The sequence below is a fragment of the Zingiber officinale genome, chromosome 10A, assembly GCF_018446385.1.
Source record: "Zingiber officinale cultivar Zhangliang chromosome 10A, Zo_v1.1, whole genome shotgun sequence".
NCBI lineage: Eukaryota > Viridiplantae > Streptophyta > Magnoliopsida > Zingiberales > Zingiberaceae > Zingiber > Zingiber officinale.
Window position 1 is genome coordinate 4,799,117 of NC_056004.1, and position 72,089 is coordinate 4,871,205.

Genomic DNA, 72,089 nt, shown 5'->3' on the forward strand with positions numbered 1-72,089 from the left:
CCGATGTGATCAATGTACCTTTTTATCCATGTGTTCCTTTGTTGCAGGACAGGAAATAAAAGATTAAGCTTCCAAGCTTTGTGCCAAACGACATGATAAATCGTCGAGCGACGACGTTAAACCCCTGTCTTCATCGAATTGTCGAGCGGCGACGTTAAACCCCATTGTTCACCAACGGTCGAGCGGTGAACTTAAACCTTTGTCTTCACCGAATCGTCGAGCGGTGACGTTAAACCCCTATCTTCACTGAATTATCGAGTGGCGACGTTAAACCCCAGTCTTCACCAATGGTTGAGCGGCGACCTTAAACTCCTATCTTCGTCAAATCGTTGAGCGGCGATGTTAAACCCCTGTCTTCACTGAATCGTCGGTGACGACGTTAAACCCCTGTCCTCACCAACGGTCGAGCGACGATCTTAAACCCCTGTCTTCGTCAAATCATCGAGTGGCAACGTTAAACCCCTATCTTCATCGAACCGTCGAGCGGCGACGTTAAACCCCTGTCCTCACCAACGGTCGAGCAGTGACCTTAAACCCATGTCTTCGTCAAATCGTCGATCGGCGACGTTAAACCCCTATCTTCGTCAAATCATCGAGCGGCGACGTTAAACCCCAGTCTTCACCAACGGTCGAGCAGCGACCTTAAACCCGAGTCTTAGTTAAATCGTCGAGTGGCGACATTAAATTCCTGTCTCCATCAGCGGTCGAACGACAACCCTAAACCCACAACTTTATCAAATCGATGAATGGCGAAGAACAAGCATGAGTCCTCATAAATGGTCGAGCGGCGACCTTAAACCCGAGAGGTACAACTCTACTACTTCCATCAGCGGTCAAACTACGACCCGAGCTCGAATATACTGTCCGCTCGGGATGATACATTTAAAAACTTGGCTAATGGCGAAGAGAGCAAGACAGACCGTTGGCTATGCTGATCAAGGGGGGTCAAAAGCGGGCACACGAGCAAGGAAAAGTTGCAGAAAATAAGATCTTTCATTAAGAAATGGAACCGCCGAGCGTCTGGCATACAAACATACTTCAAAAATTTTCTCACAAACTCTCCGCCTCACTCAAGAAAATTGAAGACGTCATCAGGCATCGAGTCGTTGAGCTGGCTGCGATTGATGACGTCGTCAGTCAGGGCCTCGGGGAGATGATCGTTCGCCTTGAGCTGACCGATCGTCCCGTCCACAGCCAATTCAAAGGCCTGGACGATCCGACGGACGACCTTGTCGGTAAATTGGTCCGAGCGGAGGTACTCCTATTTCATTGCTGCAAATCGGCTCAGCTCTTTCTGTTGGTAGACCATTAGGGCAAAACAGGAGGCCTCTAGTGCGTCTTTGGCATCCTTGAGCTTCTTATTCAAAGACTCCTCTCCAGCCACTTGGCAGGCCCGCTCGGCAATCAGATAGTCCTCGACTTCTTTAAGCTTTTGGGCGAGCCGTCGAGCCTCCTGGTTCTTCAGTTCCAGGTCGACGATAACTCGTTGTTTCCTTGTGGAGGCAAGCTCGAGCTTTTTGTCGTAGGTTTTCAACTGTGTATCGATCTATCCCAGCCTGATAGCCTGATCGGCGGACTTCTGTTGCTCGGCCACAAGGAGTTGTTGGGCCTTCTGCAGATCGGCCTGCAGTTGGGCGACCGATGCCCCTTGGGAGGAAGAGGCGTCACCAGAAACCTTGAGCTTCTTCAGCTCCTCCTCCACAAAAGCGAGTCGTTGGCACATAGTCATGCACTCCACCCAGTACTGCAGATAAAAGGACAAAGGTCAAGCGCCGATAGAAGGTAAGGCATAAATTGATAACTGAAAAATGTATCCCCGTAGACATTCGCACATGGTTGTTGTCGAGTTGCCCGGGAGACATCGTGGCCGCTCGAGCCCTCGCCTCCTCCCAAACACCGACGAGCGGCCCGCGGATCAGGATCTTGTGTTCGGGGATGGTCGGACGGGGCGCATTGCTCAAGATAGTCCTCCTTCGGAAGGTTGATAGTCGCTATCACCTATTGTCGGCCGCTCGTGTCTAACGAGGAGGAAATCGTCGGGCACGGAGTGGCGGCCGACATCGGATCGATCCTGGACACCAGTGGTCTTCGTAGGGTTCGGGGCGACAGCAAAAATGAGACCGGAGGAGCAGAGATGGCCTCCGACGGCGGTTCGACCAGAGATGGTGTCCGATCGGACGAGGTGGCTACCACCGTTGGGATGACCACAGGGGAAGAAGTGTCAACCCGCTCGGCGGTACCCACAGCCGAGGTGGCGGATTGGGAGGTGATGTCCATGCGGCACCTCTTGCACCTAAGGGGGGGCACTCCATCGGAAGACTCGGAGCCTTCGGTCCGATCGACATGTTGTAGGTCAGGGGCTAGAAGCGGATAACCAACCACTTCAGCAACTCCTTTGATGCTGGCCGTCTGAACGACGGTGGGGGTCTCCCCGCTCTCGGCTTGCGTCCCTTCGTGGGAGCCGACCGGCGCCAGGCCAAGGCTCGTCATTTCCTTGACAGCAGCCGCTTCGATCTTAGCATCTTTCAACTTTGTCAGTCCGGTCGTGCGTGCTCGCATCATGACTTTGGCTGCAAAAGAAGAAAAGCAAATCAGTTAGACTCAAGAGAAAGGAGCCAAGAAATTTCATACCTAAGCCGCTCGGGAGCCTCATGCAAATTGGACTCGGCTCGAAGATATACATAACGCCCTCTAGCAGCAGCTTGTGGATATCATATTTCTGACCGGCCAACATGCTCGCGACATGAAGGTAATCCGGTCGGCTCTTGTACTTCTTCAGGTCAGGCTGAGGTGGTAGTCCGAACTACCACTGGGCTCGGAAGCTTGGCCGTTCGGGAAGTCGCATGAAGAAGAAATACTCCTTCCAGTGTTGGTTGGAAATGAGCATCTTATTGAAGAATACTAGCTCGATCCAAGACTGAAAGAGATAGGTTCCTAGCTCGGATTACTTGGGGTAGTAGAAATAATGAAAACTTTGAGGGGGCAAAGGGATGTCGTGCAGCCGGAACAGGATGACAATGCCGGACAGCAAACGAAAGGAATTGGGTATTAGTTGGGGGAGAGGAACGCAGAAATAATTACAAACTTCAATGATGAAAGGATGGATTGGGAAGCTAAGACCGACCACAAATTGGTTTCTGAACAGACATATGGTGTCGATCGACAGATCATATGGTCGGTCGGACGAAGAGGCCAAAACGATTTTATGGTCAGGGGGGATTTCGAAAACATTTCGAAGGTTCTCGGCGTCACCCTCGTCAAACATAGTCTCCATGGTGGTGTACCAAAGACAAGAGGTTCGACGGAAGTTTAACGGAACAATAAGCAGGAAATGCAAAACGAATACTAGGAAAACTGCAAGGAACGAAGAGGGTTGTGAGCGATTGGAGAGAGGAAGGAACGAAATAGCTTACAGGAGAAGAAAAGGTCATCGAAAACAGGAGCGGAGTGTCGCCGGAGCACCAACTGCACAGGAACTCGCCGACAGCCTTCGTAGAAAATGCGAGAGGAAGAAGCCGACATCGCGGCTTTATAAAGCTTGAGCTTGGTCGACTGAGGTCGTTCGATCCAGGTCACGGAAGCTGGAGCGCAGATCCAGCCGTTGAATTCAAACCGCCAAATGTCACATCCACGTCTGTCGCTTCGGGCGTGTGATGATGGCGACATTGACACGTGGCACACACCTACAGGGCAGCATTTAATGAACGCCATTAGCAGGCATGGGTGCATGCTAGGCTTTAATGGAGATGATTTGCACGAATTCCGAAGGGATTCGGATGATGTCAGCGTTGACAGCTCTCAGCCAAGGATAGAAATTGCAAATTTCTCCAAGTGCGAGTGGCGAAGTACCGATCGACCTCAAGGAACAATCTCAGAGCTGTCTGACACCCTCGGGCAGACCGGTCGGGGTCCAACCAGTATCACGACCGATCGACCAACCGATCTCCAGACTAGTTCTTCCAGTTAGTCGGACTTGCAACCTCATTCGACTAGATTTGAGGGGGAGACATGTGATCTGGTGATAAGGAGGGTACACGATCAGCAGGGTGGTCAATGACATGGTGGAGGTTAAAGACAAGCTGGTCAGCGCCCCGGTGTTATCGTCTAATCGGGCAAACCCCTTTCCCGACCGGGAGGAAGAATCGCTGAGCCTACATGAGGCAAATGTTAGTACAGCTCGGCCATGTACCAAGCTTCCGACGCTCAAACAGACGAGGTATGTGCCGAGCAGCCAACCCGCTCGGACTCACATCGGCAAAAAATGCGACCGAGTAGACTACATTCAGACACAACTCTGGCCTACATAACATAGAGCCGTGACAGTTTGATGTTGGCCGAGCGACCATTCCGCTCGGTCCGAGGACAAGACCTGTCGAACGACCAAGGGCTGGCCGAGCGACCATCCCGCTCGACCCATTAATAGACAAAAGGAGGATCAGCCAATATCCTCATAGGGACTCGCGCCACCGACAGACGGCATGGTTGATGGCATGAACAGGCAAAGGATCGTACGACGGAAGCTTCTACTGTTCTGTCAGAGATATGCTCGAGTCGTTAATGTATGGTGTCAGTGACACTTTTCTGACATGTCTTTTCAGGGTATACTTTGAGGAGCGCACACGTCTTGAAGAGCGTGCACGCACTTCCCCAGAGCCCTATATAAAGGACTCCAAGCTTCGACGAAGGTATACATAATCTCTACTGTAGCTACAGTTACTCTGTCATTTTGCTTTTCGTTTCTTCTACATCGCCGGTGTTTGATTTGAGCGTCGGAGGGCCATCGCCGATGAATCCCTCCCTGGCTCGGCACTGACGTTGTTGTGGTTGCAGGCTTCATTGACGAGGAGTCCACCAACGGTCAACGGGAACGCCACATCCCCAACATCTATTACCTCGACTCTCGGATATGATCATTTTATTTATCCTCAATTACACTTAGCATATTTAATGAATTAATTTTTTTTTTTTTTACAATGCCCTGAATAATTTAAAATTATCAAAAGATTTAATTTAAATAGTCTTGTCGTTATAATGAATCAATGCAGTAACAAAGACTAATTGTAAGAATGTCAATTTTCAAAAATTATAAATAAATTTTATATTATTTTACATTGATATAAACTCACTTATAATACAATTTACATTGATTTACTTTACAAGTTCCTAAGCATCACCACGGGTTAAGAGTTTATTACATCATCGTTCCACTTTCAGTAACGAAAATAAGAATATGAGAATTCAAAATTCAGAGCATTTTGATAATTTTATCAGTTTGGTGCATTTGAAAAAGAAAGTAAAATGGAATTTCTCCTTTTATTATGAATTATGACTGTCTGCTTGAAAACCCGCAAAAAATATTAATATCTTATAATAAAATTATTATTTTTTATATTTAGACCTTATCTCAAATTATAAAATGATAAATAAAAGATAAAACTCAACTAAATAAAGGGAGTCTTCGTGTCCCATCAAATCGTCTTTTGAATTTTTAACTGTGAAATAAAAGTTCACACAACCATTCATCGCCCTATATTATTTTTCTAGACAAATTATTTAATTTGAGGAAAAACTGAACTCTACGCATATCAAAAACATAATTCATGATTTTCATAAGGCGAATATAACCGCAGGTGAATCAAGCTCAAACGGCTCCTCAGTTGGCTGTCTTTTACATTTCGTACTTGAAAATGTCTTTTCTCCAGAAAAATGGCAAAGAAATTGTCTACTTCACATGTTTCTTAACCTCCCATGTATTGTTTGTATTCTTTGCGTCGGCGTGCCAGCAGCTCTACATAAGAGCTGCTGTTGAGGTACTTAATTATCCTCTAGAAAGACACACAACAAAGCCATTTCTTCCTTCCCTTGGCATGCTTCGAGTTGTCGCTAGGCGGAACCTTGTTATGAAAACCGTTAGCTTTGAGGCTCCCTTCATCGCAGACTTTGTTCATGCTCTCCATGAATGGGGGTTTTGTCACTGAAGGAGTACCTTCCATAGGCTTGCCATCGGAAGAACTTGAATCAAGTGTCTCAGAGCTCAAAGCATCAAGCTTATTTTCCTTTGAAGAACTCTCTCTAATGGGCCTGCAAAGTGATTAGATGAAAAATGCAATCACAAAGCGAAAACAGTAGGCCCCTGTGATAGACAGCAAGGACATTAATACAAAAATTGTATAATAACCATACTTACATGGAAGAAAATACTTCACTAGCCCGTGGGCCATTGATTTGGGGGTTGGATGGGCCACATTTACGAAGTGTTGCTATGGCATTGTCTAAGATGCCAAGAGCAGCTTCTACCTCCGGGCTTATATAAGAATTCTCTTGGACAAGATCTCCCTGGTCGGGAATCAATTTTGCAACATGGCTATCATTCACTTGATCTGAGTGTGTGGTTTGTTCTACACCTTCTTCAACAATTTCAGTGACAGATGTTTCATCTCTAACTGCTTGTATTTCAGTAGCATTTTGACCCATATGTTCCTCATCCAGACCCACTAAATATGCCTTGGTTTTATTTTCACGAATCCGAGCATAAATAGGTCCTCCTAGAGCTTTCTTGTAATCCTCATCACCTGTGGCCACTGTACTGACTGCCTGCAAAGGCATATGCTGTTGTTAGTTTGAAGCAAAATGAAATGTAATACCATTATAGTCAACGAGTGAATCAAACTTTTATTTTTCTTAAAGATGATTGAAAATTTAAACACCAGAATACGGGTGTATAGAAACAAAAGGCAAATATTCTGGCATGCCAATGTTCATTCTCGCTAAACTCCATCTCTCAATTATATTAAACCAAATGTACTACTACCCTTATCCTAAACGCATCACTAACTTCATACAACTGTTTACAGTAAATTACTTTGAGAAAAGAACCGCATGGTAGAGAAGTCATACCTTTTGGTATAGCTTATGCGCGCTACCTATTAGTTGCCTTGAAATGAAATTTATAAGTGACGGCGGTACAAAATCCAGCTTGATATCCATATTTGCTACTACCCTGAAAAAATATTTAAACTTGTGATTAGATGACCGTATCTTCAATTCACGTTGAAGTCAATTTTTTGACCAATAAGAACTGGTATTGCTGTGTAATTTGGCGTAGCTTATTTCTATTTATTTATATCCAATTCGATCAATTGAATATTGATTCAGATCTTTCCTAGTCAACCCTGTGCTATCCAAATGGATTCCAATGGCCACATGAGGAGAAGATTTCAAAGATAGTATTTTAACACATTAACTTCCTCTTGATATTTTTCCTAAAATATTTTTGTTTATATTTCAGATACTGATATCTTATATTACATGAACTGACCATATTTTGCCTGTTACCAGATATTATCCTAACAATATGAAAACCTTATCTTAGCTATACTTATTAGTTATGCACTCACTGATTCAAAGTGAAAAATCATTCATCAAGAATTCATAAAGTTGTGAACAATATCCAAAGAATCTTTCAAAAATTAGATTTTAGCTAAAAATTAAAATGCTAAAAATAATTCAAGAGAGAGTAGAAAAATTACCCTAGTTACTCCATATTATCTAGCAAGGAATCTAAAAACAGGGTCTACAAAAACAAAAATATTTAACGAAAGGATGGCAACATTCCTGACAACCATCTAGCACAGAATCCTGTGCTAAAAGACAGTTCTGCTACATACCTAAAATAACTTCTGTTGTGATCAATTTTTTGCAGCACAAAACCACCAACCAAGTCTATTCTGATAGCTTCAGGAGCCTTGATCCTACTTAAATCTTCATTGCTTACTTCTATATGCTGAGTGTCTGAAATCTACAAGAAAAGTCCCCATCAGTTATTTGTTATGTACATTCTCTATCCAATATCCATGAGAAATTATGAGATGAAACTTAAGCTGCTAGCAAAAGCTGGTTTCCAAAAAGATTTAAAAAAACCATTAACTAAATAAAAAAATAAGAAAATTTAAATATATGATTGTGTTTTCCTCCATAAAAGTAGGTTTTCCAGTAAAATTAATTAGTATCTTTTTTATGTCTGTATAAGAGTTTGGTGAAAAATAATGAGAATTTTCATTATTATAACAACAACAACAGCCAAGTATATCCCACTAGGAATTTCCATTATTACATCACTATATTCCAGGAGATGAAATGCATTGTTGGATTGTAGCAATGTTTCCACTTAACAACCAAGCAACCAACTAAACTGGTTTCCAATTATCCGACCATCCTCCTCGCTGTACCTTCCCACTCATTTTCCAGTAATTCTTCTGTGTATTCTATTTTATTAATTGATGGCTAGGCACCCTATATTCCCATTTAATTAAAAAAAAAGTCATGAACAATTAAAATTTCAACAATTTCCCAAGATATACATGTATAAAAAGGTATGGTTTCCAATTACCGTGTTAGTAAGTACAAGAATGAGATCTTCTTTTAAGTACTCAATCTCAAAGTAATGCAGAAGAGCCTCTCTATCTGAAACTGGCCAAGGAACCTTCACCCTTTCTTCCAAACAATGAAAATACAAAATTAACACAAGAATATACCAAAAGTAAAGACAGATATTGAGAATCACTAGTTGATAACAACTAACCTTACTAAAGAGATCTCTTCACCAACCCGAACTTTGTGCAAACATTCAGACATGATAATCTTAAAAGTTGGTATTTTATATTGAGGCCACCTGGAAAGAAATGGATTTAAGCGGTAAGTTGGATGATATTATAAGAATTCCAACAGTGGTGGGCGCAACAAAGGCAGATGCAAATGCAGGATTTCGAGTTGAGGGGGAGAGATTATACTCTTTTTTAAGGGGTAATAATATTTAAAAAATTAACAAACTCTTATAATACTTTATAGAATGGCAAAAATTGAGGGCTCCCTCGTGTCCGGTCCTGAATCCCAATTCAATGTACAACCTGCTCAACAGTGATGCTAGAATGTGAAGACACAAGTCAACCGGATGAATTTAGTAGCACCATGACTTTCCACCATAAAGATCAAAGTAATGCAAGCCAACAATTAACACCACAAGGTTGTGAAAAGTCCTAGGCAGGTTTCACTTATAATGGCTACGGTCTCCAGGCTTCCCAACACAATAGTTGAGTTTCAGATTCGTCACCTTGCACATGACAGAGGGAAAAAAGGGCTCACATGCTAAAGTTTAAATAATGAAAAGACAATAGCATTATATTCACAAGTAGAGAATTAAATCATGAAACATCAAGAATAGTAGAAAAAAAGGCATTTAATAACTGAAAAATGTAACCCACAGACTTACCATTTTCTATACAGGCTTGTTTCCCACGAAACACATAAACCTGCATGAAATAAAACCATAAAAACTCTTGTGATAAATATACTTATCAGTGCAAGTATGCTGGGGACAAGTGTCTCCATGGTTCATAAATATTGGACTCACAGACATCAATAGGTCCATCTGCATATCCCTCGGCAAGTAAAGTATGAAATGGAGTACCATGGGGCCCTTCACGATACATCACACGGAGCTGATCAGTGTCTTGTTTTATCTGGAAAATTAGCACTGGAGGATGTTTATTATGAAAAGTATGAAATAAAACTACTTCTGATTGTGCTGAAGGTTCACGTAATAGGAATTGCAGATTTAAGTTATTTTCTACTATCAAGCCAAAATATATATTCAGAATAATCATCACTAGGATTAAACTTAGCATAGAAGAAATGAATTCATCAATCAAGTAAAGAGAGAAAAAAAAAACCGTGGTTCTTGTCAATATAAAGTTGACAAGAACCAAAAGGTAAAGTTGTTGGCCTTGGCGTAATGGTAAAGTTGTTGCTTTGTGACCAAAAGGTCACGGGTTCGAATCCTGAAAACAACATCTTGCAAAAAAGCAGGGTAAGACTGCGTACAATGGATCCTTCCCCGGGACCCCGCATAACGGGAGCTTCGTGCACCGGCCTGTCCTTTTTTTTTTCTTGTCAATATAAGAAGTGTTGTGGCAATAGATGCGCTAACCAAGTTGCTGCTTCTAAAATTTACACAAGCTAAACTTTAGGCACATCATACACTGTCTCATGTATCAAGTGGAATTGAAATACTTGCATACGTTCATTAGAATGTAATTTCATAATGCTTCTGCGCACTCAGATCTAGTTAGATGCAACCTATTGTTATGCATGGATTAGATTCACCAATATTCAGTATCAAACTCACTTAGCAAGGCAAAAAAAATACATTGATGCTAATGAAGCAATGTCGCTCTTGACTTAAGAGTCATTAGTTACTATGTTATCTGTAAAATACCGAAAAAGGGGCGAATAACCATAACGGAATTTTCCGGAATTTTTAGAAATTTTCTGGGAATTTTTCGGAGCCCGTATGGCTTAGATTACGGGGATAAATAATGGGGTCACGGGAAATCCTGTTTAGGCTACTCCATTTAAACGAGGAATAGTTTGGTTTTTCTTTTCCTTTTTATTTTCTTTTTCTTTTCTCCCCCGCCGAACCCGTGCCCAAGCCGTCCCCGACGCCGTTCCTTTTCCTTCTTCTCCTCTCACGCTCAATCTACCCTAACCGCTCCCTTTCCTAATCGGCGCTGCACGCGACGGTTCTTCTTCCCCTCCGGTACAAAAGCAGTGACCAAGGGAAGCCTCACGCCTCTTCTTCTTCTCCCGATTCCACCTTTCTTTTCCCCTCTACACTGCCGCAGTAGCCATCGCCTCCTCTAGGGCATTATCGCTGGATTTCCAGAGACGCCGGCTTAGCTTCAACCACGAGCAGGTTGCCGAGGGGCAAACTTTGCACCATCTTCCTCGCGTCTTTATCGCCATTGATAGCCACGTCCGAGCAAGCGTGCCCTAGGTGCCACCTTCTCCCATCGCAGCGCTCCGTCGCTGCCGCACAGAGTAGTGCCGACACCCCACATCTGGAGTCTTACTAATTGATCTCCTCTCTGAATTGTTGCTCCACACAAGTTCATCCTCGGTCAGAAGAGGGGATTCGTGCTCAGTCTCGCTGGAGTTGGACTGTGGTTATCGCCTATCGGCGCTGGATTTTTGGTGGTGATCGGTGTTCCAGAGGGTTGTCTCTCCCTCCCGTGGCCTAACACCGAGCTTCCACCGCCGATTCCTTCTGCTCAAATCCAACAGCCGCTGGGTGTGGTTTCTGTTGGGAAGGGGCTGCCGATACAAAGGTAGGATAAGGTATCCTGGGTCTTGGTGATTGTGTATATATCTAGTTTTCGATTCTGTTATGGGTTCTGTGCTAACTAGGAGTAGTTGTTCCAGTAGCAGCTACTTAGGGGTTTCGGCAATGGATTCCGGCAGCAACCCCATCCTGCTTACCTTGAATTCCAGCAGCAAACAACCCTTCACCAGCAGCAATCAACGGCTGTGAATTGAGGTAAGGAGTAGGGTAATGAAATGAATATTGTTTATGTGTTTGAATTAGGTATGAGGTAGACTTCATGATTAGTATAATTGATTTAGGTTTGGATTATTAATCTAATGGGTTGATTGGGGATTAGGTAACTAACCCTAATTAACCGTTGGATTTAATTTAGGTAAGTTGAGGTTTATGATTTAGGATTTTTCCTTAAATTGTTCTTAAGGATTTTATTTAGCTATTCATTGAGTTGTAGCTAAATAAAAATGTATATATATTGGTGACACAGGATTTTGACGCGAGACGAGTATCTCGACGTCGGATTTGGACCGGATTGGACCTTTCTATTGGAGGCGGGTACCTTGACTTATCTATTTTGATATGTCATGTTGATATGCATAGTAATATTTAACGAGTAGTAATATTTATGTTCATTTCTGCATCGGTATGTCATTATCTATTACCTGAGCATGCTGTATTTATTTCCTGTTGTTGCATTCATGTTCCTTTGATTATATATGACCTTAAGGTAATGACATATCATGCCTGATTATGTTCAGGACATTGATTTATTTTACCTAACTTGTGTACCTAGGATATTATTTGATCCATATATCTTTCGGTACACATTTTGGTAGAGATGGATATGATCAGGATATTTCCATGCTTAGTGTCATGCATCATCTCGCATGATTGCATGCTGTGCGATTATTGGCTCCATTATTGTTGAGCACATCGTCAGTTACATGGATCTGCACACACAACTACTCATGGGGTTAGTGGTTTTTATCAGGCAGGGTGTGTTGCAGCAGGTTACTCTGTCAAGGGCTCCGTTGGTCCACTCATGGGTAGTATGACGTAGCGTGGTAGCAGAACATAGATCCCTCCTCTGGACTGGCTCAGGGAGATGAGAGCATTGAGCTCCCCCACTTATGATTTGGGGTAAGGAAGATAGGTGTACTTCGACAGCATCCCGTCCACTCGGTCACTCATCAGGAGCAGTGATGGCAGAGTGCACGGTTGTCACAGCCCTACCCACTCGGTCTCACCATCGTGTGTGAGACGGCTGACTAGCAGTAAGGGTGACCAGGACATGTCATTAGCATCATACGCATTGATGCATTTATTACTTGTGTTTGCTGCACTTTATATGCTGCATATTTGGTGGATGCATATGTTTGACATACATACAGGACTTATGATACTCTCGGTCTGACAACCTTGTTATCCTTATATCAGGTCCTGGTTAGTACAGATACTCCTGCTCCTTACAGTTTGACATTTTTCATATGATATGTATATCCAGAAGACTGTACGCATATTTATTATTAGTTGTTATTTCTTACTATGAATGCCCCACTGAGGAGTTGACTTACCCCGTTGATATTATTATTTCAGGTTGAGGCTGTCCGGAGGATTTCCAATCGCTAGTCCCCCTGCAAATCGCAAGGATGTTTGTTTGGTCTTTTGGTTTTTCTTATTATACTATCTAGACTATGTTTTAGACTTATATCTTTTTGGCACTTGAATCTTGTATGGTCCTTTATTTGTCGATGGGGTTTTATTTGGATATGTTCTGCTACATGTCTACCTGGACGACAGAAGAGGTGAGTTGACTTTATTTGCGTCATTGTGATTTGAGTTTTATGGGTGTAGTTGAGTAAGAATATGATTTGAGTTTTATGAGTGTAGTGGAGTAGGATATTTGGGATGATTTTCCTTATCGTTGTTTTAGTAGATTGTGATACTAAACTGCGTGGTATGTTATTATACATATGTTTCGCCGTGTTGGCCGAGGTATCTGGATTGATGTAGTCAAGTTTCATATTGTCACCCATACAGGGGAGATTTTCGACAGGGACTCCACCGGGGCGTGCCATTATCAGACTTGAGCAATAAAAATTAGAAAGGAAAAGGAAAGAGTGTTAGGGGCAACGGGGAAAAATTATTAGGGATTCTTAGGTAGCTCCATCTACATGTTAGTATATTTATTATTATAACTTTATATCTCCCACCCAATACTGTGTGATATCTAAATTAGATCTCCAAATTCATAACACTCGCCCTTAACTTAGTTCAAATAAATTATGGAGATTCATCTTATCGTTGTAGAACCACTTAAGGATTAGGTTAGCAAATCATTGATGAAGCTAACAAATAAAGTGACGTATATTTGACTCCACATTCTCTCAAGAAAAGACAATCAAACTGTGGTATTTAAAATTAGGTTCCTAGGTCCATAATAAAGAGTCGATATAAGGCAATTCCATCAAGTAAAGAAGCTTCACATTCACAATAAAATAAATAAAATGAAAGTAATTGCAGCCATGCCACATCCAGTTGGATGATGCAAATAAATAAATATATTGGTTAACAACTTCTAATTTTCTTAAATGAAGCACAAAGTTAAATAGGTTCAAGTTTATCGTCCAATAAAGATAATGGAACTTGCAAGCAAAGGAAACAGATGCAATATTACTAGAAATGATGACATAGATTCACTGAATTAGAGGAAGAAATAGATTGTGATAAGAAGGAATTGTTCTTTTGAAATAATAATAATAAAAAAAAAAGATGATGAGGTGAAGATTAAATGTATAGAACTATCATAACAATGGTTGGGGGAGCCATTGAATATAGAAAGCAACAACAAAGTTCGGAAACCGAATGAATAACTGAAAATTTGCAGGGCAATACAAAGCTGACAACGAACACTAAAAATGATGTATCTATTAGGAGTGCATATAAACTGGTTCAAGCATCTCAAGCGAATTCAGAGTATTAGTTTACCTTCCAATCAGCATGTTGCTCATGTGATTTATTCTGCTCATTTTCAGAAGCACTCCGAAGCATTTCAACAAAATTAGAGACTTCCTTTGTCCTCTTTCCTACAATTTCTTCAAAATCTGATGCTAAAGACAGATACAGAACCAGATAAATATAGTGCATATTAATGCAATTCCAAGAAGGTATAAGCCAAGACAAGTAGAGCAGCACATAAAGGACAATACAGGTTTTACTCTTTTTTGGGGGAAAAATGAGACCTATTATCTAACATCAAATTTCCGATGATAATCAACATTCCTATTTGTTATATCTTGAACTAATAACCTTACAATCTAAAGAAGACACTGAATTTGCATAGTCATTAACTTCAAATACAGAGGTACACTTTAATATAAGATGTAGATATACATTATATTCAACTTCTGCTATATCAAGTACCACATAGCATCTGCACACTCAAAAATTAAATAATAGCAATTTATGAATGTGTTCAGAATATTATAAAAGATCCATACACCAACTAGGAAAAGTTTTGTCCAACTTGTAATAATCAAAGAACATCCATGAGCAACCAAACCAATATTCTATCACACAAGTAGAGACCATGAATTAATCAAATAATGAAAAGAGACCATCTGCAGATGCATCAGATGCTTAATCAACCTTTGACATGAGATGAAGACGAGCAACGAAGTTGATTCTCGACCAGTAACTTGACAGACTCTTCATTTGCAAGATCAGGCAATGCAAGAGTTTTGTCCAGCCTCTCTCTTAGTTCCAGAATCTTCCTTTTCTTCTCCATCTCTGTGGTATAACAGACATTAAATATCTTCTTTTTTCAGGGAAGGATAAGACTCTCGCCTTGAAAGTATTTCCCTTTAATGTAGAATAACTATTGAGATGAAAAAGTATGCTCCCTGGAAAGCAGAATTAAGATAATATGTAAAGAAAAGCATAGTGGCAATGATTTCTGAGAAACAAAAAAAAAAGTTAAGTCACTTGTTTCCTGGAAATAGCAACTTGCTAAAAGTCACACATATTGTGTGCCTTAGTCTCCTCAAAGTTACAAGATAAATCATGTCACTCATGCTAGATTAATCCGTCACTTGATGAAGTACATGACTTTTCTCACCTGAGAGGCTGACACTACACAAAAGAATAGTTCATTGCTTAATAGTGGATGTGTGGCTAAACTAGATGACCCAAAATGGTAGTAGATAAATGATAGAGGAGAGAATGGTAAAATCAACCGAAAAAACTATCACATGATTATAAGATATGAAATCACCAAACGGTCCTCAACATTTATGTAAGCTAAATTTCTAGAAGCATAACAAACATCAACAATCTGCCAAGGTGAGCTAGAATTCTCACAATTTAAATATGAATAGCATTAGAGGTAAACGTTTTGGTGCCTAGGTAGAACAATTATCAGAGAAAATTAACCTTTCTGAATTTACTTTATCCAGCTGAAGAACAGCCCAATAGCATTGACACTTTACAGCTGTCTTAAAGCTGGCGTTTACTAAAACAAGAAATTGTGGGGAGATGTTGAATTATTTTTCCTGCGGCAAACTTGAGCAGGGAAGAAGCTTAAGGTTTTGTAATGCAAAAGTTTGGAGTCGAATAGGCTCCTTCTGCAAACAAGAGAATAAATGGGACTTTCGAAGATGCTTCAAATGGCAAATAGATCTCAATAAATTTACATATGCAAATATGAGGTATACATATTCCTCAAGAGGAAGCTTATGCACAATCTCAACCTGACTCTAATTAAAAACGAGACTCGATCAACAGGAAACATCGAGCGTTTGGGAGACCCAATTCTAATTTTTGAACTTGTTTTATGTATATTATAGAATCATGATACCAGTCAACTACCCTACCCAAACAACAAATCTTGAAATTGTTTTACAGCATCACCAGCATAAGCTCTGTTTGCAGGCGATCAATCTTTGCTCATTCACAAAAGAAAAGATGAGATCCTTACTTTGATTGTAGCATCAAATTGAACATGTACTACTAAAAATATTCATTTTGTAAGCATACAGAAAACATCAAGAATAATCATAACAAGCACACCGGGTTTATGAATCAGCGAGCAGTACTTTTCAACTAAACTAGTATTCAAAGAAAATTCAAAACAAATCCGTACAACACGCAGATTTCAAAAGTCAAGCTAAGAGAAAAGTTCCGACCAAAACAGTGAGATGAACAAATATACGATCAAATTTTACTCCTTTGTCATACGAAATAGAGCATGCAGTGATAAGAATAAGAACTCGTTCGACATTTCACATAAAACTCCAAATCAATCAAATCTTTTACGTAGGATAAGTTACTTCCCACCTGCAAATCAATTTCCTCTAATCACAATTTGCAAGACTACAGACCTGGACCCTAATCCATGGAAAGAATAAATCCTGGAAGGCGATGGGGAGCCATCCCACTTCCAGACAATTGAAAAGTGAAGGTACCGAATTCTCACGCACCAAGATATTACGTAGATTCCGATGCCCCGATCCCTTGAGAGATACGCAATCAAGAGTTCGATGAAATTGAAAGGGCCGAGGCAGCGACCCAGGATTGGGTCATCAAACTACGGTAGTAACGAAGACGAAAGCACCAACGAGTGGCTCAACTACCTGCATAGACGACTATTGCGAAGCAGGTGCGAGATCGCAGAAAGGAGAAGGATTCATGGCCCCAAAAGTCGATGGAGGTAGAGGACGAAATTTGTTTGGCTTGCTTGTCTTCCACAGAGAACCACAGTCAAAACACGTCTTTAAACAGTTGGCTTGCTGAGTTGCTGTTAAGGGTGTTAATTGTGGCAAAAGATGAATACGCTCGGCCAACACGAAAGAGGTAAATCACTGACGACTACTGATATTTGGAATAGTGACTAACACATAAGGGACGACTACTGATATTTGGAATAGTGACTAACACATAAGGGAGGTATTTATCTCGACTTTACCGATATTCGAACCTCAGACCTCATTATGACAATATTTTATGTGCTAGTCACTAAACCCATCCGAGGGGACTATGGTAAAGGGTGTTAATGTAATTTCAAAAAAATGTGTAATAAGTCCACCATCAGTGGCCCTGTTACAGGGACTGGACCAGGCAACTATTCTCCACGAATTTTAGACCGAACAGGACTGTCGGTTCATGCTTTAATTTTTGGCCCTTATGTTTTAATGGTTTGCAGTTGGTTGTTCAACAAACTCTAAGGCCACATTTAATGAGCGATGTCCAATATTTAAGATTTTGACCTAATGAATTAAATTAAGAACAATGGATTAAAACTATAGTTGAAAAGCAAAACATCTCCAGCAACCTGCTGATTGTTTGTGGACATCAATATATGTGATGCAATGAACTCAGCAACCTGCTGATTATCAATGAACAGGCAGAAAGCAGCATCAACAGGGAGCAAGCAAAATGCTATTAACTCAACGAATCTAGCACCATGGAAACAAATTACAAGCATAGGTAGCTCCGAGATAGGGGCCATCATGTTTTTTACCAATCATGGGATAAATTATAGTTTATTATCCGTACCCAAGCAACAGCAAGCAACTAACACTCTCTCTGTTTGACTGATTACTTGTACAATTAAAATAACTCGAACAGCTGACAAACCATCAAGCATCTTAGCACCAACACCCTTGACATTTATTGTGTAGCTTTGAACCAGTGCATCGTGCTACGCCTGGAAGGTGATCAGTAGACAGCAATGAAAGGCATCAGGACGGATCCCAACCAAAGCTTGCCATCCTTCTCTTCCACCTCACTGATTGCTTTAACTGTTTTTCCTTCCCTGTCCTCCAAAGTCTCAATTATCTCCCCATTTGGACTGTATTTAACGACCACCCCGTGGAGTTTGCCTCCAATCAGTAAAAGGTAGGTATATTTTATCGAAATAGGAAGCTTGAGTAGAAGTTTCCTCAGGTACCGGTGCTTGCTGAGGAAATCTATATACTTATTATGATGGCAATGAATTGCTACCCAGAAATCACCATTTTCGTTAGTTCTCACATTATCTGCATATCCAGGAAGGATAGCAAAAACTTCTGAGGTCCCTGCCTTTTCTCCCTTCAGCCAGTACCTGGTCAACCTACATTTGCATATGCATTTTTTTGTTCTAGTTTCTTAATTTATGCAATTGGATAAGTAGAATGAGATAGTCAGAGACCAACCTGAGACGTGCTTCAGAGAACAGCAGGAATGATTCATCCTTGCTTAGAGTCACACCATTAGGAAATTGAAGGTCGCGAAGAAGGACAGTTGTCACTTTTGTAGTCGGGTTGTATTTTAAAAGCCTCCCAGAAGATTCTCCGGTAAATATTAATTGCAAGAAATTCCTGGAAACAAACATGTGATTTGGACTTTTCCTACGAGTTCACAGCTCATAAACAATAGGCAAGTTAAATATGGATGTCCAGCAGAATTTATTAGATCCTCGTGAAAACATGTGCCAACAGTCATACATGGAAGATCTGAATAGCAATTCAAGATTTTTGCCGTGGATTCTGATACTGCTGGGTTATTTCATTTTTTTATCTACTATACCCATAGGAAATGGTAATTCAGCAATGCAGCAGGTCCAAAAAACTTTGTTTACATTCCTAGAGTCGATGGAGGATTGGTAACAACGCAAAGAGCCATTGGAATTGAGAAATGCAAGATTAAAAAATAATGGTCAAATCTAAATGCAAAAAATAATGACAAAACAACAAAAGAAAATGAAGCAAGCATTTAAAACTGCCAAAGCCTGAAGATCAAGAACCAATGGAAAGGCCAGGTCCTATAGATCTCTGTTTGTTGCTTATGATTACAGGTATGAGTTGTCGAGAACACAAATAGATTTTTTTTTTTTTATGAACTCGATAATATTTTATTCTTTTCATCTTTTCGAAACGAATTATCTGCAAACAAAAACTACAATAACGTCTATGAATACAAACAAATTCTTAGAATTTTGAGAAAGGAAAGAAATACCTTCTCTGGTAGTACGCGCTACTGTCTGTGAAGTAAACAGTAGCTTCGTCGTCTATAGCCAAGTCATTTGTGAACCCCAATGGAACCCCTTCAGCTTCCGCTGTTAGTGTTGCAGCAATGCCGCCTTGTGGGCCTACTTTGAGCAAGCCAAAGTAAGCATCAGCAATATACAAATCTCCTGTTTTCTTATCAAATCTAAGACCCAACGGTCGTCCACAGATATGTTCAATCTTTATGTGACTAAAAGGGTTTGGGTCCGGGTTGCATATTTCTGTCCTGCAAAGGAAAACAAAAATCTAGAACTGCATTTTGAACATCTAAACATGGAAAAAAATAAAAATCTTGCGAGCTACGAGTTCTGTTCATGAATCCAAATTTAACCAAAAATATTGCAAGCCCACATTTTGCGTTTTGCTTGGTTGATTAATGGAGCCGATGGAGAGAAATTGAGCAAGATCACGGAACCTTCTTACCTATTGAGCGAAGTGTAGGCGAAATCGGACCAGGACTCGCCGTTCCAGAATACCACCCGGCCGTCGTCGACGCCGGTGTATGGCCCGCGGCCCTGCGGGTCGAAAGCGATGCTCTCCGGTCCCTTCACCTGGTTGAGGAACCTGACCTCCGCTCCCCGGAGCCGGTCGCCCTCGTCCCGCACATGGGGGACCTCGGACCACGGCGGCAGTTCGTAGGGGTACGTCTCGAAGCCGGGGAAATTCGCCATGGGGCTTCGGCCCAAAGGGTCCAGCCCGCAGTAGAGCGCTGCGGCTAGGACTATTCCGGCGAGAAACACAGCCGGAGTCACCATTAACGGAGCTTCCTCTGACCACGGCGCTCTCCTTGTTTACTGTGTACTAAGTGGAGAACGAGGAGGGGACTCTCCGCGAGTTTTGAAGCAAGTCCTTCAATAATGAGCTGCTGACTTTAATGCCCGGCTGTTTACTCCCGTGCTGTAGCACCACCAAAAAGGAATTAATTACACAAGTATCTATCGGATAGAATCTCACTTTACTGTATTTGAAAATCATCCATCCAGTTTCCCCTCTTACAGTAACTTCCCAACGAACTGCAATAATCGACAGAAAGCCTCGCATCTGCTCGAACTGCAGGAACCAGCCCCCAGGACAAAATCACAGCCGCATAGGCTGCGAGCTCGCGGTCGGCCAGGTCATGCAAGCTACGAGCTCACAAGTCACAACGACTCTCAGGCTGCAATTCGCAGCTGCAAAAGCCGCAATTCACAACCACCGCAGCTGTGAGCTCGTCTACTGTGTTTTCCTTGTCCTTTGTGATTTTTTTTTTTTTTTTCCAATGATTTCTTCCACGTTACGTGCTTGAGGCTTTGATATCATCGAAAACAGTTTAATTAATTACAAGGAATCCAATATTGTCAGTAACTGGATCAAGATCTGATGGAGGATGACTATGATTGACAATTCTTTAATAATAAACGGATTCTCAAATGACTCAACCCAGCTTAATCGATTAGGCCTTGTTCGGACCAAATACAAGGAACGGTCAAATCATCAATCAATAAATAGATAACATTTTCTAGAGATCATCGATGAAAAAGATGAGAAGATCATAAAAACATTTCAATATAGAGTTAGAATGATACTGAGAAGAATTTCATTATATTATTCCAACGTTCAAGTTAGGATTTATTTAAAATATAAAACTAGATGAGAAAAAAGAAGAAAGAAATTCCTAAAGCCGAAGATAGCCCTCTTACACTTACCTTCTCTATGTGTAGCGGTCGGAAGAGTATCTCTACATCAGACGATGCATTCTCCTTCATCATCTTCATATGAGCCAATGAAGGGATCATATCTGATAGTTGTTAATTGTCTCTCTATCCACCAAACGCCTCATGTTTAAAGAAGTGTAAGTGCATTCAGGAGACCAGATCTGACAACCACTTGACCACCTCTCTATTCATCCAGTGCCACATGTTCCGGAATATTCACCATCGTTATCTACATCTCCTGGAAAAAACGGTCTCATCAATGAGACAATTACATTGTCTCCTTATCCACACGCCCCTCACGTATTTTTAGTTGGCCAACCTAGGGTGTGGGCTTGATCTGAGGATGAGTAAATGAAGTCGATGTTGAGTGGTCTTGAAGATAGACGAAATTGAGTTCAAAGTAGGGAGGATATCTAGATATGAGGTTGAGACTGAGACAATGTTGGCAACTAAAGTCGAGTCAGGGGCAATGTCAACGACTGAGGCATAGAGGATGTCGAGATCTAAGGCTAAGATAGAGAGGATGTCAACGATTGAGATTGAGACATGAGCAATATCGATGACTGAGACTTAGGCATGGAGGTGAGACAGGGAGGATGTCAGTGACTGAGGCTGAGACCAAGGCGATGTCGGTGATTGAGATTAAGGCATAGAGGATGTCGGGATTTGGGGCTGAGACATGAACAATGTCGACAGTTGAAATCGAGGTGTAATAACTGACTTATCCTTAGTCAAACTCAAATCTTTAGGATGAGTGTATTAAGCAGGTTTGATTAAGCTCGAGTTCTTTCTAGGCTAAGTTTGACACCTTGTGACTAATGTCTACTCCACTTTAATTTTGACTAACAGTTTAGCACGCCTTTTGACAACATGAGATATTGGGGCTGCAGAATTCTGCCACATCACAAACATCTCCTTCAAATCTAGTCGAAGAAGGCATAGTCTGACTAACTAACTATACTGAGTTGTCATCTACCTATCAAGCTTACCTTTCCAAAATATTGAGCTGAGGTGTCAACATTTTCAATGAGGCAGCTGACCGGGTCGTAGTCGTTAGCGAGATAAGGCGCCACATTTAATGAACATGATAAGTGAGATCGCATATCACCCTTATGATTGGCGCACTGTATCGACGCAGTGATGGTGTAGAAAATATGTTCTAAATGCATGATAGACGAATTAATTAAATGCAATAAAAACTTACAGCGATCTCCCGCAGATCCGCAATCGGCAATGACGAAGCTCGCTATCGGAAGAGCGATCACAGGATCGGAAAGCCCTCCGCAATTCCACAAACCAAATCTCGCCGCTTTGGATGTTCTCCTCTTACTCTCATCGCACGATCACGATTTCACACACCCTGAGCCTTGGACGAACCCCCTTTATATAGGGAAATATACTAGGGGCATAATGGACTTTTCCATTATGTGTAGTGGGGAACATGGGCCACGTTCCCCACTATCCTCATTTCCAACATCTCCCACTCGTCCAAGGTAAGTCACTAAGACTAGTTCATTCAGGTAAGTCACAAAGACTTAATAAGTCACATAGACTATTAGAGAGTTTGATCACATAGACCATATGAGAACATCCAATCCATACTTAGAGAAAATGGTTCGTGCATTGAGCGATAGTTGCTAAGAAGATTGTTACACCTTGACTTAGCCGCTCTTTGAGCAATCAATGCTAATAAAGTTGTTACACTTTACTTAGCTGCTCAAATAAATTAGAGACACACTCTTCATGGCACATAGCCTCTTTCTTGGTGGCACATAGCCTTTATCCAGAATCCATCCAATCTTCAAGTGACACACAGCCATTATCTTGAAGATATCTATGTCTTGCTATTTACCCAGATTAAATAATTTCTATTTACATCGATATGAACATCTCTAATCCCTTATAATGACCATTATGTCATGAGCATGTTCCATATCCAATATTCACATTCATTTCCGTACATAACAGAAATGGGTCGACCAGTGAATAACAACAAAAGATGTAAATATATTTAATCTTCCTTTTTGGCTAGAATCAATTCATTTTAATCAGTCGCTTTCCTAGTTATGCTCCATAGACCGAATCATCCATAGCCATAGGATACACGCTAAAGTAGCAGACACTGATTAAAACTTCAAGTAGACAGCTAAATAGTCACTAAGGCAAAAAATTAAGATTAATATATAATCTCAAAGGTCTCACATAGTAGAGAAACAGGGATTTATTCTCCTACTACCTTTATTGTCGCAATAGCACATGTGGTATGAATCACATGCTACGATGTTATTCTCTTTACTAAAAAGAGTGCATGTTGTCTTCAAATTTAACATCGTACAGATTTTGATCTAGACATACCTAACGTCTAATCCTGAATTCAACATATGAATTCTAATCTGGCTTTCAACAGGTTCAGTAAATGGTGGGTTCATTTACTTCGATCATTATTTATACATAAATGATCTCATCTTGACACAATTATCAAGGCGACCTCAACTTATGAATCTGTCTCTAATTTCAGCTACATAAGTTGTTTCATAAGTAACGGTCTTACCCCTATTTGTACTTAACAAACAGAGATGATCATCCATGTGAGTGGACCAATCTCCACCTGCCAACATGCTCACCGAGATCTTACATGAATGTAACAAATACAACATATACACTGAATAAATTATGGCAAATTACACAATCATAACACAAAGTCTGATTGTTATTTCAATATTGTTACATTCTACAAAGTCCCAAAGACTTTACATGTTCTTTAAATGACTCTTTAGTCATTGGCTTAGTAAAAGGATCTGCAAGCATAACACGTGTAGGGACATACTCAATAATGACTTTTCTTTTAGCCACAATATCCCTTACATAATTATATTTAATTTCTATATGCTTGCCTTTGCTATGATATTTGGGATCCTTGAAAAAAGCTATTGCAGCTTGATCACGATGAGCGATTCTTGGACTCCCACTATCCTCGTGATTTTCGGATGCTTGAAACCTTCTCAACCGGACTACTTCTTGCCTTGAACATGCCACATATTCACTTCCATAGTCGATAAAGCTACACAAGCTTGTTTCTTGTTGTTCCATGGCGCCACCATTCGGCAAGAATGCATAGTCGATGTGGATTTTCTATCATCCGTGTCTCCACCCAATCTGATCCGAATAACCTTTCGACTCATATCGATCCTTGAAATGCACAATAATCTGTCGCCTTGAGATATCTGAATATCCTTTTATCGCCTTCCAGTGTCTCGGTCCTGGGTTTGACGAAGCCCACAACATAGCTGATATCGGGACGTGTACACAACATAGTGTACATCAAACTACCAATAGCACTGACATATGATTTTTTATTCATCTCAGCTATTTCCTCTGGAGTTTTAGGACACATACTCTTGCTCAACACAGTACCTTTCACAATAGGTGTATGTTCTATGTTGCAATTAGACATGCTGAAGTGATGTAACATCTTATTTATATAAGACTCTTGTGACAGACCCAAAAGTCTTTTAGGACGATCTCTTATGATCTTCACCCCTAAAATGTATTCAGCTTCTCCCATATCTGTTGTATCAAATTGTGATGACAGCCACTTCTTGACTTCATTCACATATCCTATGTCATTTCCAGCTATCAGCATATCATCAACATATAATGATAAAATGACATACTTTCCTTTTTCCTGTTTCAGGAAAACACAATGATCCTCATTGATTATTTCAAAACCATAAGATAAAACGACTTCATTAAATCTTATGTTCCATTGTCTTGACGCTTACTTTAGCCCATATATAGACTTTCTAAGTCTACATACTTTTTGCTCTTGGCCTTCAGCAATGAAACCTTCTGGTTGAACCATATAGATTTCTTCGTCAAGATCACCATTAAGGAAAGCAGTTTTTACATCCATTTGATGTAATTCTAAGTCATAATGTGCCACAAAGGCCAAAATAACTCTTATTGATACAAATTTCACTACGGGAGAAAATGTCTCTTCAAAGTCAATACCCTCCATTTGGGTATATCCTTTTGCTACTAAACGAGCTTTGTATCTGTTAATCGATCCATCTGCTTTCCTCTTTATTTTGAGAATCCATTTATTCCCAATAGCCCTTCGGCCTGGAGGAAGATCGACTAAGTCCCAAACATGATTTCGAAACATGGACTGCATCTCTTCAACTATTGCAGCTTTCCATTTTTCTCTAACTCTACATCCCAATGCTTCCTCAATGGATTGAGGCTCGTCGTCGTCAATTGGAAGTGTAACCAATGCCTCATTCTCAATATCAAGCCTCTTCTTAGGTTTGATCTTACGAACACTTCTCCGTAAGTTGGGCTGTTGAGAAGTCAACTCATGACTCGGCATATCACTCCCACTCGGTTGACTAGACTCAGGTATCTCTTTTGACACCTCTCTTGTTGATAATATCTCATCCTCCTCAAATAGAGGAACATTTTTATCAACATCACCTCTGATTAGGAACTCTGTTTCGAGAAAAGTCGCATCTCTCAAGTCTATTTCGGAGATGGTTCCATCTAGTTGCTCACCTATGAAAACATAACCTTTGGAGGTCTCATGATATCTTATAAAGATACATTTCTTACCTCTAGGCCCCAGTTTTCCATACTTGTGAGAACTATCATGAACATAAGCAGCTGACCCCCAGGGTCTCAGATTACTCAAATCTGATTTTCTGCCTGTCCAACGTTCATATGGGGTAGATGGAACTGACTTTGAAGGCACTTTGTTAAGTATATAGGCTGCAGTTAATAATGCATCTCCCCAATAGGAAATTGGCAAATTAGCTTGCGCCATCATAGACCTAACCATTTCAAGAAGAGTCCTATTTCTTCTTTCAGCTACCCCATTTTGCTGTGGAGTTCCAGGGATTGTCAGCTGTCTAATAATCCCTCTATCATTACATATTATCTTGAACATATCAGACAAATACTCCCCACCACGGTTAGTGCGTAAAGTCTTAACTTTACGTTTCGTTTGATTCTCAACTTCGTTCATATAACGAATGAAGCAATCTAATGCTTCGGATTTGTGAGAAATCAAATACACATGACCGAACCTAGAGAAATCATCAATAAATGTAATGAAATAGAAAGCTCCATGTCTAGCCTTCACATTCATTGGACCATAAATGTCCGAATGAATTAACTGCAATGTTGATTCAGATCTAATAGCCTTACCAAATGGTTTCCTAGTTGCTTTTCCAGCAAGACAATGCTCACATATAGACAATTGAATCTTAGCTCGAGTGCCCAATAGACCCTCTTTAGCTAATCGATTCATACGTTCTTGTCCTATGTGTCCTAATCTAGCATGTCAAACCTCATCAGTTATATCTGCATCACTAGTTAAAGCAATGTTTGAAAAACAATCATCAATAGCATAATTGACATCTGGTTCTACATCAAGAACCATAAAACTATTTGTTAAAAAACCATATCCGATTGACACTGAGTCAATCTTAAGTTCAACAGACCAACTGTAAAAATTAATACAATACCCTAAATCAAGATTCCGTCGAATTTTAGGAGCATACAGGACATCATGTAGAAATAAAACTCTACCACCACGTAGGTTGAGTTTGCAAGTGCCGACTCCTTTGACTTCAACTCTTGCATTATTTCCCACATAGATCCACTTGTTGCCAGCTGGTACTCAACAAATGTAACTCGTTCCCGAGCTACATGGTTGGTTGCTCCCGAATCTATAATCCACAAAGGATAAGAATCAGCTAACAACACTGAACTAGCAACAAAATGCTCTTGAAAAGAAGACACACTTGGATTTACCTTTTTCGGCTCATTGCACTCCCGAGCAAAGTGGCCCTTTTTGCCATAATTAAAACAAGTCAACTTGTTTTTAGGTTTCTTTCCAGTCTTCTTGACTATCTTCTTAATTGGGCCTTGTCCCACAACAGCAGCTTCCCACTTCTTTCCCTTCCCTTTCTTGAACCATTTCTTTTTCTTGGATCCATATGATCCTGCAGAACCTACAGCCACATAGGCTTGTCCAGAAATCCTTGCGGATTCAACTCTCTCCGCCTCCAGTTCTACATGGCGTGAGACATCAGTGAAAGTCTTGATACTCTCACTGTGAGTTAAGGTCTGCTTCATGGTTTCCCAAGAATCTGGAAGTGAACGTATAACTGCTTGAACCTGTTGTTCATCAGTCAACTCATGACCAGCAGTTTTAAGCTCCCGAATCAAGTTCGACATCTCCCTGAGGTGTTGAACCATTGATACATTTGGACGCTTTTTATAGCTGTCAAATTTAATTGTCAGCTGTCGAAGCTTGCTCAGACTTACTCCACTGTATCTTTCTTTAAGGCAACCCAGACTTCATGAGCCGTAAGATATGACTCATACTCAAAAGCTAGGTCGTCTACCATTGAACTAATCAATATACCCTTTGCCGTGGAGTCCTTTTTCTTCCATGCCTTATAGGCATCAAGATCTCGTCTGTGTTGTACAGTGGGACCATCTACAGGTACTTCCATAACCTGATTTACAGCCTCTAGAACTTCTTGTTCCTCAAGTACATATTGTATCCTGAGGTGCCAAATTTTATAGTTATCCCCATTAAGTTTTTCACCTTTGTTGAGTTCAGCTATTATGTTTTTGGTTGCCATAATCTATCATAAATAAACAAATTATTTAGTATTCAGTGTATATCATATGTATGCAATTTATGATTGACTTAATATTACTTTGAATTGGTTTACAAAATCAAGTGACAACTATGTTTTCACTCATCATCCGTATGACCAATCAAATTAATATTAATCAATTCTATTACATACATCCCAACAAATGAACTAATCATTTATAATATCATGAATTCATTAATTAAATGAACTAATCATTTAATATATCATGTTTTTTTTAATTAAATGAAGTAATCATTTAATACATCATGAACTAATCATGCATCATGTCAAGCAAACAACATAACTAAATGAACATATCATTAATATAAAATTATGCTGCAAATTGTTAACATATAACTAACTGACATGAATGAAATGGACTAACTATTGTTCATACAAAACGACAATGAAAATAACAGAACTCTAATAAACTAGATAGACAACTACCACTCCCACTAGGACAGACACTAGTACAGTGGCCAAAATAATTCCTCTCAGCCTGGACTCATTTGGGGTAATCACAGGCAGGACAGCTTCAAGGTTCTCTATTGAATCCACAATTGGATCCTCTTCTGGTTCCTCCTCAATCATTTCCGGATCCTCTTCGAACTCTTCCGGATCCTCTTCAGTCATATGATGAAGCAGCTCCTCACATAATACAGAATATGTGACGCGTCCTTGATGACGCCCCCAAATATAGTCTGCTATCATCCTAGGATTTTCTGGCAATGATTGCATCAAAGCCCAAATCCTATAACTGTCCAGGACTGAAAACTCTTCTCGCTCAAGTTTCCAAAACAGATCATCAAGCCGTCCAATGTGTCCGTCGACTCCATAAGCAGAGTTGTACTCTATCTCCTGAATCTCCTCCCTGAGCTGATTCCCAAAGCTCATAATGTGGTAATCGTCCGTGTCATCTGAAAAATTGAAAATAAATAAGTCAGTACAAAACCGACTAACCAGTACAAAACCGGCTTATTTCAATTTATACAGGCATAGTACCAATATAATAAATCAAGAAAAACAAATCTTCTCGATTTTCAGGAGTTCAAGTCGACAATTAGAACCAATCTAATTGGTCAGACCCATTAGATCGGTTGATCAGGGATCCAGATCCTAAGCTTGGTCCATTGTCCTTAATTAGAACTAATCTAATTGGACAGGGATTTTGTGCCTATGTTCTGTTACTTTTTCTCTAAGTTCATTTCTACCAATTTCATACTTATTGATCAAACTCAGATTCGTTTGATCAAACCAATGCCCATTGATTTAAGTCCGACCAATTAGAACAAATCTAATTGTTTTGATCAAATCTGATCCAATAGAACAAATCTGGTCATTTGATCATATTTGGTTCAAGTCCAATTAATCAACCCAAATTTATTTCGGGTTTGGATCAAATTGGTTCGGTTAAACCAACTAATGATTTAAACATGAACTAGATCTAAATGGACCAAAATTACTCTAGACCATTTATCATAAATAGTAAATTAATTGAACTCAATTTCAATTAATTAACTCATGCAAACAAATTTAATTGCACATTTTTTTTTAACATTCTATTTAAAAAAAATGCATGAAGAAAAAAAAAACAAAAAAAAGAATCAATTGCATGCGTTAATTCTGTGAACATATCACAGTACTGTCTTGTTTTTTTTTCTTCGCTTTTGTTTTGAGAAAAATTCAAAACAGAAACCTCATGTTTATCTTTGCCCGTTTTCATCGCCACCACGACCCCATGCATGCACGCCACGGATACTGTGCACGCCGTGTATGCTGTGCAAGCCACTTTTCACGCGACGAACACGGTTGCAACAATAGGTGGCCATGATCACTTCGCCGGCCAACTGGAAGTTATCACCAGCCTTTGCCGGTGGTAGCCGGTTCTTTCCAGCATCAAAAACCAATCAATTTTAGGCTCGACGAGATTACCGACAGTGGTTCTGCCTATCCTAGCCACCAACACATAGCCGGCCAGCCAGGACGCCAACAACGGCCACGGACTGCCATCGCCGGTAAATCCAGCGGTAGCGATTTTACAAATTGGGCACAACGTGTATGCTACGACACATTAGTCGTGCAAAACGGCGACGGAAAATGACAAATCGAGAAAACATCCGAACGACGATTTCATAATTCGTCTCTAAGCATTTAGAAATAACTACGCGCTCTGATACCAATGTAGAAAATATGTTCTAAATGCATGATAGACGAATTAATTAAATGCAATAAAAACTTACAGCGATCTCCCGCAGATCCGCAATCGGCAATGACGAAGCTCGCTATCGGAAGAGCGATCACAGGATCGGAAAGCCCTCCGCAATTCCACAAACCAAATCTCGCCGCTTTGGATGTTCTCCTCTTACTCTCGTCGCACGATCACGATTTCACACACCTTGAGCCTTGGACGAACCCCCTTTATATAGGGAAATATACTAGGGGCATAATGGACTTTTCCATTATGTGTAGTGGGGAACATGGGTCACGTTCCCCACTATCCCCATTTCCAACAGATGGTAGACATACAATATCCGTCTCAAGCTGTGAGATCACCTTACCGCATTAATTGTGAAAGCGTACAACGATGATGCTACTGACATGACCCTAGATCATGCGATGGTGGTGCATTGCCACTTTTCGATCCCTACATCCAACGACCACGTTTGAACCTCCAAGGAGATCGATGTATCGCCTTATAACTCACTACTATTACACTTTAATTGGGAGAAATTTGCATGATCATGTGCACATGATTGGAACTTTTTCTTGTCTTTTGAAAGCGAGTTTGCAATAGAAAAATAAACTAAGTGAGAAAGATAAAACATGAAAAAATTGAACACAAACGTTTTACTTGATTTAGAGCCTTCGACGACTTCTACTCCAAGACCCATACCCTTTAGATCTTTTCGACGAATAATCCACTAATATCAATCGAATAATTACAAAGACATAGAACGTTAAAATGCAAATAATTTAAATACAAGTATATCGACGACTTTTGTGTTGAAGCTCGAGCGTAGCTGCTGAAGGAGTGTTTCAATGTCGTAGAGTAGCTTTCGAAGCAGCACGTGAGTATGAAAGTTGTAACGAATGATGTTCTGATACTGCTAGTTGAAACTTCTTTTATAGGTCTTTCCAGGTGCCTGGACCACTGAGCTTATTCGATTCTGCTTCGACGTTGAGTTATCCAATTTCGGGCACCTAGACCACCCTCAGGCGCCTGGATCACTGACATGGATGCACCTCAGCGAAGCTCTATTCATCTTGCCTCTATTCACCCCGGGCGCATGGACCACCCTCGAACTCCTGTACTCTGACGTGTGCAAACCAATTGGAGTGTGTCAACTCAACTGCATGTGTGGCTAGATTTGACCCAATCCAAGTGCTTGGACCTACTCAGGGCACCCAGACCTTCAGGCACCTGGACCCTTCCAAGGCACCTGAAAGTCCTTTTTCCAACCAACATGCACCTTCGATTTCCTACACCGCAGAATTAATATAACAAGCATAATATGAATTCAAATTATTAATTAGATCCTATCTTACCAAAATATATTTTTGATCTCAACTTAGATCTTGTCCTACAACCACACTAGGGCTCGTCCTCACCAGATCTCTCTTCTCTAGTACTTAGCTCACTTACCAATAGCAGACTTACCCAACTCCTGACCCACCAAGTCTTTCTACCAGATGCCCCATTTGGACTTCAGTTAGTTGTCAGATCTTGTAGATCCAACTAAACTTCCTGTCAAATATCAACCTATCTGGATTCTCTACTGTTAGGATCGATGGTCGCGGCTAGAGAGGGGGGGGTGTGAATAGCCGCCCCCAAAAATATTCGTTTCTTTCTACGATTAGGTTTAGTGCAGCGGAAATAACAAATAGAAACGAAAAAGGAGAAGCAAACCTCAACACGAAGATGTAACGAGGTTCGGAGATGATACTTCTACTCCTCGGTGTGTCCGTAAGGTGGACGAAGCCTATCAATCCGTCGGTGGATGAGTCCCCGGAAAATCGGCTAATATAAACTCCTTATGGGTGGAGAAACCTCGCCACAAAAACTTACAACAGCAAGAAGGAGTACAAGTACAGCAAGAAGCAAAATACAATACAACTGTAAAATATTCGCATACTTGCCTTCTCTTCGACTGGATGAAGCAGCAGCTTCAAGCGACGCCTACAACAGCAGGAACCCAGCCGAAAGAAAGCTCACGCGAAGCTTAGACGAGAGCTCAGCAAAGCTCTAGAGAAATAGTAGCAGCAAGAAGGAACAGAGAGGAAGAAGAAGAGTAAGAAGGAGACTCCACTGTAGAAGCCCTCAGCCCTTTTATAACCTGCATCCACCTGCGAGAAGAACAGAGGCCAAAGACAACAGAAGAATCTAGCCGTTGTCTCTCAACGGCTAGGGCCAGACCGATCAGGCATCACCCTGATCGGTCTGGGGCTGATCTGATCGGTCGTGGGGACCGATCAGGCTCTATGCTGATCGGTCCCCAGACCGATCAGAATGCTTTCACAGAGAGTTGCCCAACTCTCTGTGCGTACCCTGATCGGTCGATCAGGAAACCACAATATCAGTGGATCGGTCACCAGACCGATCCAGGTCTTGGTTTTTGCCCAAACCAAGTCCAAACCAATATCCGGTCAACCTTGACCTCTTGGTACATCATGCTTAGCATCCGGTCACTCCCTTGACCTGCTAAGACTCCCCACCAAGTGTCCGGTCAATCCCTTTGACCCACTTGGACTTTTCTCTTCGTGTCAAGTATCCGGTCACTCCCTTGACCTACTTGACCTTCTCAACACCAGATGTCCGATCACCCTTGATCCATCTGGATTTTCCCTTGCCCGGCTTCACTCACCAGGACTTTCACCTAGCTTCACTCACTAGGATTTTCACCTGGCTTCACTCACAGATTTCAATGGCTTCACTCTGACCACTTTCCAACGGCTTCACTCATGATACTTTCCCACTTCACTCACCAGGACTTTCACCTAGCTTCACTCACTAGGGTTTTCACAACTGCCTGGCTTCACTCACCAGGACTTTCCCACTGCCTGGCTTCACTCACCAGGACTTTCCACATCCGGTCCAGAGAACGAGCTACCGAGCCCTCTCTGACCTAATCCGGAGAACGAGCTACCGAGCCTTCTCTGACTTCCACTTGCCAAGTTCCCATACTTGGACTTCTCCGTGCCAAGTCTCCATACTTGGACTTTTCCCGTGCCAAGCTCCCTGCTTGGACTTTTCACCAGATGTCTGATCAACTCACCTCGGGTCAACCAGGTCAACCTTGACCACGGGTTACACCCACAATCTCCCAAGCTTGTATCCTTGTCAATCATCAAGATACAACTTTTCTGTTCACGTCAAACATTGTCAAACATAACTCGTCAAACATCAAAACACAACTCGAATCAAGTCAACTCGAGTCTGGTCAACCAGGTCAACCTTGACCTAAGGTTGCACCAACAATCTCCCCCTTTTTGATGTTTGACAAAACCTATAATCAAACTCATAATCAAGTTAGGTTAACCCGATAACCTAACTTAGGTTTTCCAATGTTCTTCCCTGAACATTCTCTAGACCTAACTTAGGTTTTCCAATGTTCTTCCCTGAACATTTTCTAGACATTCTCCATTCTCCTTTCTACTTTCCCCCTATTTGACACACATCAAAAAGAGTGAATCAAGGTCAAGAGTTTCTTCCTAATGAAAGTCCCATACCTTTCATTGAAACTCTTAATTTCCCCCTTGATACTAAGGTCCAACAATTAACTTAGTGATAATCCCATATCACTCAAGTCTTTAGGAGTAAAAACTCCCCCTAAAAGTCAACTCCCCTTGACTAATAGATAAAATTCTCCCTAAAGGTCAACTCCCCCTTAACCATTGCACCAACAATGTCTTGGAGAGTTTCAAACCTTCAAAATACCAACTCCCGAGCTTAAATTTCAGACAACCAGTCGAATTTCAACAATTTGGCACGCCCTGATCGGTCACTAGACCGATCAGGCTCCCTCTGGATCGGTCCAGTGACCGATCTGGGAACCTCCTAATCGGTCCACGACCTCTGATTTCTGATTTCTGAATTTTTCTTCTTCCGAAATTCAGAAACCTCTAGAAAATCACAGAAAATTTCAAAAATTGTGAAATTTTGAGGATACATTCCTCATACCACATACTATCATGGAAAAATAATTTTCTATGAAAATAAGTTCCATTTTCTAATCTTGATACAAAGTTCAAAAGTCTTTGAAATAGCTCAAAGTTAACTCATCTTTGTATCACTTTGCTCAATGATGAATGCTATCACTAGTAAAGCTTCATCAAGGTTTTTCAAATCAATTTTGAAATGATTTTAAACCATTTAATTTATGACCACAATCTTTGGGCTAAATGTACATGACTTGTACATAAGCTTTCCCTATGATCCCCAATTTCGAATTAAGCTCATCTAGGTACAAGAACTATGCACCTTGATCCTAACTCATGATCCTAATATCTCACACACATCTAAGGTGTATCAAACACATCCAAGTCAATTTTGATGTGAGATATGGGTTTAGGTCATCTTAGGCTAAGTTCTCATGCATTTTCTAAACAACAATTTGATCTCCATATCAAATTATGTTTTAGTCCTTAAATCAATTTCATTGATCATTAATGCACAAGATGATGACATGACATATAATTGTATCATAAATGGAAACATATGCCAATGTCATGATGTCATGGCATAAAGTATGAAACTTAAATAAAGCATGACATATGAATAACCTAAGCATTATCATGACATTTTAAATGATCATAGATTAAATATGATGTCATGACATGGCATATGACAAACAATATATGGCAAATAACATGTCAAGGTATAGAAAATACCTAATTCTAGCCTTAGTTACCATTTTTGATAATTTTGATCATTTTGCCATAAATTCTATATTTCTAAGTGTAATAGATCTAAGATCATATATCAAGGATGTTTAGATCACTATGTGCCAATTAAATTGACTCTAGACGACTCTTCAAATATGATTGGCACATTCTAATCACCTTAGGAATAATTCTTAATTTCATTTTCAATGCTTGATTATACCTTGAAAAATCCTAAAGTGTCACCTTTTGCCATGATTAGGTTAACTACCTATTCAAGTAAGGTTGGCACACCCTAACTAATCTAGCGTGATGAAATCACGCTCCTAGGAACCCAATACCTATTGGAGCTCATTGGGTTCACTAAATATTCACTAGGGATGATTTCCCTAGCAACCCTCCTAGGCTTTGAAGCCTTGGTCATTTGGGACTCATCAAGATCAACTCTAGGGGTGACTCCCCTTGTGACTTTGGTGTTGTTCTTCCTAGCCCTAGGTTTTGTTCCATAATCGAATGAAACATTATGATAATTGGGCTTGACTACTTGGGACTTAGGTTTGTGACCCAAACCTTTCTTGTCCTTGGACTTGAGTTTTTGACCCTTGGACCCTAGAGTTGACTTCTCTAAATTTTTAAGGGTCTTTTCTAAAGTGTCAAGTCTTGACCTCAAGACTTGATTCTCCTTTTCTAATACCTCAAGTTTTAATTTGTCATTGTTCTTTGAGGTACTCCTAGGCATATGTCTAGTTGTTTTGGGATTTCTACCTAAGTTCTCCCTAACCTTAGATGAGTTAATCCTAGGATTGACATTTCTAGTGTTGTCCTTACCTAGGCTAACATGTTTAGCACCTAAGCACATATATTGGTTCCTAAAGTTAACATGCTTATCATTATTAACAATTGCAACAAAACTACTAGCATGTGTCTTATTGCAAGAATGAGACTTAAATGTTACCTTAGGGTTTACCTTCGCTCCCCCTATTGACGTGCTCGGTCTCTTGTCCTTGTGAGGTTGCCTCCCCCTCGGACATTGACTTCTATAGTGTCCCCTTCGCTTGCATTGGAAGCACACCACGTGCTCCTTGCCCTTGCGTGTCGGGACTCCGGCTTCCTTGACCTTTGGCGCCGGTGGAGTCTTTCTAACCCTCTTTGGACATTTACTCTTGTAATGTCCAAATTCCCTACACTCAAAGCACATTATGTGTAATTTGCTAGAAACTAAATGGCTTGAGTTACCTAGAGTTGAGGATGAATGAACGCTCTCTCCTTCATCCCTTCCGGAGGTAGAAGCTTCTTCTTCTTGCTCCGAACTTGAAGAAAAACTCTCCTCCTCTTCTTCTTTAGATGTTGAGTGGCCCTCAACTTCTAAATCCATTCCTCCATGAAGTGAGCTACTTGGCTCACTTGACTCCTCTTCATGACTTGAAGTGGAGTTCTCCTCATGGAACTTTGCCAAGTTGTTCCACAACTCCTTGGCATTGTTATATCCACCTATCCTACACAAAACATCATTAGGTAAAGAAAATTCAAAAATTTTCAATACCTCATCGTTGACTAGGGATTGGTGGACTTGTTCCTTGGTCCACTCCTTCTTCTCTAGGGTTTCTCCTTTCTTGTCCATCGGAGGCTTGAAACCTAATTGAACACAACTCCAATTTTCAAGGTTAGTCATAAGAAAGTACTTCATTCTTACCTTCCAAAACGCGAAGTCGTCGCGATCGTAGAAAGGTGGAATTGTGACATCTTCTCCAAATAACTCCATTCTCTAGCTCGTGCTCCCCCGGGTGTTGATCCAACGGAGAGCGACCTCGCTCTGATACCACTTGTTAGGATCGATGGTCGCGGCTAGAGAGGGGGGGTGTGAATAGCCGCCCCCAAAAACTTTCATTTCTTCCTACGATTAGGGTTAGTGCAGCGGAAATAACAAATAGAAACGAAAAAGGAGAAGCAAACCTCAACACGAAGATGTAACGAGGTTCGGAGATGATACTCCTACTTCTCGGCGTGTCCGTAAGGTGGACGAAGCCTATCAATCCGTCGGTGGATGAGTCCCCGGAAAATCGGCTAATATAAACTCCTTATGGGTGGAGAAACCTCGCCACAAAAACTTACAACAGCAAGAAGGAGTACAAGTACAGCAAGAAGCAAAATACAATACAACTGTAAAACCTTAACACTTGCCTTCTCTTATTGGATGAAAGCGGACGCCTACTGAGGAACCCAGGAAAGCTCACAAAGCTTAGGCGAGCTCAGAAAGCTCTAGAGAAATAGTAGCGACAAGAAGGAGCAGAGAGGAAGAAGAAGAGTAAGAGGAGACTCCAGAGAAGCCCTGCCCTTTTATACCTGCATCCACCTGCGAGAAGAGCAGAGGCCAAAAAGCAATGGAAGAATCTGGCGTTGTCTCTCAGCGGCTGACCGATCGTGCATCACCACGATCGGTGCGGCTGATCTGATCGTCGTGGGGACCGATCAGCTCTATCTTGATCGGTCCCGGACCGATCAGAATGCTTCACAGAGTTGCCCAACTCTGTGCGAATCTGATCGGTCCCGGGGACCGATCAGCTTCTTGATCGGTCCCCGGCCGTCTGCAGGCACTGATCGCTTTACGATCGGTCTCGAGCCGATCCGGTCTTGGTTTTGCCCACCAAGTCGAACCAATATCCGGTCAACCTTGACCTCTTGGTACATCATGCTTAGCATCCGGTCACTCCCTTGACCTGCTAAGACTCCCCACCAGTGTCCGGTCAATCCCTTTGACCCACTTGGACTTTTCTCTTCGTGTCAAATAGCCGGTGACTCCCTTGACCTACTTGACCTTCTCAACACCGGATGTCCGATCACCATGGATTTTCCCACTGCCTGGCTTCACTCACCGGGACTTTCACCTAGCTTCACTCACTAGGGTTTTCACAGCTGCCTGGCTTCACTCACCAGGCCTCCCACTGCCAGGCTTCACTCACCGGGACTTTCCCACTGCCTCACTCAACGGGACTTTCACCTAGCTTCACTCACTAGGGTTTTCTATCTGCCTGGCTTCACTCACGGGACTTTCACCACTCACCAGGACTTTCCACATCCGGTCCAGAGAACGAGCTACCGAGTCCTCTCTGACCTAATCCGGAGAACGAGCTACCGAGCCTTCTCTGACTTCCACTTGCCAAGTTCTCATACTTGGACTTCTCCGTGCCAAGTCTCCATACTTGGACTTTTCCCGTGCCAATCTCCCTACTTGGACTTTTCACCAGATGTCTGGTCAACTCACCTCGGGTCAACCAGGTCAACCTTGACCACGGGTTGCACCCACAATCTCCCAAGCTTGTATCCTTGTCAATCATCAAGATACAACTTTTCTGTTCACGTCAAACATTGTCAAACATAACTCGTCAAACATCAAAACACAACTCGAGTCAAGTCAACTCGAGTCTGGTCAACCAGGTCAACCTTGACCTAAGGTTGCACCAACACCTACTAGTTATCAAGTCCTCTAGATCTAATTGTACTTCATCCTGATGTCAGTTCACATCAAATCTTTTAGTCCTGCACACTTGATAAATAGTTTAGAGCACACACCATCTAACTTTAAGTTTTTTTGTCATACATCAAAACCTGAATTTAATTATTAGTACAAGCTGCACCAATAAATTTATGTTGTGACAATGACGATTTAGCTAAGTGATCTGACAGTTGTGACTAGATCTCGTCGCTCTTTTCTGTAGGATCGTAAAGCGCTAGAGGGGGTGAATAGTGCGAGTCGATTTTTAACCTTTTCATAAAATGAGAGAATGCAGCGAAAAGTAGAAAGAGAAAACCAAGCACTAACATAAGTTGATTTACTTGGTTCGGAGCCTTCAACAACTCCTACTCCAAGGCCCGCACTCAATGAGTTTTTTCGTTGGATAATCACTATAAGCTTGAATAATTATAACTTAAGTACAAAATAAATAAGTAAAATATACAGACGACAAGTAAAGTAATAAATTGAGCGTTAGTTGTCGAAACAGCTTTTCGATATTGTGGAGAGCTTCTCGGAGTAATGTATGAGTATAAAAGTTGAAACAATTGTTGTACTGAGGTTGTTGGTTGAAGTTTCTTTTATAGGTCTTTCTGAGCGCTTGGACCACCCCGAGCGCCTGAACTAAAGTCTTTTCGATCATGCTTCATCGCTGGACTAACCACCTCTAGGTGCCTAAACTACCTACGGACACCTGGACTGCTAACTGTTGGTGCAACCTTAGGTCAATGTTGACCTGGTTGACCAGACTCGAGTTGACTTGACTCGAGTTGTGTTTTGATGTTTGATGAGTTATGTTTGACAATGTTTGACGTGAACAGAAAAGTTGTATCTTGATGTTTTACAATGATACAAGCTTGGGAGATTGTGGGTGCAACCCGTGGTCAAGGTTGACCTGGTTGACCCGAGGTGAGTTGACCTGACTCGGAAAAGTCCAAGCAGGGAGCTTGGCACGGGAAAAGTCCAAGCAGGGAGCTTGGCATGGGAAAAGTCCAAGCAGGGAGTTTGGCATGGTGAAAAGTCCAAGTATGGAGATTTGGCACGGAGAAGTCCAAGTATGGAAGCTTGGCACATGGGAAGTCGGAGAGGGCTCGGTAGCTCGTTCTCCGGACTGTGGTCAGAGAGGGCTCGGGAGCTCGTTCTCTGGACCGGATGGAAGTCGGAGAGGGCTCGGTGGCTCGTTCTCCGGACTGGGTTGGAGAGGGCTCGGTGGCTCGTTCTGCGGACGGATGTGGAAAGTCCGGTGAGTGAAGCCGGGCATGGGAAAGTCCTGGTGAGTGAAGCCAGGGTGAAACCCTAGTGAGTGAAGCTAGGTGAAAGTCCCTGGTGAGTGAAACCGGCGATGGGAAAGTCCCGGTGAGTGAAGTCAGCGGTTGGAAAGTCCGGTGAGTGAAGTCAGGCGGATTGAAATCCTGGTGAGTGAGCCGGTGAAAACCCTAGTGAGTGAAACTATGTGAAAGTCCTGGTGAGTGAAGGGCAAGGAAAATCCAGATGGATCGAGGGTGATCGGACATCGGTGTTGAGAAGGAGGTCGAAAGTTGAACGGAAACTTGGTAAGAGAAAAGTCTAAGTGGATCAAAGGATTGGCCGGACACTTGGTGGGAGTCTTAGCAGTCAAGGGGTGACCGGATGCTAAGCATGATGTACCAAGAGGTCAAGGTTGACCGGATATTGGTTTGGACTTGGTTTGGGCAAAACCAGACCTGGATCGGTCTGGAGACCGATCGGTGTCTGCCTCTGTGAGCTTATTGATCGGTTTGGGGACCGATCACGGCGGAAGCTGATAGGTCCGGGACCGATCGAGTGCGCTGAAGAGTTGGGCAACTCTGTGGAAGCTCTTGTTGATGCGGGGACCGATCGCTGATCGGTCCCCACGACGTCGATCGAGCCGATCGGTGATGACTCAACGCAGGTTATTCGAACACGTGTTCTGGCCTTTTTGCTTGCAAGTTCGCAGGTTGGCTCAGGATATCAGAATTTATAAAAGGAGATAGAGGGCAGTTACTTCTTCCTGCTTCTTCCTCCTCGGAACTGAGCTGCTGTTCTTCTGAAAGCTGTGCTCTTGAGCTTTGCTGAGCTCTGAAGCTTCGTTGCTGCTGTGATTCTGTGAAGTTGGTGCTTCATCTACAGATTTCAGTCGACGACGAGAAGGCAAGCAAGAGTTGTTATATTCATCTTTATATTTGTATCTTGCTGTGCTTATTGTACTTGTACTCTGATCTTGCTGTTGCAAGAGTTTGTGGTGAGGTTTCTCCACCTAGAAGGAGTATTTATTAGCCGGTTCTCCGGGGACTCATCCACCGACGGATTAATAGGGCTCGTCCACCTTACGGACACGCCGAGGAGTAGGAGTATCATCTCCGAACCTCGTTACATCGTCGAGTTCGAGTTTGAGGTTTGATCTTTCCTTTTTGCGTTTCTATTTAGTTATTTCCGCTGCGCTAACCCTAATCGTAGGAAGAAACGAGCAATTTAGGGCGGCTATTCACACCCCCCCCTCTCTAGCCGCGGCCATCAATCCTAACAAGTGGTATCAGAGCGAGGTCGCTCTTCGTTGGATCAACACCCCGGGGAGCACGAGCTATAGAATGGATCTATTTGGAGAAGATGTCACGATTCCACCCTTCTACGATCGCGACGACTTAGCGTATTGGAAGGTAAGAATGAGGTATTTTCTTATGACTAACCTTGAAAATTGGAGTTGTGTTCAATTAGGTTTCAAGCCTCCGATGGACAAGAAAGGAGAAACCCTAGAGAAGAAGAAGTGGACCAAGGAACAAGTCCACCAATCCCTAGTCAACGATGAGGTATTGAAAATTTTTGAATTTTCTTTACCTAATGATGTTTTGTGTAGGATAGGTGGATATAACGATGCCAAGGAGTTGTGGAACAACTTGGCAAAGTTCCATGAGGAGAACTCCACTTCAAGTCATGAAGAGGAGTCAAGTGAACCAAGTAGCTCACTTCATGGAGGAATGAATTTAGAAGTTGAGGGCCACTCAACATCTAAAGAAGAAGAGTAGGAGAGTTCTTCTTCAAGTTCGGAGCAAGAAGAAGAAGCTTCTACCTCCGGAAGGGATGAAGGAGAGAGCGTTCATCCATCCTCAACTCTAAGTAACTCAAGCCATTTAGTTTCTAGCAAATTACACATAATGTGCTTTGAGTGTAGGGAATTTGGACATTACAAGAGTAAATGTCCAAAGAGGGTTAGGAAGACTCCACCGGCGCCAAAGATCAAGGAAGCCGGAGTCCCGATACGCAAGAGCAAGGAGCACATGGTGTGCTTCCAATGCAAGCGTAGGGGACATTATCAGAGCCAATGTCCGAGGGGAAGGCAGCCTCACAAGGACAAGAAGACGAGCACATCGATAGGGGGAGCTAAGGCAAACCCTAAGGTAATCTCTAAGGCACATTATTGCAATACTAGTAAGATGCATGCTAGTAGTTTGATTGCAATTTACAATAATGATAAGCATGATAATTATAGAAATCGATACACATGCTTAGGTGCCAAACATGTGAGCCTAGATAAGGATAACACTAGGAAAGCCAACCCTAGGACCAACTCATCTAAGGTTAAGGATAACCTAGGTAGAAATCCCAAAACAACTAGACATATGCCTAGGAATACCTCAAAGACAAATGACAAGTTAAAACTTGAGGCCTTAGAAAAGGAAAATCAAGTCTTGAGGTCAAGACTTGACTCTTTAGAAAAGACCCTTAAAAATTTGGAAAAGTCAAATATAGGGTCTAAGGGGCAAAAACCAAAGTCCAAGGACATGAAAGGTTTGGGTCACAAACCTAAGTCCCAAGTGGTCAAGCTCACTTATCACAATGTTTCATTAGATTATGGAACAAAATCTAGGGCAAGGAAGACCATCACCAAGGTCACAAGGGGAGTCACCCCTAGAGTTGATCTTGATGAGTCCCAAATGACCAAGGCTTCAAAGCCTAAGAGGGTCATTAGGAGGGTTGCTAGGGAAGTCATCCCTAGTGAATATTTAGTGAACCCAATGAGCTCAAATAGGTATTGGTTCCTAGGAGCGTGATTTCATCACGCTAAATGAGTTAGGGTGTGTCAACTTTACTTGAATAGGTAGTTAACCTAATCTTGGCAAAAGGTGGCACTTTAGGAATTTTCAAGGTGCAATCAAGCCTTGAAAATGAAATTGAAAATTATTCCTAAGGTGATTAGGATGTGCCAATCACATTTGAGGAGTTCTCTTAGGTCAATTTAATTGGCACATAGTGATCTAAACATCCTTGGTATGTGATTTTAGGTCTATTACACTTAGGAATATAGAATTTATGGCAAAATGATCGAAATTATCAAAAATGGCAACTAAGGCTAGAATTAGGTATTTTCTATACCTTTACATGTTATTTGCCATATATTGTTTGTCATATGCCATGTCATGACATCATATTTATTTTATGATCATTTAAAATGTCATGATAATGCTTAGGTTAGTTAAATGTCATGCTTTATTTAAGTTTCATACTTTATGCCATGACATCATGACATTGACATATGTTTCCATTTATGATACAATTATATGTCATGTCATCATCTTGTGCATTAATGATCAATGAAATTGATTTAAGGACTAAAACACAATTTGATATGGAGATCAAATTGTTGTTTAGAAAATGCATGAGAACTTAGCCTAAGATGACCTAAACTCATATCTCACATCAAAATTGACTTGGATGTGTTTGATACACCTTAGATGTGTGTGAGATATTAGGATCATGAGTTAGGATCAAGGTGCATAGTTCTTGTACCTAGATGAGCCTAATTCGAAATTGGGGATCATAGGGAAAGCTTATGTACAAGTCATGTACATTTAGCCCAAAGATTGTGGTCCTAAATTAAATGGTTTAAAATCATTTCAAAATTGATTTGAAAAACCTTGATGAAGCTTTACTAGTGATAGCATTCATCATTGAGCAAAGTGATACAAAGATGAGTTAACTTTGAGCTATTTCAAAGACTTTTGAACTTTGTATCAAGATTAGAAAATGGAACTTATTTTCATAGAAAACTATTTTTCCATGATAGTATGTGGTATGAGGAATGTATCCTCAAAATTTCACAATTTTTGAAATTTTCTGTGATTTTCTAGAGGTTTCTGAATTTCGGAAGAAGAAAAATTCAGAAATCAGAAATCAGAGGTCGTGGACCGATCCAGAGGGAGCCTGATCGGTCTAGTGACCGATCAGGGCGTGCCAAATTGTTGAAATTCGACTGGTTGTCTGAAATTTCAGCTCGGGAGTTGGTATTTTGAAGGTTTGAAACTCTCCAAGACATTATTGGTGCAATGGTCAAGGGGGAGTTGACCTTTAGGGAGAATTTTATCTATTAGTCAAGGGGAGTTGACTTTTAGGGGGAGTTTTTACTCCTAAAGACTTGAGTGATATGGGATTATCACTAAGTTAATTGTTGGACCTTAGTATCAAGGGGGAAATTAAGAGTTTCAATGAAAGGTATGAGACTTTCATTAGGAAGAAACTCTTGACCTTGATTCACTCTTTTTGATGTGTGTCAAAAAGGGGGAGAGTAGAAAGGAGAATGGAGAATGTCTAGAGAATGTTCAGGAAAGAACATTGGAAAACCTAAGTTAGGTCTAGAGAATGTTCAGGGAAGAACATTGGAAAACCTAAGTTAGGTTATCGGGTTAACCTAACTTGATTATGGGTTTTGTCAAACATCAAAAAGGGGGAGATTGTTGGTGCAACCTTAGGTCAAGGTTGACCTGGTTGACCAGACTCGAGTTGACTTGACTCGAGTTGTGTTTTGATGTTTGACGAGTTATGTTTGACAATGTTTGACGTGAACAGAAAAGTTGTATCTTGATGTTTTACAAGGATACAAGCTTGGGAGATTGTGGGTGCAACCCGTGGTCAAGGTTGACCTGGTTGACCCGAGGTGAGTTGACCTGACTCGGAAAAGTCCAAGCAGAGAGCTTGGCACGGGAAAAGTCCAAGCAGGGAGCTTGGCATGGGAAAAGTCCAAGCAGGGAGTTTGGCATGGTGAAAAGTCCAAGTATGGAGACTTGGCACGGAGAAGTCCAAGTATGGAAGCTTGGCACATGGGAAGTCGGAGAGGGCTCGGTAGCTCGTTCTTCGGACTGTGGTCAGAGAGGGCTCGGGAGCTCGTTCTCTGGACCGGATGGAAGTCGGAGAGGGCTCGGTAGCTCGTTCTCCGGACTGTGGTCAGAGAGGGCTCGGGAGCTCGTTCTCTGGACCGGATGGAAGTCGGAGAGGGCTCGGTAGCTCGTTCTCCGAACTGTGGTCAGAGAGGGCTCGGTAGCTCGTTCTCTGGACCGGATGTGGAAAGTCCTGGTGAGTGAAGCCAGGCAGACGGATAAGTCCTGGTGAGTGAAGCCAGGCAGTTGTGAAAACCCTAGTGAGTGAAGCTAGGTGAAAGTCCTGGTGAGTGAAACCAGGCAGTGGGAAAGTCCTGGTGAGTGAAGTCAGGCGGTTGGAAAGTCCTGGTGAGTGAAGCCGGGCAGATTGGAAATCCTGGTGAGTGAAGCCAGGTGAAAACCCTAGTGAGTGAAGCTAGGTGAAAGTCCTGGTGAGTGAAGCCGGGCAAGGGAAAATCCAGATGGATCAAGGGTGATCGGACATCTGGTGTTGAGAAGGTCAAGTAGGTCAAGGGAGTGATTGGATACTTGACACGAAGAGAAAAGTCCAAGTGGGTCAAAGGGATTGACCGACACTTTGGGGAGTCAGACCCAGGAAGAGGATGTGATGTAGGTCCATGGCAAGAGGTCGACGGATATTAATCTGGTTGTGGGCAAAACCAAGACATGGATCGGCTCAAAACCGACTGAGGAAGCGATCATGCCTCCGGAGATGGCTTGGATATCTTCAGACCTTCAGATCCAGCGACGTCCTCTGGTGACGCGTTGAAGCCTAGCTCGCAGGTGGAGGACGCCCTCCGTCGGTGTGAACCGATCAGGTTGAGCCTGATCGATCCAGGCCTAGCCGTTGTGACTCAACGGCTAGGTTATTTCGGGCTTCTGTGTTCTGGCCTTTTTGCTTGCAGGTTCGCAGGTTGGCTCAGGATATCAGAGTTTATAAAAGGAGATCGAGGGCAGTTACTTCTTCCTGCTTCTTCCTCCTCGGAATTGAGCTGCTGTTCTTCTGAAAGCTGTGCTCTTGAGCTTTGCTGAGCTCCGAAGCTTCGCGTAAGCTTCCTCGACTTCTTCGACTGGTTTCAGTTGCTGCTGTGATTCTGTGAAGTTGGTGCTTCATCTACATATTTCAGTCGACGACGAGAAGGCAAGCAAGAGTTGTTACATTCATCTTTATATTTGTATCTTGCTGTGCTTCTTGTACTTGTACTCTGATCTTGCTGTTGCAAGAGTTTGTGGTGAGGTTTCTCCACCTAGAAGGAGTATTTATTAGCCGGTTCTCCGGGGACTCATCCACCGACAGATTGATAGGGCTCGTCCACCTTACGGACACGCCGAGGAGTAGGAGTATCATCTCCGAACCTCGTTACATCGTCGAGTTCGAGTTTGAGGTTTGATCTTTCCTTTTTGCGTTTCTATTTAGTTATTTCCGCTGCGCTAACCCTAATCGTAGGAAGAAACGAGCAATTTGGGGCGGCTATTCACACCCCCCCTCTCTAGCCGCGACCATCGATCCTAACACTAACATGGTTGCACTTCGACGAAGCTTTATTTACAAAAGTTTATCCAACTTCGGGTGTCTGAATCGGTTTGGGCGCTTAAACCCTAACGTGTGTCGGCCAACCAGGGCGTGCCAACTCAGTTGCTCATGTGGCTAGGTTCAACCCTATCAGGTGCCTAGACCCACTCAGGACGTCTGGACCCTTTCGGGGCACCTGGACCTCCTTTTTCCACCTACTTTCATCTTTGATTTCCTTCACTACTAAGTTAGCAAAGCAGATAATAATATATAAAATAATTATTTTGATAATCTCGAGACTGTCGGTCTTGACTTTGAATTCGTTAAAACCCTAGGTCAGATTGACTCTCCTCCAGTTGCTTATTTCACTTACCATTACAGACTTACTTGACTTTTGACCCACCAAGTCTTCCTCCCATATGCCCCATTTGGACTTCAGTAAGTCGTCTGATCCTCCCTGAGTCGCTGGACTTCCTGCCAGCTGTCTAGTCCTCTCTGACTCAGCTGGACTTCTTGCCAATTGTTTGGTCCTCCCTAACTTGACTAGATTTCAGCTAAGTGTCTAATCCCTATCAATGTTTTATCCTGCACACTTGGTAAATGAATTAAAAAAATACAACATCTAACTTTAAATCATTTATCATTTATTAAAACTTAAGTTGATTATCAGTGCTAATTGCACGAACATTTTATTATCATTTAAAGGCTCGATGGGCTAATATCGTCGCGAAGGTATATTAGGTCATCAAAAAGTAAAGCCACTTTCATTCACCTTTATTTGCATCATTGTCTGTCTTCTTGCAACCACCATGACTTAGTAAGTTTGTCATTGTTTCTTTTCTTATCGTCAATCCTTTCGCTCCCCCTTGAGCTAGAGACCACCTAGGTTAAGCTGATTGACTATCAAGCAGGTGAAGAAAGTCGTTGGGAGGACTAGAAGAAAGCTTTTCTAGCCTCTGAGGCATTTTACAACCTGCTTGGGCAAAGGACTAGCAAAATACTCCACCACATAATTGAAGGCGTTATTCACCAATTTCTTAGTCAAAGTTTATCCTGAGGGGGAGAGATCTGTCGTTCTTAAACTTAAAGAAAGTATGGGATGACCTGCCCAACTTCAAGAAGGCTGGCTAATCATACTTCCCACTTCTGACGCGCACTCCCACTTTAATTTTTGCTTTTTTTTTGCAATTATCCTTATGTCACATCCTTTTGTATGAAATTTAAAAGAACCTTTATTATGAATAGACTTCACTTTTTAAACTTGTGTTGCTTGTATGTGTTGAATGTATATCTCTGTTGCATTTTTGAGTGATGAACAAATAAGGTCACAACTAATGTGATGATCCTGAAAGAGTTTAAGTAAAAAAAATGGTTGAGAGCTTGGCTCAGTAGCATAATGCCCTCTTTTTGACATGTTTGCATCAAAGAATATTAAACAGTGAGTGACTGAAGATTGTTGATAAAGAAGCGCCTAGCCTATCATGCGATGAAGTCCCTGACTTGGGATTATGAGTCTCCGCTTGTGGTAGTGCTAAGTCACTAACCTGAGCTAAAAATCTGTATCTATCATAAAGCTAAGTCACTAGGGTGGGACTATGAGTTCCAGATTTGTTGTAAGGCTGAGTCGCTAATACAAGACTAGGAGTTCCGAGCTTATGATAAGATGGTGTGTAAGAAGAGATAGGCATGCGAAAGACTGATTTTATTTGATAGAGAGTGAGTATTTACAAGGATGAAGGAAAAAAAAACACAAAACAGTGGTTCTTGAGATTAGATACGATAAGACCTTAGATGTGTTGTATTCCAAAACCGCTTAAGTTCTTTTTCTTGGGGGTCGTCTAAGTAATAAGACCCACAATCGAGTAGGTGAGTGACTCAGTACGGTCTGTCCCAACATGACTCCCTTCTTGCTAACGTCTCCCATAGGCTTTACCTTCTTCCAGGCGAAATCTCTGACTTTGCAGGAGCGAGGAATGACACGTTTGTTGTAGGCATATCTCATGTGTTGTCTGTAGGCCTTGAGCTACGTCTTCGCTCTCTCCTAGGTCTACGTGATGAGGTCTAGTTCGAGAAGCCTTTTCTCTAAGTTCTCCTCAACATCTCTGTATGCGTTGATCTGGGTTGACTCGAGGCCAACCTTAATCGAGATCACGGTTTCCCCACCATAGACTAAGTGGAATGAAATCATCCCTATGCTTTCACATGGAGTTGTTCGTTAAACCCAGAGAATATTGAGGTGTTTCTCCACCTAGCTACCCTTGACATGATCAAACTTGATCTTCAATCCTCAGACGAGTTCTCAATTGACAACCTCTATTTGACTATTGCTTTGGGAATAATAAACTGAGGTAAAGGTCTAACGAATGTCAAAACTTTGGCACCATTTTTTCAGCTTATGACCTTGGATTTATCGGTTATTGTCTAATACCAGCTTGCAAGGGAGGTCATATTGGCATATTATATTTTCTCATAGAAACATAAGATAACCTCCTCTGTAATCCAAGCCAGTGGCATGACTTCCACCCGCTTTGAGAAGTAATCTACAATAATTAGGAGGAACTTCCTCTAGTTAGGCCCTGTTAGAGAGGGACCTACGATGTCCATTTCCTACTAGTCAAAGGGGCAAGATATAGTGGAGGTCTTCAACGGTTTGGTGGGACGATGAGGTAAACGCTAATGCTTATAGCAATTGAGATAAGTGTCAACCATCCAAGCCATGTCTGCCGGTAAAGTAGGCCAAAAGTAATCGGCTAGGAGAACCTTCCGTGTCAAGGTTTATCCTCTAATATGGTTTCCACAAGAACCTTCATATATTTTCCACATGGCGTAGTGGACGTCTTCGGAACTTGGACACTTAAGAGGGAGGTGAAAAAAAACACACTTGTATAAGGTGCCTCCCACCACGGTGAAATACATAGTCGACCTCTTTAGTGTATGAGCTTGCTCAGAATTATCGGGCAGACTACCTTGCTTCAAGAAAGAGATAAGAGGCCCTCCAATCGGCCTGATCACTCGGATGAGACATGTGATTAATGTGAGTGATAATCTAATCTTGGGCTATAGGTTCTTCACCATCTGAACTTGCTTGTCTTCCTTTTAGTTCTCTATCTAAGGCACCTTTGTTAGGATGACTTCTTGAAAGTTAACTTTTAGCTTCTTGAAAGCTTCAGTGTAGTGTCGAAATCTAGCATTGTGAATTTTAAAGGTGACTTCGAGCTGTTGAGTCACTACTTCGAGTCCGAGTGGACACTGACTTGAGTTGCTCCACTCCCACATGCCTAACTGCTTGAAGGCTGGCAAGCAAGGTCTCATAGTCAACGTCATTATTTGAGACTCGAAAGTGGAGTTTTATAACCACTTGCAAAGTATCTTTACGGGGAGAGCACAATAATACTCTAACTCCGCTTCCTTTCTTAGTGGTCGATTAGTCCACAAAATCTTTCAAGTTGCTTACGACTGTGAACTGGACGTTTCAATCAAGAAGTCGGCTAAAGCTTGGGCCTTGATAGCCGCCCTTTGTTGGTACTGGATGTCATTCTTGTCGAGTTTAGTGGTCCACTTGATCAAACATCCGAAAGCTTCTGGATTAGTAATTAGTGAGCATTGTAACGAGATGCAAGAAAAAGTAAGGTCGAAGCTAGTGTGTGATCAGGACTAGCGACAAAGCAAGTTTCTCTAGCGTAGTGTAGAGTTATAGATGACGTAGTGCATGCTAAAACACGTTTCAAAAACATAAGTAATGGAATAAAAATATAATAATTCCTAATTATTACATCACCCACACCACACGCATGCATGGATACAACACGGTCAAACATGATCGCATAATAAAAATTTTACGAAAAGTAAATTACTCTAAGTATACCTGACTATTCGTGATCGAACTTGTAGATAGCGTTTGCTAGCCTTGAGACTCGCGTTTGCTAGCCTTGCACTCGAGTCTCGCCTCTATTTAGATCCACGTCGAGCAATCTTCAAGATGATTTCGGAAGTCACGAGTTTTGTCTTCGCGAGTGGTACTAGCCACGGGTGCGAAAACGACTTATCCAGTCCGGCGACACCAAAGAGGCAGCAACCCTTGGCTGCCGTTTGGTACCGGAAAGGGTGCTGCCGGCTGCTGTGTCCGGTGGCAGAGAGCTCTGGAGGGCTCCAGAGGCCGGAGGCGGCAACACTGCTGATGCACAGGGTTGAATAGCGGCGCAGGGAGGGCTCTCCTTCTTGTGCTTTTTGTCCGGCACTGCTGGAGGCTACTACTGGTGGCTGTGGCCGGTGGCAGGGCCTTGAGCCGGTGGACGGAAGGCGTCCGCGGCGTTGGGCGGCGGCGGCGGCGTGCGCGAGCAGAGAAGGCGTCGTTCCCCTCTCTCGCCTTCTCCAGTTCCGTCCGGACCTCGCCGATGCAAAGGTAGGACGACCGGAGGGCGATCGGCGAAGCAAGAGGCAGCCGCCTCTTGTGGTCCGCAGCAGGAAACGAGAAGCCAAACGCGGCCAGCGGTGGAGGAAAGAAAAGATTAGGGATTCTCGGTTTTCATTAACTTCTTGAAAAGGAGAATACGAAAAGAGATTTTTTAAAAAGCAAAGGAAAAAAGAAAAAGATTTAATTTAATTCCAAATTAAATTTATTTTCTTATCCCATCGGTATCTTATATGAATTTTCTATCCGATTTGGATCAAATTCAAACTCATATATATTACTCGGTAATTCATACCATTACTTTTAAGTTTAGTTTGAAATCAAATCATTTGATTCAATAATTAAATCGTTTGGTTCAATAACCAAATGTCTTTTAATTAAAATTAAATCAATTTAATTTATAATTAAACTAAAAAGTATTCAACTTATCTTCAAAAAAAAAAAAAAAAAGATTCATCTGTGCTTCCATTTCAACAAAAATATCTTCTATATTTTTCCATCGTCTGGTTCAACCAGACTCAATCTCTCTCGATCTGAGAATCTAATTCTCAAACTTGTTTTAAGTCTTTTAGATAAATTCGCAGTGCGTGTGACTTAATAAGTTCTTATTTATGTTGGTCATCTATAATTAATTATCAATTATGGATCGATTATAAGTGACATCTAGTAATACATCATGATTCTCAATTGACCATAAAATCAAACAGTTGATTCTAGAATTACTTCTGAACCTTTTAGTAGCTATAGTTAGTTGTACCTCATTCCTTTCACTCGTCTTATACCTACTTGATTCAGGACATGGTCTATGTGTCAGTTTCCACTAAGCTGACTACGTCACATTTAGCGCAAGTAATACTTTCTCGTCCTGCGGATTCAAATTACTCATACATGTGTTCAAGAGTTTCGTACTTTTGACATATGATGTTTTGGCCAAAAACTTTGAGTAACAATCTTGAGAAGTGGTCATAGGGCATACATCTCCTCATAAGGAGCAATGAATCTTTTGTGGACTATCCAAAAACTTTCGAGCACTTCAACTTATATCCAACCATTTCAGGTGCACATCTTCAAGGAGACGCTTTTCTGAAGATGTCAAAGTATATGCTTCCATAACCAAGGTGACTTGAATACCTCAAGTCGAAGGAAACTAGCACTCGAGGTACATTAAGAACTTCATAGATATATCCATATATGTATAGAACCATATGAAGCCATATATTCGGTCACTCTAATGAACTAGTTACTGTAGGGACCTTTGTGCCCGCTAGAGGGGTTAATAGCGGCTCGTCGCGCTTGCGTCGGTTTGCTTTGTCTTGATATGCAACGGAAAATAAAATACAAACACACAACAAACCAACACGCTAACACCTAGGGTTTACTTGGTATCCACCTCAAGAAGAGGTGACTAATCCAAGGATCTACACGCTCGAGCACTCTCCACTAGTAAACAACTCCTTCTCGGTCGCAGCCATAGGCGGAGAAGCCTCATACAAACACACACAACACTACAACACTCACACAAGAAGAAGACACGCAAAAATACAACTGAAATACACCCTTCTTCTTGCTTACTTGTTGATTGGTGTTGCCTCTTGAACCATGGGGATGCACCCCAAGAGCCTTTAAGAACTGGCGGAGAAGCTCGGAGAAGATCGCTGAAAAATCGCTGTGTGCTCGCAGGAAAAGATCGCGCCGATCTTTTCCTAAACATCACCTGCATCCTGCCCAAAGGTCGAATCCCAATCGATCGACCGATCGATTGGGAACATCTGAATCGATCGGTGGATCGATTCAGAAGCTTTCTGTGTTCTCGCGATCGCGCAAGAACTCCCCTGCCCAATCGATCGGCTGATCGATCGGCATCTCCCAATCTATCGCTCGATCGATTGGGAAGGCCTCTGTGCTCGCGAATTATGGTTCCAATCGATGGACCAATCGATTGGACCATTCCTTCTTTCGCAGCACACTCCAATCGATCCACTGATCGATTTGACCCTGGTTCAATCGATCGCCCGATCGATTTGACCCTGGTTCAATCGATTGACCAGCCTGAACTTGACTCAAACTCAAGTACAAAATCTCCAACCCAACTCCTGGTCAACCGTGACCTGTTGGGTCTCCATGCCTAGCATTTGGCCACATCCGACCAACCTCGAACTAGCCTTCTAGCCTCCTCCATCAGCCTTGCGTCCCTTGGATATCTCCCCATCCTTCACGCTTTGCCTTCAAGAGCTTCCTTCGGCCTCATCCTAGTTGTCGAGTTCTCCTTGCCAAGTCACATTAGGACTTACCTTGCCAAGACCACATGCTTGGACTTACAACCTTTGCCAAGATCACACTTGGACTTTCCAATTGCCTGGCTCCTCACCAGGACTTTCTCCTTTGCCAAGATCACACTTGGACTTTCCAATTGTCTGGCTCCTCACCAGGGCTTTCCAATTGCCTGGCTCCTCACCAGGACTTTCTCCTGCCTAACTCCTCACTAGGACTTTCTCCTTTGCTTGGCTCCTCACCAGGACTTTTCCCTGCCTAGCTCCTCACTAGGACTTTACCACTACCTAACTTCCAGTTAGGACTTCCAGACGCCTAACCTCCAGTTAGGACTTACCCAGTCAAGGCTCCTGTCATCCTTGACCTACTTGACTTGTCTTCTTATCAACCTGGTCAACCCTTTGACCATCTCCATAACCGGATGATTGCTCCAGCAATCTCCTTAGATTGTCAAACATCAAAACTCAAATCCCGACTCAAGCTTGACTTAACTCAAGCTTAGTCAAACTGGTCAAACTTGACCAAAGGAAATTGCCCCAACAGTTACCATAACTAGTATCCACGTTTAACTCTCGACATAACAATATCTTTAGCTAATGAGTAACATCTGCATGGTTAGACCAAGGAGTATAATCTGTGCAAGTCTCACCGAATCGATGATGTCCGAACTCATCAATTCAATAACTAGGATTATTTCTGTTAGATCGTGGCGGCCGGCTAGAAGGAAGGGTTGAATAGCCTATAAACAAAAAAACAAACTCTTCTCGAACCTTCAACAGAACACTTGCATAAAATAGAAAAGTAATAAATTAAAATAGAAAAGAAGAGACACAAGATGTTTATTTGGTTACAACCGGGGAGGTTGTTAATCCAAGAAAAATATCGCACTAGTACTCTTTCAAGTGGAGAAGCCTCTTACAGCAATGACGCACAAAGAAATAGAAGCTAAACTACAACTGGAAGCGCACAAGTGTTGGAATACACAATTTCTGAGATTATCTAAAGCTTTTGGACAAAGGCTGTATTTATAGCCTTGGTTGGGGCGCCTGGAAGGGTTCCAGGCGCCTGGGAGGGGATAAAATGTTATCCCTTCTCAACGGATCGCATTTGACGCGATCCTGGTCAAAAAGTCAACCCGGGCTGTTCCGGGCACCCCGGACAGTTCCGGGCGCCCCGGACAGTTCCGAGCGCCCCGAGTGGAGAAAGTCAATCTCGTTGAATTTTCAGCCCGGGTCTTCTGCTGCGGCTCCGTTTACCTCAGTCTGAGTCTTTTGCTCGCTTGGGTGATCTCGACCATCCGGAATAGGGCTCACCCGAACCCAACTTCTGACCTTCTCGAGCAACCTTCCGTTCTGGCTTCTCGTCCTTCGGAAATGCCGCGCACCTCCTTCTCGTCCGCCCGCGTACTCTTCTGCAGCGCCTCGTACCTCAAACGCACTGAGCCTATCAGCTCCCTTCCGTGCAGTCCTTCTCGCTAGCTGCGTCTTTTGCTCAACTCCTTGTGCTCCTAAGCTCCTGCACACTTAGACACAATGTTAAAAGCACGATAGGACCTAACTTAACTTGTTGATCACATCAAAACAACCTTGGGGTTCCAACAATTTCAATATATTTATAATTGCACATGTAGAGTTGCTCACTAGTTGTAATTCAATCACAAGTTCTCTCATGCTATAAATCATATTATATTGCGAACATTCAGTAAATGAGTTTAAGATCCAATTATATACATAAGGAATATGAACTCAAATAGTAAATTTTATTTATATAATAAATGATATAATATTTAAGGCGATTGTCTTAGGATACCTTTCAAATATAACACATAGTGCATAAAATCTCAATATCCTTCAACAAATGGCTTGAGTAGTAGATATCTTGTTGGACATTGCCTTTATGTCATACTAGAACATAGTCGAAGGCTCCTTCGGAATCTGACATGTACAACCACAAATACTCTCCCACCACAGCTTACATAGAATGGGTAGGTTTGTCAAGTATGCCTTGAGGTTATTGAAAGCTTGTTCGCACTTCTCTTCCTATGATAACCAAACTGCCTCGTGCATTATCTTAAAAAATGGAAGGCTCTTTGCGATCGATTGAGAGATAAACTATGATAGTGTGGTGATTTGCCCGACTAGCATCTGGATCTCCTTAACATTTCTCGTGGAAGCCATGTTCAGTAGGGCTTGTACTTTTTAGGGATTGACTTCTATCCCTCGCTTGTTGATATTGTAGCCAAGGAAACAACCAGTCTTGAAGCCGAAAAAGCATTTGATCAGGTTCATCTTGAGGTCATATCTTAGTAAGGTGTTGCACGTCTCTTCCACGTCATGATCAACTTCTTGGCCCGAACTGACTTTGATCAGTATGCCATCCATGTAGACCTTGACAATGCATCCGATCTAGTGCTTAAAGACCCAATTCATAATTTATTGGTAAATAGCTTCAACATTCTTTATTTGAATGATATAACCATATAACAGAAGCTCACATCAGAGGTGATGAAACTATCCTTTTCTTGGTTTTTCGTGGCTAAAGGGATTTGATGATACCCTTGATATGCATCTAGCATGCAGATAAGCTCACATCTTGAGGTTGAATCCACCAGTTGATCGATCTTTAGCTTAAGTGGATAACAGTTTTTGGGGCAGGTTTTATTGAGGTCTTAGAAGTTGATGCAGACTAGTCATTTGTCTCCCGGCTTGGTACCAGGACCACATTTGCTAGCCAAGATGAAAACTGGACCTCATGGATATGTCCTGCTTCCAGGAGCTTAGTAACTTCATCATGAATCACTTTGTCTTGTTCAGGTGTGAAGTGTCGCTTCTTTTGCCGAACAGGCCTAGACTCCGAAAGTTGGGTTTGGTGAGCTCAACTCCGGATGACCGAGTATCACCCACGCAAAGGAAGTTTGAAAAAGCTAGCCATGATGTTGACTTTTGGAATCATCAAGATGCGAGGAACCTCGACTATGTGGAGGCACCTCAGATGGATTGAGGTGCGAAGGTGCCTCGACAGACGGAAGGCGCCTTAGATCCAGGCGAAAAGGCGTCTCCCATCAAGCAAAGTTATTGACTGACCATTGCACTTCAAATAAAGTTTTATCAACACTAGAGGCGCCCTGGAACCCTTTGCAGGCACCTTCGAGCCACGTCAACCAATAATAACATTCTCCCAGGAGGTTATAAAAAGTCTCCTGAAGCTAGAAATTAGAAATCAATCATTGTATTAATCTTCCTATCTATTTTGAGCTTTTAAAAACTGTAAGAGGCTACTCTGCAGTCACAAAGGAGATTTTTAGTGAATCTTTCAACTACCTTGGATTAACAACCAACGAGGTTGTAACCAAGTAAAATTCCTTAGCATTTTAATTTTTTTTTATTCTTTTTATGTTAGCTATTTGTTTTAATTAAGATCGTATCCTTGCTAAGTTGGAAAGTAAGAGATTCTTCTAACTTTTTTAAGGGTTATTTACCCCTTAATCATCCTACCTGGACCTACAAGTGATATTAGAGTCAGATAACTTTAGAAGGACTAACCGCCAGCTAAAGCAAGAAAACGATGGCCGGATCGAGCATTCATCTATCAAAATTTGAGAGGGATTTCACCATTTGAAAAAAGAAAATGGAGGTTTTCTTTAAAACACTACAAGAAAAAAGCTAATAGACAATGCTTTAAAAGCGTTGTCCATGTGACTAAAAAAGCGTTGTTAAAAGCACTGTTGTTAAAAGTTTACTCAAAGACAACGCTTTAAAAGCATTGTTGTTTGTAACAAAGACAACGCTTTTGCAACACTTTAAAAGTGTTGTTATTTTTTTATAAAGACAACGCTTTTAAAACATTACAAAAGCGTTGTCTTTTTAAAATAAAAAAATAAAAAATTATATTTGATTTTTTATTTACAAAATCATTGTTTTTATATTTGCAAAACCATTATGTTTCTTTGACCCTACCATAGAAATGAAATCAACCATAAGTTAACAAAAATAACAGAGTTATGACACATCAAAACCAGGTACACTATATATAATAGAGATAGATACACAGTGTACATAAAAACTAGGTACATAATTCCTAAAATGATGATACTATTGTCAACATGACAGACGTGACTGTTCAATTTGCACAATAATCTAACATTGTATTTCCTTTGGTCTCTATTGAAGTTACAGATAACAGAATTCTCAAAGAAAATTGTTTGCACATGATTGACAGACTTTGATTTAGGGCAACTAAATTTGTAACTTTACCAACTTTTGAATGCAACATAAGCTTAAAGTTTCACTAATGTCCATCTGGGTTTTTGTTCCAAGATAAGTACGATGGATCTCCAAGGGTCCTGCAACAACAAGTGAACCAACTTGCATGAGTTGTGACTAGGTAACATCGAAGTTGAAATGAATCGGAGCAACAAGTCTATTAGTTCCAAGTCAAGCCTTGTTAACCTAATTTTTGCTTATCAACTATAGAAAAATGTATTCATTGTACTGCGCACCATAAATGCTAAAGAGGAGCGAGATACTTACCAGGGCTTGAGCAGATAAAGAACTATGAAGGCTACCACAAGAAATATGCAAAGGCTACCGATTGTAAGATATGCAACACCAATGAAACCATTCTTCCCACCTATCCATGAGGTAGTAGAAAGTACCAACCTCTTCTCCCCTTCAAAACTGTAAGTGTTGTAGTTGTTCTCTATTGTCATTGAGATTTGTTCATTGGCTGCGAGGTCTCTCTCAATTCTCCCATAGAGTTTTCTAAACTATGGCAAGGCAGTTGTCCTCATCCAAACAATGAGATATTCTTGCTCGCTCAACTGCAAATTTTATTACAATGGATTGCTACCAACTTGAATACAACATATGATATATAAATGAAAGACAAAAACACTTACAGCTTGGCACCTCATATGAAACCTCCCTGCTGGAAGTATTTAGGGTAGACATCACTACCAAATTTGTGATCTTTGTCACTTTGCCAGGTGATATTTTTTTTCTTGTTCACCTCGATGACTTTGCTTTATGTTGCAAATGAGTATGTGTCATTGAACAAACTTACAGCTAAATGTAGTAGTTAAATGTGAAAAATAAATACCAATCAACAAGTATAACTCATAAGGACATTTCATCATACACCTAGTCGGCAATATTTAACATGAGTGGTTGAGCATACATACTTTCGATTCTTTTCCTTCTCCACCAAATGAACACAGGCGCGATCAAGAACAAAAGGATGCCCAAAGTTGTAGCAATGACTATGATCTTCACGAACCTCTTAGATTACTTTTCGGAATTTGTTATTCTGAAACCTTTTGATTCTGATAAAAACAAGAGGAAAGGAGAGATTTTGATGTGTGCTTACAGATGTCAGGAGCTACAACAAGGCTAACAAAAAGCTCGTAGCCGCCTTGTGAGAACGTCCTCATGTCGATGGAGCTTCTGTGTGAACATAAAATAAATGAAATGGCTTTCCTAAGACTAGGAAAACAAATGAAAATCAACTAAATTAAATAAAACTGTAATTGCCTCTAATTACTACTAAATCTTGTAAGTTGCATAGAAGCAAAAAATAATCAACTCTAAACATGATCGCCAACAATGAAGTAAGAACAAAATCTATGATGGAAGAGTAACAGAAGGAAATGTACAGTCGGCTTACCCTGTGGTACTTAAGGAGCTCAAGGATGTCGAAGACAATGTCGTTGACATAGTAGAAGTTGGAGGCCTCGCACTTCTTGGCGTGGTGTAGTCCGCCGACCCAGTTGATGGCAATGTCGGCATCTTCGCGGTTGATCTTCACGGCGGCGCCGATGGAGCCGTCAGTGGAGGCCTGGTAGAACTCGAAGAGGCCTTCAAATACAAGACAACCCTCTCCAATGTTGAACCACTTTAGCTGTCGAGCGGACGCAGAAGAGGAGGTGGAGTCGTACGTGAGTTGCCCTTGCGCGGAAACGATGGCAGCGGTGGCAGGCGAGACGGAGGCGAGAGGGCGTGAGAGGAGGAGTTGGATGGAGAAGGCGAGTGATGAAAAGTTGTGAGAGGGGTTCGGGAGGTTTTTGGAAGATAGGTGGGTGCGAGCGAGTGAAACCTAGGGGGTTTTCAACTCCTTATTTGATCCAACAGTTTATATCATTCTAGATTTAATTTAGACGAGAACTTGACAATAGACAATATTAAAAAAATGATAATAGACAACGCTTTTCAAGAAGTGTTGTCGTTGACCCACAAAAATAACTAAAAGACAACGATTTTTAAAAAAAACGTTGTCTATTAATAAGAAAATAAAGAAATAGACAATGTTTTTCACTAAACATTGTTAAAAAAAAATGACAACGCTTTTTAAAAAAAAAAACATTGTCTTTTAAGTGTTGTAAAAACCCAATTTTCTTATAGTGAAACTAATTTTGAAATTCTCCTAATTATTAAATATGATTTTATAGCATCTAAAGATCATAACGGAGATGAAAATGAAGAACACCTCTGGAACAAGAAAGAGCAGAGTGACTTCGTAGCTAACGACAAAGAAGAGTTTCATTTGTTGAGCGTACTTCCACCTCAAGAAGTCAACAGGATCGACACCTATGACTCTGCAAAAGATCTTTGGAGAAGTTTCTGGAACTACACGAAGGAACCTCGGAGGCTAACTTGTAAGACATAACCTGCTCCGGAACTAACTAAACAACCTCCGGCTTGAAGAAGGGGAAACAGTTGCTCAGCTACACCCCAAACTCAAGGAGTTGATCATTGGAATCACCAACCTTGGAGAAACAGTAATAAATCGAGACTCGTTATGATATGCACTTAATACATTCCCGAGGACCATGGACTGGACATCAATAATAGATTCTTACTACATCTATAAGGATCTTAGGGTAAGTACCTTAGAAAGTTTTTTTCAAATTTAGAATTATATGAAATTTGATGTTCATGTCTAAGAAAGAAAAATGACCCAAGTCAGAACTTAGCATTCAAAGCTCAGAAAATTGATCTAGACTCAGAATTGTCGCTCGATGAAACCGGAGAAGTGTATATGGTAAGGAAGTTTAATAAATTTTTTAAGTCTAATAATTTTGATAAGAAATAGGCAAATAATTCTATGGGAAGGAGGAAAGTCAGATATTACAACCGCCAATAAGAAGGGCACATCAAGAAAAATTGTCCGAAACTGAAGAGAACGGAGAAAGCAAAGGACAAAGGGCTAAGATGATTGAAGCACAAGAATCTAAAAACTATATGGGAGGAGTCATCGTCAGAGTTCGAGATTGAGGCATACGCCAAACTTTCACTTATCGCAAGTCATCAAGAAGAAGAAGAAGACGAGGATATCTCGTCCGAGATAAACATCGAAAGCATCGATAAAGGGAGAGTATCAAACTACGAGTCCGACATGGTAAGTGAGGTACAACTCTTACTTCCTGATCAATTTTATGATGCAATATAGATGCTATCCAGATCTTTATGCAAATTAAGAATCAAATATGTTAATTTTAAAAAGGATAACATTGAATTGAAAGTTAACATAACTAATGCATGCCCATCAGAACACAATGATAAAATTAAAATTGAAAATGTAAAATTAAAAGAAAAAATATAATCTTTAGAAAAGAATTCTGTAAACGGAAATTCAAACTTTGCTTATAGTTCAAATTTTAAAAACTACAAAGGGTTTAATTGGTATTTAAAAAATTATAAGGGTTAAATTATAAAAGTTACTAGAAATTGCATTCATAGAAAATACGTGATAAATTTAGTAGATAGAAACTTATTTTAGATTCCAAAATCCAATCTTGACATGTTAGACTTTTGCTAGAAATTTGAAGTGTTTGATTTATTAACATTTTTAACATAATTAATTATTTTGTATACCTTCTGTTCATAATTTTTGTCCAAATTTTTTTTCGTCCAAATTTTTTTTCGTGAAAAATGGAGATATTATGTGCTAATAGAAATTTTTCAAGATTTTTTAATCGTTATATTATTTTTTATGAAATTTTGATAAAAAAACTAAATTTAAAATTTAAAATTTTTCGGAGATTAATTTTGAAAAAACCTAATTTTTGACTAAAGACCATTATATTTTGTATGTTTTGAAAAATCAGAAAGATTTCTAGATGAAATATTCTATTTTTAATCATTTAATTTTGAAATTGATTATTGTTGTTCAAAAATAATTATTTCAATTAAAATATAAATATTCTACTTGTGAATATTTTACTATTGATTAAAATATTCATGCTTCATATTGACAAAAAAAATTAGAATTTTTCAAAACTTGAAGATTATTTTCAAATTATTTTTATCAAAATTGAATTAATTAGTAAAAATTATTTCTTTTAAAAATTAATTTTAGTAAAAAAACATATAACTGAAAATTCTATTTAACACCTCAAGAAAAATTTTCAATATTTTTCTAACTTAACTATTTTTTATATTTTCCCTAATATATATATTTTTTTTTGATGAAAAGGTAAATATATATCATCAAAATATACAAACATACAAGGTAATCCTGGAACCCCTTATGTCATGTCTGACGAACTGTCAGATCTGGAAGGGGAACCATGGTCGTGTACATGTGCTCACTCGTGTACTATCTATCCGTGTCTCCTTTGCACAAGCGGGATGCAATCTCGTCCTCTGTACCAGATACTGAGCTGAGGTATCATCCAGCACTGCCTGTTATCTCTGTCCAACTACTCGTGCGTCTGCATCATCACTATCCATGTTATGTCCTGTGTCCAGGAAGCAGGTGCTCCGCACCTCCTCCATGTCTCTCGCATCTCCCATGTGTCTGTGAGTCTCCAGTGACTCTAAGTCATCTTGATCAATCTCCTCCTGTGTCATGGGCCAAGGCCCCATGATGTCACTTTAAGCAAGTGACTAGCTATCAACGGATTTGGTGCGCCTTTACCGCGAGCCGTTTGTTGCGGGCTAGATAGGTCTTTATGGTGGACCTATGCACCCTCCTGGGCTTTTTGGCAAAACCCCAGCCATAAACGGATTTGGTGTTGTCCTTACCGCAAGTCGTTTGCTGCAGACTATATAGGCCTTTATGGTGGACCTATTCACCCTCTTGGATTTTTTGGCAAAGTCCCAGCCATAAACGGGGGAGAGATTGAGAATTAAGTTAAAGGGGAAGTTTACTATTTACTAATTTACTACGACAATTTATTTGTTGTTTTAAACCGTTGTAAATTTATTTAAATGCAAATAACTATTTTATTGCTTATTTTATCCTTAACTTAACTTAGATTGATGCACATCATAAATAGAGAGATTATAAGTATCCCAGGTTGGTTTTGATGTGATCAACCGAGTAAAGTTATGATCTGCGCTTTTTGATGCAATATGTCTAAATATGCAGGAACTTAGGAATACAAGAAGTTGAGCGGAAGATGCAGTTGACGAGAAGGATGTCACGAGAAGCGAGTCGATGGACTCGATGAAGGGATGAGGAACTGCAGAAGAGTGCACCGATAGATAAGAAGAATGTGTGCGACAAGTTCGAAGGACGAGAAATCGGGGAGGAAATCTGGTCGAGAAGAAGGTTGAAGTTGGATTCGGGTGAACTCAACTCCGGATGATCGGATTATCACCCACACGAAGGAAGTCTGAAAAAGTCAACCCTAATGTTGACTTTTGGAATCATCAAGATTCGGGGAACCTTCACACCTCGATCCAGGCATGAAGATGTTTTAGGTCCAAGGTCCAGGCGCAAAGGCTATAAAATACTGAATTGAATTTATTTGGGGAAAACAATTTAATTTGATGAAAAATTAAGTGGAAAATATATTTATAGGAATTTATAGAATTTATTGGATTTTTTTTAGATTTTATAGAGGTCTTTTTATATTTTACGAGGATAAATGAGATAAAGAAGAGCCTATTTTAGCTATCTAAAATCATTTTTAAATCTTTAAATAAAAACTTAGGTTTGGGATTTATCAAAACCTAAGTTATTTTCTTTATTCTTCGCCTCTCACTGCACGCAGGCGGAGCGTGCACCACGAGAATGACGGCGCCGCATAGCGCCTTTCTGTCCACCACGGCAGACGACGGTGACACCACGTCCTCTCCTAACTAGACGCCATCACCAATCGAGTCGGGTTTGTACGGCCCCGTTAGTGTTCCGTTGTGACCCGCCCGACCACAACGTGTGACACTGTTATCCTTCGCCTTCGTCCTATCATCTACGAATTCCCGATGACCTCGCAACCGGGTGACCGTGTCCACGCCACCGCAACATCAGCGCGCTAATCTCCACTTTGCTGCTGGCGTCGTGTGCGCTGTTAGGGCAACTACACCTCCGAGCAGCCGTCGCTGAGGGTAGCTTTAACCCCAACAACCACCTCCCATACGCTCTCTGTCATCACCATCATCCCACTATTGACAACCCTTTTTCCGCTAGGCTATTGGGCTATTGGAGATGGAGAAGAGGAAGAGGAGTTTTAATAAGTAAGATTGGAGCTAGAGAAGCTCTCTTTGATCAAAGACACCAAAGGACATTCTACGTCGTGAGATGGGTAGTTCTTGCTGGACTTATAGTATCTTTTACTTTATTATATGATTTTATTATTATGATAATATACATAGCTTACCTTGATTCTTGACTCTATGTTTGATTGATTCCTGATATTGCTATTTGTTCTGCTTGTCCTTGTGTTTATTCCATTAGACATCTATGCAGTCTCCTTATTGCTATGTTTGATTGTTTATACATGTACAATACCTTTAGACATTGATATAGCTAGTGGCGTGTACCCTAGTTCATGGAAATGTATTGTATTGGGTACTTGTAGACTTTAATTGTCCACGTGACCATTCGTGGTAGCGTGTTCGTCTGCAGTCTGTAGCTAGGTAGCTCATTCATGCTCCGTCTGCCTATAAGACCATCCATAGTAGAGTGTTCTCCCGCAGGCAATGGCCATGAGTCTGTCCATGGGACCATCCGTGGTAAAGTGTTCTATGGCAGATAGTGACGTCTTACATTCCCTGGTTGACAATTCGAATGCAATCAATAGTTGTTATATACTTATTATATGTATATGCCATGTTTGGCTATTTAGGTTTATGGATTTCTAGGTAGGTACTTTGCTCTTACCTTCACTAGCAAGTGGTATACCTGAGACTGCTCCTTTTGCTCTTTTACCTTTCAGTGTCATGTATTATCTCCTTATACCTACTGAGTTATTGTACTCATTATCTCTTGCTTTTCATTTGACTTTCAGGTTAGCGCTCAGAGGTCCTTACTGTCGGTTTCACTCATTTGGATTCCCTTGTTGAGTGCTTGGTGTATTTTTTGTTGTTTGTATTTATGGTTTTCCTTCCGCATCGACTTTGGGTTTTGTTAGGATTGTATGACTTTTATATTGTTCAGTTGGATAGGTTCACATGTATATGCATATATACACGCATTGACATTTGTAAGCTCGTTGATTTCATATTGCATTGACGTTTATTTTGCTTGATTTTAGTTTGATACTTATTTCCTATATTCATATATTGTAACTAGGGGTACCGTCTGATTTGGTGGACAAGTATACCCTCGAGGTATGACAATTTTGTTAGTATCAGAGCATGATTCGAGTTTGAATGTTGGATTTTATGTTTTGGGATTTTTTTTATCTTATTTTGATTTATGTTTTCTGAGTTTGGGACGCAAGGCAAGTCGAAGGATATCTCTGAACTATAAGAAAGTAAGGTATATTTTGGTAATTATCTTACCTTTTGTATTCACTATATAACGCACGTTATTTTTAGACAAGTTTAATGTCATAGAAATTGAGGTATGATTGGTTAAGCTCTTTTACATTTAGTTGGATTGTGTAATTGTCTCTATACCTGTTTATTAGGTACAAACTGATTTGGTTTAGCATGATGACACTTAGTAAATCAACTTTATTTGTTATTGTGGTATATGGACACGATTAGTTGACACTTACAACTCGAACTTGATACAAAGGATATAGATTCTTGTGTGGTACTAATTGATATGAGTTAAAAAGTAAAGGTCTGACCTGTCAACAATCTATTGAAGATCAAGAGCACCATCTCATAAAAAAATACTTTTCATTATATAAACCGTGCAACTACTCATGAATATAGATTTCAGACAGCAAAGCAGCCATACAGTGCTTCCTCTTTCCTCAGGCTCCAAGTAATTCCACCTCCATGTCTTGTGTAAGTCTTGTCTTACCATTCACAGCAATAGAACTCCACAACAATGTTTTCATTCCCCTTGCAAAAACCTCATTTTCTTAGTAAAGCAATGCATACGAGAAGTTCACGTGGATTTAGCAGCAATAGGAATATAAACCGATGCATATCTATGTTGTTTTGAATTCCCTAGATTTCTCCTTGTTTTGTATCCTGAAATTTAATCTAGAACCTATCACCTATTAGTAAGGGTCATGTAGAGAACCTCCGCAGGTACCGTTCTTGCACGTTCATGCATAGATCGCCTAAGTTCAGTTTCAGGGTTCATTAGTAGGGCTAGGGTGTGTTCCCTAGGTTGCCTTCCTACTATAGATCTGAAGAAAGAATGTTGATCACTGGCTCAGACCAGCAAGACCGCACTTTCATAATGGAAGATTCTTATGAACGCCTAGCTCAAGCAGAGTTAGAATATATCCATCTTGGGATATTACAGGTACGCTTCCAAATCCTCCATAGACGCTATGCGGGGACTATGGCTCTCATAGTATTCAGGGACACTCGATGGAATACTGATGATAGAAGCATTATTGCTGCAATGGAGATTGATCTTGCTGAGGGACACCAGCTTATATATGTTATGCCTAACATTATGTTAACGATTAAAGATTTCTTTAGGCATATTCAAATTTCCATTCAAACCCGTGGATATGAGTCATGGGAAGGAGCGGAAGCTAATTTGCTTGTGACAAGAAGTATCACCGCAAGACTATCAAATACTCCAAACGTGGGATTTGCATTTCGAGTTGAAAAGGTTGCGGAATACCTCCGGTCAAAAGGGGTCAAAGCAATTGATGCAACCAAACATTCAGCCACTAAGTTCCAAGGTAGTCAGTGGAACTTACGACCTTCAAGGGTAATTCTCCCCACGCAACCATCATCTTTATTATCTTCAACTAACTATGATGGTAGTACTTCAATACAATTTGGAGGATATCAACCAGCTGCTTCATCTAAAGCACCTCTGTACAATAAGGAAGATGATGAGACTGATGAAGAACATATAGTTAGTGTTATTACTATTATTGATGATTCGCTGGATGATTACCCAGTTCTTATAGCCCCTAATGCTTTACTTCAAGATTACCCAGCACTCGCAGCCTTCGAAGATTCTCTTCTCCAAAGCATGGTGGGTGAAGATGAAGAAAGTGAAAGTGAAGAAAGTGAAAGTGAAGAAGAAGCACTCTCAAAAATTCTTGAAGAAACAACAATCTCATCACAAAGAAGCCGATACAACATCAATACTACTCTTGATGATTATCCTGAGCTCCAAAATATTGAAAGGATTCTATCCACTGGGGAATCAGCAATAAGTAATTATAGACCACCTCAAGATGAGGAGATGGATATTCCAGGGTATGCTCCAGCAGGAAGCTCGAGAGGTTGGGCAGGTATTGAAGAAGCCAACTTAGCTGGAAAAAGGCCAAAGAAGTGGGAGAACAACTCCGAATGGTTCCAACTACCATCAGCTAACGCAAAAAGAGGTTCGGTATTTGTAATGCCTTATGATTTTGATCCAAAGGTTTTTGACAGATGGGAAAGCTCTACCCTTATCCACCTGGCGGACAAAAATTTTGAGCTCCCAAAAGACAAAATTCTATATATCGAAAACCTTCTTGGAGAATCAGAAAAGAAAGCATTCGTGACATGGCGAATGAAATACCAAGAAGAATTTGAAGATCTAAAGAAACAAGCCATGGGCAATAACGGTACGCAAAATGTCCTTAATCAAATGAGACTAATCTTCTACCTTGAAAATCCAAAGGTAGGAACAACTGGTGAACAAGACAGCGCCTACAAAACCCTGAAGAGTCTGGTATGTAATGAGATGACAGACAAGGCGGTGTACCGATACATGAATGACTATTTCCACTTAGCATCTAAAAGTGGAAGAATGTGGGTAAATGAAGAATTATCAACGGAATTCTTTACAAAGCTACCAAGACCCCTGGGAGATAGGGTTGAGAAGGCATTCAAAGAAAGGCACCCTACTAACACAATAGGGGTGGTACCAAGAATAGCCTTCACCAGGCAATTCCTGAAAGATATGTGTCAAGAGGCCCTTTTTCAAAGCCAGCTCAAGAAGATGAACTTCTGTGGTAATACACCTGTTCATGGTGTATATGGAAAGAATAAGGAGAAAGCGGGTAAGAAGTTTGGTGCTAGAAAAAGCACGACTTACAAGGGAAAGCCTCATGATTCCCATGTAAGAATTGGTAAAACAAAACACCTTGCTTTGCGCAAAAAGAATTGCAAGTGCTATGCATGTGGTGAAACAAGCCATTATGCATCTGAATGCACAAACCCTAGAAAAATAATAAAAAGGGTTGCAATCTTGGACTCCTTGGAGTTACAGGAAGGAATAGAAGTGGTCTCCGTAGGAATGAATGAATCAGATTTATCTGATATTTACTCTGTTTCTGAAGGAGAAGATTTAACTTATCAGCCTGAAGAATTTGATATTTTTATGCTTCGACAGACTGATATTTCACAGGAAACCTTGAAGATAAGAAGAACGCATCCTTTGGCATTTCTACCTCAAAGAAAGACTGAAGGAGCGGCTGGTTATGACCTAGCAACATGTGAAGGTTGTGTTCTAACTCCACACTCTCATGCTATACTGAACACTGGCATTAGTATCAAACTACCAGAAGGAACTTATGGACGGATAGCTCCTAGATCTGGTTTATCAGCAAAAGGTATATTCATTAATGGGGGAGTTATTGACGCCGATTTTAGAGGAAGCATTCAGGTGATCCTATTCAATTTCTCATTTGAAAACATATTATTCAATATCGGTGATAATATAGCACAGCTTATTATTGAGAAAATAGCACTCCCAGAAGTAGAAGAAGTACAATTTCTAGATCAAACTCCGAGAGGATCTCAAAGTTTCGGATCAACAGACAAACAAGAAGAAAAGAAGGTATCAGCAGCATTTAAACCAGTACCTATTCCTATTAATATGCTTCAGGTTATAGAAGATGAACCTTCTGAATATTTAATTGGAGAATCGGAATGGCGATCTCAAATGAGGGTCTCAAGAAAAGAATACCTATGTCAACATGACTGGAGTTATGATGAAACTACTGCAGCTGATTGTAGAGACTGCAAACTTGAAGCAAGGGCAGGTAATAGAATTGACTGTCGAAAGTGCAAATTAATCATCTGTTCTTTATGCACATATCATTGTTTCAAAATTTCATGGCCAAGTACAATTAGAACACAGATGAAGAAAACAGACTGGAAGTCACTTTCAGCCCTGCAAAGTAATTTGATACAAAAGCTCATTAGAAGAGAAAATGAACTTGAAGAGGAAGTCAAAAATTTGAGACAGCAAATCTCAGGTATGGAAGAATTAGCAATTATACAGGAAGCCCCCTCAGAATATGAAAGAGAGTTAACAGAAGTCCAGCAAGAAAATGCTTTCCTCAAGTTAATGAACGAAAAACAGCAAAAGGAGATTGAAGCATTAAAGCAAGAGAAGCAACTCCTACTGGAACTTGGGGAGATAAACAAGAAGGAATTGATTGACCTCAAAACCAGGTTACTTGTTCCCTCATCTCTTCCTGTACTAACATTTGATGAATATTATGTTAATGCTGCACCACAGAGAAATAATCTTCTAAACATCAAGGTGAGAGTAGAAATTAATAATCAAGATTGTGTCCTAAATGCAATATTGGACACTGGAGCCGCAACTTGTGTTTGTGACGGAACAAAGATTCCCAAGGAATTCAGACAACAAGCATCTGTAGACGCTCTCATTCAAGGTGTCAATGGTGCAACAAAAGTAAGTGAAATTCTGAAGGAAGGAAAGATTTGGGTAGGCGAACAGTACTTCAGGCTACCCAGAACTTTCGTTATGCCCTCCTTAGCAGAAGGATTAAACTTTATCCTTGGAATGAACTTTATTCGTGCAATGGAAGGAGGATTGAGAATAGAAAAAGGGGAGGTGACTTTTTACAAATTGGTTACCACAGTTTCAACCCCTCCCACTGCACATCAGGTAACTCTACTTGAAGAACTGGGTCTTGAGTTAACTGAATATTATGATATTTGTGCAGCTATGCCACAAAAGGGCATCATTAATCAAGAGCTGATTGATCCCCGAGAACTTGAAAGGCTAAGAAAGCTTGGCGTTATTGGAGAAGAACCATTAAAGTTCTGGGAAAAGAATCAAGTAAAATGCCGAATAGAGGTCAAGAATCCAGATTTGATCATAGAAGATAGACCTCTCAAACATGTGACCGCCAAGATGAAGGAGACAATGGCCAGACATGTCAAAAGGTTACTAGATCTTAAAGTAATCAGACCATCATCCAGTAAACACAGAACCACAGCCATAATGGTGGAATCAGGTACGGAAGTTGATCCTGTTACTGGCCTAGAGAAACGAGGTAAAGAACGTTTGGTTTTTAATTACAAACGTCTTAATGATAATACTGAAAAAGACCAGTATTCTTTGCCCGGTATTAATACAATTATTGCACGGATTGGTAATTCAAAGATATACTCAAAATTTGATCTAAAGAGCGGTTTTCACCAAGTTATGATGGAACCAGAGTCAATTCCGTGGACGGCATTCTGGGCGATTGACGGATTGTATGAATGGCTTGTTATGCCATTCGGCCTTAAGAACGCGCCTGCAATCTTTCAGAGGAAGATGGACAATTGTTTTCGAGGTACTGAAGAATTCATTGCCATTTATATTGACGACATACTTGTGTTTTCAGATACCTATGAGGCGCATAAAAGGCATTTAAAGACCTTTATCACAATTTGTGAGCAGAATGGGCTGATACTTAGCCCAACCAAGTATAAAATCGGAGTTAAACAAGTGGATTTCTTGGGAGCCACTATTGGGGATTCCAAAATCAGGCTACAGCCGCATATTATCCAAAACATCCTAGAGACAAAATCGGAAAGCCTGACTGAAATACGAGCATTAAGAAGGTGGCTAGGAATTTTGAACTATGCAAGAGCGTACATCCCTAATCTGGGAAAAACGCTAGGACCACTCTACTCCAAGACGTCTGTCAAAGGTGAAAGACGTATGAATACACAGGACTGGAAAATCATAGAACAGATCAAACAGCAAGTTCAGAACCTGCCAGATCTGGAAATTCCCCCGCCAGATGCAATCATCCTCCTTGAAACTGATGGATGTATGGAAGGATGGGGCGGTATATGTAAATGGAAGACTTCAAAAGGAGAACCAAGAACTTCTGAAAAAATTTGTGCATATGCTTCAGGACGATTCTTGCCGGTGAAAAGCACTATAGATGCAGAAGTTCAGGCCGTGATCAACAGCTTGGAAAAATTTAAAATTTATTATCTTGATAAATCTGAGTTAATTATCAGAACGGATAGCCATGCTATAGTCAAATTCTATGAAAAGGCTTCTGATCACAAACCATCCCGGGTACGTTGGCTTACCCTTTCTGATTATATTTCAGGGATCGGTATAAAAGTCTCCTTTGAACATATAAGTGGGAAGGACAATGTTCTAGCTGATGAACTTTCTCGACTGATAACTACAATTCTGGTGGACAAATGGGAGCACACCTTACTGCATCCACTAACAAAGGCTATTAATGAGGTTTTACAAAAACCTAATCCTGTTATGGAAGCAAGAATGGCATCCCATATTTTGAACGCATTGAAGACCAGCAAAAAGGGTAACGAGCTTGTTAATGTAATTATAAATAACCAAATCTCTTTGCAGTGTGCATGCGGAAGAGATGCAGCCCTGCTAGTTTCTCACACTAGTAGGAATCCTGGACGACATTTCTATAAGTGCAGCACCGATACATGCCACTCCTGGTATTGGGCTGACCTGATAGAAAATTATGTGCAACAAAGGCTTAACATGGAAGCACCTTTGGCCCAAGAACCAATTAATTGGGTCAACATAGAGCAACACGGCTACTGGGACAACGATCCAGTATGGGAAGAACCAGGGTTAGGAGAACCCGAAGTTATCAATGATGATGGAGCCAACTCAGAGATTGATGATCCGACGGAAGATTCTTCACTCTTCCACCAGCACTTGGACTGAAGCGGACGTGGTGGACCCCCCCACAAACAAATGTCGGAGCAATAATTCAGGAATCTTATCCTGACTTTTTCTTTTATAGCAAAGGACTTACGTGTCCTCTTTACTTTTAGAACGTGCACCGAAAGTAGATTGTCGTGTACTAAGTATGTCAGAGCTGAGTCATAAAGCATTTGCTAGCTAGTGATTCCTTACTTACTAGCGAAGCAAAACCCTTGCTCCTTGGTGTATATAAGGAGTAGCTCTTGTAGTGTAACAGGCATCGAAGAAGATCTCTATCTGCCTATTCACTCCTTAGTTTCAGAAAGCAACTGAATTATTTTCAGCCTTGCGAGTAAGAAACAAGATCCTGTAAGATTTCCGCTAGCAGCTTGTAAGTTTGTGTGTGAAAGTTTGAAATAAATTTCCTTTCCTCTTTTATTATACTATTTTCATACCAAGAGAAAATAGTATAATAAAAGAGGAAAGGAAATTTATTTCAAACTTTCACACACAAACTTACAAGCTGCTAGCGGAAATCTTACAGGATCTTGTTTCTTACTCGCAAGGCTGAAAATAATTCAGTTGCCTGTTACACTACAAGAGCTACTCCTTATATACACCAAGGAGCAAGGGTTTTGCTTCGCTAGTAAGTAAGGAATCACTAGCTAGCAAATGCTTTATGACTCAGCTCTGACATACTTAGTACACGACAATCTACTTTCGGTGCACGTTCTAAAAGTAAAGAGGACACGTAAGTCCTTTGCTATAAAAGAAAAAGTCAGGATAAGATTCCTGAATTATTGCTCCGACATTTGTTTGTGGGGGGGTCCACCACGTCCGCTTCAGTCCAAGTGCTGGTGGAAGAGTGAAGAATCTTCCGTCGGATCATCAATCTCTGAGTTGGCTCCATCATCATTGATAACTTCGGGTTCTCCTAACCCTGGTTCTTCCCATACTGGATCGTTGTCCCAGTAGCCGTGTTGCTCTATGTTGACCCAATTAATTGGTTCTTGGGCCAAAGGTGCTTCCATGTTAAGCCTTTGTTGCACATAATTTTCTATCGTGTCACCCCAATACCAGAGTGGCATGTATCGGTGCCGCACTTATAGAAATGTCGCCCGTGATTCCTACTAGTGTGAGCCTTTGTTAGTGGACGCAGAAGGTGTGCTCCCATTTGTCCACCGTAATTGTAGTTATCAACGAGAAAGTTCATCACCAGAACATTGTCCTTCCCACTTATATGTTCAAAGGAGACTTTTATACCGATCCCTAAATATAATCGTAAAGGGTAAGCCAACGCATCTTGGATGGTTTGTGATCAAGCCTTTTCATAGAATTTGACTATAGCATGGCTATCCGCTCGATAATTAACTCAGATTTATCAAGATAATAAATTTTAAATTTTTGCATCTATAGTGCTTTTCACCGCAAGAATCGCCCTCAAGCATATGACAAATTTTTCGTAAGTTCTTGGTTCTCCTTTACAAGTCTTCCATTTACATATACCGCCCCATCCTTCCATACATCCATCAGTTTCAAGG

The 72,089-nt window shown here is 41.1% G+C and overlaps 2 protein-coding genes and 1 long non-coding RNA gene across 13 annotated transcripts; all 3 read right to left on the bottom strand.

Annotated features, from left to right (window-relative positions):
• Nucleotides 1-5,583: 5,583 nt before the first annotated feature.
• Nucleotides 5,584-16,923, bottom strand: LOC122028272. 9 transcript variants are annotated; one of them, XM_042587315.1, is made up of 11 exons: nucleotides 16,786-16,923; nucleotides 14,804-14,944; nucleotides 14,144-14,265; nucleotides 9,410-9,518; nucleotides 9,269-9,308; nucleotides 8,582-8,671; nucleotides 8,390-8,489; nucleotides 7,668-7,798; nucleotides 6,898-7,000; nucleotides 6,188-6,594; nucleotides 5,584-6,081 (listed from the first exon to the last, which is right to left on the bottom strand). In XM_042587315.1, exons 2-11 carry the CDS (start codon nucleotides 14,940-14,942, stop codon nucleotides 5,826-5,828), a joined length of 1,497 nt encoding a protein of 498 aa, XP_042443249.1. In that variant the 5' UTR covers nucleotides 14,943-14,944; nucleotides 16,786-16,923; the 3' UTR covers nucleotides 5,584-5,825. The 9 variants fall into 9 exon arrangements, with proteins under 9 accessions (XP_042443249.1, XP_042443246.1, XP_042443248.1 ...); XM_042587312.1 differs by having other exon boundaries at nucleotides 14,804-15,057; nucleotides 16,786-16,909; XM_042587314.1 differs by having other exon boundaries at nucleotides 16,633-16,907.
• A 645-nt stretch (nucleotides 16,924-17,568) lies between these two features.
• On the bottom strand, nucleotides 17,569-50,125 carry LOC122027124 (protein STRICTOSIDINE SYNTHASE-LIKE 3-like). Its single transcript, XM_042585984.1, has 5 exons — nucleotides 49,477-50,125; nucleotides 19,621-20,094; nucleotides 19,148-19,423; nucleotides 18,346-18,510; nucleotides 17,569-18,263 (listed from the first exon to the last, which is right to left on the bottom strand). Exons 2-5 carry the CDS (start codon nucleotides 19,950-19,952, stop codon nucleotides 17,870-17,872), a joined length of 1,167 nt encoding a protein of 388 aa, XP_042441918.1. The 5' UTR covers nucleotides 19,953-20,094; nucleotides 49,477-50,125; the 3' UTR covers nucleotides 17,569-17,869.
• A 6,226-nt stretch (nucleotides 50,126-56,351) lies between these two features.
• On the bottom strand, nucleotides 56,352-58,377 carry LOC122027520. Of its 3 annotated transcripts, none has more exons than XR_006124436.1 (4): nucleotides 57,955-58,377; nucleotides 57,473-57,734; nucleotides 57,191-57,313; nucleotides 56,352-57,112 (listed from the first exon to the last, which is right to left on the bottom strand). It is a non-coding gene; the product is annotated as an uncharacterized LOC122027520 (long non-coding RNA). The 3 variants fall into 3 exon arrangements; XR_006124437.1 differs by having other exon boundaries at nucleotides 56,352-56,635; nucleotides 56,823-57,112; nucleotides 57,191-57,734; XR_006124435.1 differs by having other exon boundaries at nucleotides 57,191-57,734.
• Between the last annotated feature and the right edge of the window lie 13,712 nt (nucleotides 58,378-72,089).

Excerpts from the sequence above, each read along its gene's own strand:
- LOC122028272 (XM_042587315.1), bottom strand. The coding sequence starts at position 14,942 with ATGGAGAAGAAAAGGAAGATTCTGGAACTAAGAGAGAGGCTGGACAAA. Across the intron at positions 7,799-8,389 it reads TTCTTGTACTTACTAACACG|ATTTCAGACACTCAGCATAT; the intron begins GTAATTGGAAAC and ends CTTTTCTTGTAG. Across the intron at positions 7,001-7,667 it reads CACAACAGAAGTTATTTTAG|GGTAGTAGCAAATATGGATA; the intron begins GTATGTAGCAGA and ends ATATTTTTTCAG.
- LOC122027124 (XM_042585984.1), bottom strand. The coding sequence starts at position 19,952 with ATGGTGACTCCGGCTGTGTTTCTCGCCGGAATAGTCCTAGCCGCAGCG. Across the intron at positions 19,424-19,620 it reads GCCTACACTTCGCTCAATAG|GACAGAAATATGCAACCCGG; the intron begins GTAAGAAGGTTC and ends TTTCCTTTGCAG. Across the intron at positions 18,264-18,345 it reads TTCTCTGAAGCACGTCTCAG|GTTGACCAGGTACTGGCTGA; the intron begins GTTGGTCTCTGA and ends ATGCAAATGTAG.